The sequence below is a fragment of the Leucoraja erinacea genome, chromosome 14, assembly GCF_028641065.1.
Source record: "Leucoraja erinacea ecotype New England chromosome 14, Leri_hhj_1, whole genome shotgun sequence".
In the NCBI taxonomy this organism is placed as follows: Eukaryota; Metazoa; Chordata; class Chondrichthyes; order Rajiformes; family Rajidae; genus Leucoraja; species Leucoraja erinaceus.
The window spans coordinates 31,823,577-31,884,524 of NC_073390.1; the positions used below are offsets into that span (position 1 = coordinate 31,823,577).

Below are 60,948 nucleotides of genomic sequence, written 5' to 3' on the forward strand. Positions count from 1 at the left end.
TGGGAATTAGAATTGCACAAAAAAGGTGTCCATGGAATTAATTGCAATAGAAACATAGAAAAATAGGTGCAGGAGTATGGCACTTGGCCCTTCGAGCTAGCACCACCATTCAAGTCAAGTCAAGAGTCAAGTCATGAGAGTTTATTGTCATGTGTCCCAGATAGGACAATGCACTTCTTGCTTGCTTCAGCACAACAGAATATTGTAGGCATAAATACAGAACATCAGGGTGTCCATATACCATAGAACAGTGGTTCTCAACCTTTTTTCAGTGATGTACCCCCTGTGAAATAATTTTTTCAGCCAAGTACCCCCTAACCAGCGCAAAGCATTTTTGGTTGAAAAAAAAAGACTTAAAACAGAGCACTGTGCCATCAGTGTCTGATTTATTAAACTTTGGAACTGATAAACACATACAAAATTCAAACATTTGAAAAAAAAAACTATTTCGAACATTTGAAATGATAATAATCCATGACTAAATTTATTTCAAATATTTCTCATCACTAAAATGTAGTGATTCAAACTAATGTAATGAAAACAGTGACCATATAACCATTTAAAACTATAAAATGAACCATTTAAAACTCCATAAATGTGCAAAACACCGCTCATTTGTAGTGGTCTCTCTTGAACTATTTGGAAATAAAAAGATATAACTAAAAAAAATAAAGAAATAATTAACTTAATTATAAATAAAGATTTGTGCACATAAATATAATTATCAACACAAAGTGTCCTCTTTTGGGATCATAGTAAAGATCTGTGCTCAAAAGGAAATCATTAACTTAATTTTAAATAAAAGCAGAAATTGCTAAAAATAAAAAATAAAAATATTTATCATCTTAAAATATCTTTTTAAGAATCAAAAAGAAGACTGACATCTTAACATTACAAACTGCCAACACTGAATATTGCATTGTTGCACTGAACTGAGTGTTTTTGCACTTAGTGAGACATTTTAGTGAGACACTTGGGCTTGTGCTTCACTGAGGATCTTTTTCATTCTTGGTGGCAGGGAGGCAACTGCTGTGATCAAGCTCTTCTCCAGGCACAGTCTGTTTCTCTGCTTTGTTTTGATCACAGTCATTGCAGAGAAGGAGGCCTCACATAAATATGTGGAGGCAAAGGGTAGTAGCTGCTCCAAAGCTTTCTGTCCCAGGTCAGGGTGCTCCTGCTTCACACACACGGCGAAACAGGCGTGCATTAAGTGGCCTTGACTTAATGAAGTTGATCACTTTGATGCTGCTGTTCAAAACGTCATGTAACACAGGGCTAATTTTCTTGGACGCCAATGCTTCCCTGTGTATGACACAGTGAGTCCACATCACGTCGGGGTTTTCTTTTTTAATGCGCGCTATTAGTCCTTTCGCGCTGCCCGTCATTGATGCTGCTGTGTCTGTACAGATGCTGCTGCAGGATATCCAGCGCAAACCGTTTTCACAGAAAGCGGCATTGACAACATCAAATATGTCCTCTCCTGTTGTTTTCCCCTTCAAACTTTTGCAGAATAGTATGTGCTCATAAATGTCATCAGTATCAACGTACCTCACAAAAGCAACAAGTTGTGCATTTCCACTGACATCTGTGGATTCATCCAGCTGGAGTGAAAAGGAGTCGCTAAGTTTTCCCACAACTTGCTCGACAATGTCTATTCCCATTGTACCTACTCTGCGGCAAACAGAGTCATTTGAAAACGGTAGTCTTTAATTTCTCCGCTGCGTTTTTGTCTAGCATAGTCTCAGCCAGCACTACAGCCGCTGGAAGGAGCAGGTCTTCAGCGATAGTGAATGGCTTCTTGGCTTTAGCTACGAACAAAAACACTGCATAAGAGGCCTCCAGGGCTTTGGCTGATGTTGTGGAGGCCTTCCGCATCGTGTCTTGAGATGATCTGAATTCAGACAGTTTCCTCTTAAAAACGTCAGGTGGATTACCAACGTGACATCCATGTTTTGTCTTAAGATGACGCTGCAGATGTGCTGGCTTCATGCTACTGTTAGATCATTTCTCCCCACAGAAAAAACACAGTGCCTTGGGTGGGTTGCAACTTGTGGACGTAAATCCAATTAAAACATAATCTTCAAGATACAGCCGGAATGTTTTCGGATCTGGTTTGGCCTTCTTTGCCACTTGTCCCTCCGAGTTTTCAAAAGAATTGCTGCTACGCTTCAACCACGACTCCATCGTTTGAATTGTGATTGACAGGTGATGCCGGGTGGCATATGACAGGTTGGGTCGAACCATCCTGGAATGGGGGAGACTCTGGGTTTTTAGGATAATGAAATTGAATAGCCTACTGAATATTAAATTCATTTTATGAACTTATACTTATATTTTCCTGAAATATTTGTTAAATAATTATTTTTAAAGGATTTCTGCATGGATGCTACTTTTTAAATATATGTAGGCCTATATTTTAAACTCTCACGTACCCCCTTGAGTGCCTTCATGTACCCCCAGGGGTACGCGCACCCCCATTTGAGAACCACTGCCATAGAATATATATACACACATAAATGAATAGATAAAGTGCCATAAGCTGTTATAGTTCAGAGTTTGTTTGAAGTTATGTTTAATAGTATGTACACAAAAAAGCTGGATAAACTCAGCGGGTGCAGCAGCATCTATGGAGCGAAGGAAATAGGCAACGTTTCGGGCCGAAACCCTTCTTCAGACTATGTTTAATAGTATGATGTATGTGGGGGGAAAAGTTGTTCCTGAACCTGGATGTTGCAGATTGCAGGCTCCTGTACCTTCTACCTGAATGCAGCGGAGAAATGATTGTGTGACCAGGATGATGTGGTTCCTTGATGATGTTGGCAGCCTTTTTAAGCAGCGACTGCGATAGTTCCCCTCGATGGTAGGGAAGTCGGAGCCGATGATGGATTAGGCAGAGTTCACAACTTTTTGCAGCCTTTTCTGCTCCTTGATGCACAAGTTGCCGAACCAAGCCACGATGCATCCGGTCAGCATGCTCTCCACTGTGCACCTGTAGAAGTTTGAGAGAGTCCTCCTTGACATACCGACTCTCTGTAATCTTCTCAGGAAGTAGAGGGGCTGATGTGCCTTCTTTAAATTGCATCAGTGTTCCGGGACCAGGAGAGATCTTCGGAAATATGCACTCCCAGGAATTTAAAGTTCTTGACCCTTTCAACCATCGACCCGTTGATATAAATGGGACTGTGGGTCCCCATCCTAGCCTTTCTAAAGTCCACAATCAGTTCCTTGGTTTTGCTGGTGTTGAGAGCCAGGTTATTTTGTTGGCGCCATTTGGTCAATCGGTCGATCTCACTTCTATACTGTGACTCATCCCCATCAGTGATACGTCCCACAACAGTGGTGTCATCAGCAAACTTGAAGATGGAGTTCACACAATGCCGGCAAAGCAGTCATGAATATAGAGTGAATACACCAGGGCGCTGAGCACGCAGCCTTGAGGTGCTCCCCTGCTGATTGTTATCGAGGTTGACACATTTCCACCAATACAGACAGACTGTGGTCTGTGAATGAGAAAGTCGAGGATCCAATTGCAGAGGGATGCGCAAAGACACAGTTCTGAGAGCTTGGTAACCAGCTTGGAGGGGATGATCGGATTAAATGCTGAGCTGTAGTCAATGAATAACAGCCTGACATATGAGTTTTTCTTTATCCAAGTGGTCCAAAGCGGAGTGGAGAGCCAGTGAGACCGCATCCACCGTTGATCTGTTATGGCGGTAAGCGAACTGCAGTGGGTCCAGGTTTTTGTCGAGGTATGAGTTGATTTGCACCATGTTCAGCCTCTCAAAGCACTTCATCACCACAGACATTAGTGCCACTGGTCGGTAGTCATTGAGGCACATCATTTTGCTCTTCTTGGGCAGCGGTATTATTGAAGATGATCATGGCTGATCATCTAAAATCAGTACCCCGTTCCTGCTTATTCCCCACATCCCTTGATTCCTTTGGCTCTGAGAGCTAAATCTAACTCTCTCTTGAAAACATTCAGTGAATTGTTCTGCACCGCCTTCTGTGGCAGAGAATTCCACAGATTCACAAGTCTCTGGGTGAAGAACTTTTTCCTCATCTCAGTCCTAAATGGCCTACTCCTTATTCTTAAACTGTGACCCATGGTTCTGGACTCCCCCGACATCAATAGACAATACACAATAGACAATAGTTGCAGGAGTAAACCATTTGGCCCTTCGAGCCACTGTGATCATGGCTGATCATCCCCAATCAGTGCCCCATTCCTGCCTTCTCCCCATATCCCCTGACTCCGCTATTTTTAAGAGCCCTATCTAGCTCTCTCTTGAAAGCATCCAGAGAACCTGCTTCCACCGCCCACTGAGGAAATGATTCACCACTCTCTGTGAGAAAAAGTGTTTCTTCGTCTCCGTTCTAAATGGCTTACTACTTATTCTTAAACTGTGGCCCCTGGTTCTGGACTCCCCCAACATCGGGAACACGTTTCCTGCCTCTAGTGTGTCCAAGTCCTTAACAATCTTATATGTTTCAATGAGATGCCCTCTCATCCTTCTAAACTCCATAGTGTACAAGCCCAGCTGCTCCATTCTCTCAGCATATGACAGTCCCGCCATCCCGGGAATTAACCTTGTCAACCTACGCTGCACTCCCTCAATAGCAAGTATGTCCTTCCTCAAATTAGGGCACCAAAACTGCACACAATACTCCAGGTGTGGTCTCACTAGGGTTTTGTACAACTGCAGAAGGACCTCTTTGCTCCTATATTCGATTCCTCTTGTTATAAAGGCATTCGCTTTCTTCACTGCCTGCTTTACCTGCATGCTTACTTTCATAGACTGATGTACAAGGACCCCCAGATCCCATTGTACTTCCCCTTTTCCCACCTTGACGCCATTTAGTTAGTAATCTGCCTTCCTGTTTTTGCTACCAAAGTAACCTAACATTTATCTGCATTAAACTTAATCTGCCATGCATCTGCCCACTTCCCCAACCTGTCCAAGTCACTCTGCATTCTCATAGACTCCTCACAGTTCACACTGCCACCCAGCTTTGTGTCATCTGCAAATTTGCTAATGTTACTTTCAATCCCTTCATCCAAATCATTGATGTATATTGTAAATAGCGGCGGTCCCAGCACCGAGCCTTGCGGTACCCCACTGGTCACTGCCTTCCATTCTGAAAGGGACCTATTAATCCCTACTCTTTGTTTCCTGTCTGCCAACCACTTCTCTATCCAAGTCAGCACTCAACCCCCAATACCATGTGCCCTAATGTTGCCCACTAATCTCCTATGTGGGACCTTATCAAATGATTTCTGAAAGTCCAGGTACAATACATCTACTGGCTCTCACTTGTTATAAAGGCATTCGCTTTCTTCACTGCCTGCTTTACCTGCATGCTTACTTTCATAGACTGATGTACAAGGACCCCCAGATCCCATTGTATGTCCATTATCCTAGTTACATCTTCAAAAAATTCCAGAAGATTAGTCAAGCATGATTTCCCCTTCGTAAATCCATGCTGACTCGGACCGATCCTGTTACTGCTACCCAAATGTTCGGCTATCTCATCTTTTATAAATCTCCAGCATCTTCCCCACCACCGATCACCCACCATCGGGAACATTTTTCCTATATCTAGCCTGTCCAAACTTTTAAGTATTTTATATGTTTCTATAAGAAACATATTGTTAATCATATTGTTAGCGTGGAGACTTGGAAGAAATAGGAACTGAAATTAGGGTTGACTTTTCAGTGGATGATTGTAAAGTACAGAGGATTACCCCTCAAACATCTTATAAGACCCTGGAGGATATTGCACTTCAATCAAGAATCTTGCACTTTCTATTATAGTGCATACAAGTCCCGCCTTGTAAGGGTGTCTTGACTGTGGGCATTTTTATTCAAAACATAATCCTTGTCCGGAAACCCTTCCTTACAAGAGAACCTAGATAAACGCCATTTCTCTTTTCTCATATCTTCCCAGTCTCTCCTACAACATGAACATGACAACATTTTCATTGAAGACCTTTTAACCAAAGAGCTCAGAAGAGGAAGTCCGCAAGGACATTTCTACAGCAGTGGTTAAACCGAATGACAAATGCACGTCCTTCCACTGATCGTCGTTCGCTCGTGTGTCAGACGATGTAGCTGGGTGTTTGTTTGCTTCTGTCGTCACAGAGTGCATCGCATCATCGCTTCCAGGGATCACCACGAGGAGACTCTGTCATTATCCCCCCCCCCCGACTTAAAACATAAATACTGCGCTTGATTGCTCGGAGGTGCAAGAAATGATTGACTTCTGGGGCCAGACTGTTTTGTAAATCTTCAACACTATATTTTACTGCTGTAATTAATGCTAATCTACAATGAATTTTAAAAGCAATATCAATTTGGTTGAACCCATGAACAAATTAACAATGTAGGAAGGAACTGCAGGTGCTGGTTTACACCGAAGATAGGCACAAACTGCTGGAGTAACTCAGCAGCATCTCTGGAGAGAAGGAATGGGTGATGTTTTGGGTCGAGACCCTGTTTCAGACTGAGAGTCAGGGGAGAAGGAGACAGTAGATATGTGGGTTGGTAATGTGTGAAAACGAATTAACAAATTAACAGATTAAACACGACAGATAAAACTAATTAACAGTCATAGATTAACACAAGAATAGGTTCTTCAGCCTCCAATACCTGTACCATGAAGCCAATCTAATTAATTCCATCTGCCTACAGATGGTCCAAACCCCTCTATTCCCTGCCTCTTCTTGCTTCTATATAAAAGCCTTTGAAATGTTGCTGTCGTGAATGCTTCTATCACCTTCCTGGCAGCACATTGCGTGTAAAAGAAACTTGCTTTGCAAATCTCCTTTAAACTTGACGCCTCTCACTTTAAACTGTCCATTAATGTTTGATATTTTCACGCTGGAGTAAAAAAGTTCATCCTTTATGATTCTATTTTATTAACCTTAATTCCTTCAATTCTCATATTCCTTTAAGCTTCAATATTTATGTCCTCACTTTCAAGCGTACATTATCACAGCTTTGTTCTGAAGTTTTAAATCACCAAGACTTGTGCCTTTATTTACATTAGTCCTGCCTCACGTATTCTTCCAAGCTCCAAAGCTTTGGCTTGTAATTATAAGAGAACAAGAAAATGAACCATAGCATTCTATCACTCCTTTGTCATGGAACTTAGTACTGATCCCATGGCACCAATGATCATTTCTCTTCAACACCCAATGTTAAAATTGTGCTTGACATCAAGGTCATTAAAGCATTCATATCCATAATCATCCTGATGAAAAACATAAGATCTAAAATGCCCCATTTTTAACTTGGCTTCAGCAGAACAGTATTTGTTACATTCAAGTTCATATTTGGCAGTAAAACCAGTCAGCGACCATAAATGTCTATCGAGCAAAAACGAAAGATGTCGAACCATTGAAATCTTATTTATAACGCGATTAGGCAAAATTTACTTTAAAATGAAACAATTCATGCAGAATATTGTACACAAACGGTGATATAATATTCCGGAAGTGGCGGCGTTGTTAACAGCTGCGGCTCGCCTGCAGTCCGTCTGTCTTTACTTTTTTCTGTTGTTTATTTTGTCTTGTTTTGGTTAAGTTTTAGTTTGTTGGGTTGTGTTTGTTGGGGGTGGGTGAAACATGTTCTCTGTCTCTTCCTTCGGGGGAATGTGACTTTTTCGTGTCGTATACCCCTTCTCTGCCTCCGTCTGCGCTGAGGCCTAATGGCGGAGCTGGCGGCCTCCAGCCTGCGACCGACCCCGAGGCTCCGGAGGCAGAGCCAGCCAGGACTCACCAACGAGAGGCTGGCCATCTTCAGGGCTGAGACAGAGGTGGCCCGACTTGCTGGTGCGGCGTTCTGGCTTTCAGCGGCGGCCTGAAGCTGATGCAGCGGGGCTCGGAGCTGAGACTGCGGGACCCAGAGCTGGGGCAGTGACCTGGTGCTGGGGCGCCTGCCCGGAGCTGGGGCAACGGCCCGGAGCGGAGACGGCGGGACCCTGAGCTGGGGCGGCGGCCCGGAGCGGAGACTGTGGGACCCGAAGCTGGGCGGCTGCTTGGAGCTGGGGCGGCTGCCCGGAGCTGATGCTGTGGCGGGCCGTCTCGGAGCGGAGGCGGCGTTCCGGCTTTCGGCGGCGGCGACATCACCACGGAGGTCCGTTGGACTGGAGGGCGGCATCTCTGGCCTGGATCGATCGTCTCAGCACAGAGGGAGAACAAGGAGGGAAGAGACGGAGACTAAGACTTTGCCTCCATCACAGTGATGATGTGGTTGGTGAACTCACTGTGGTGGATGTTTAATTTGTGTTTATTGTATGTTTTATTTTTATTGGTTCTGTGTATGACTGTTGACAATAAAGGAATCTAATTCTAATCTAATTCTAATCTAAAAAATGCCTAATGCCCAGCTTGACTTAAATGTCATATAAGCAGAATGCTGGAGTCACTCAGCAGGTTAGGCAGCATCTCTGGAGAACATTGCTATGTGACATTTCGGGTGGGGACCTTTCTTCACAATACACTTATTGCTCGTTTGGATAAATTATTTTGATGCAATCATACTTTTCTTGCAGACAATTTTAATCACACTGGAGAACATCATGAGTGTCGAGTGTGGACTGCAAATGACACAAGGGGGTCAAAACATTTCAAAAAGGGGAAGGCTGCAGGCGTGCAAGATATATAAATGGCAGAAGACAAACTGGGTATTAAAATTATAGTGTTGGAAGAAACTGCAAATGTTGTTTTAAACCGAAGATAGACACAAAATGCTGGAGTAATGCAGCGACACAGGCAGCATCTCTGAATTACTCCAGAATTTTATGTCTATTTTCAATGAAAATGATAGCACAGATACAAATTTTGTTGATTGATTATCCAGGATAATTGGCAAAATCAAGAATTCAAGATAAGACATTCATAAACTACCAAGGCATGTTGCGAGCTTAAGAGAGACACAAAATGCTGGAGTAACTCAGCGGGTCAAGCAGCAACTTTGAGAAAAGAAATAGGAGACATTTCGGGTCAAGACCCTTCTTCAGACTGAGAGTCAGGGGAAAGGGAAACGAGGTGTGTAAAGGTGCAGAATAAATCAGTGCAGGCAGAGAAAAGCCACTGGAGACCACAATGGTCCAGTGTTGACTGTGGAAGAGGAGATAACAAAGGGATATGAACAGTGAAACAAGCAGGACAACTAGGGTGGGAGAGGGATGGAGAGAGAGGGAATTCAAGGATCACTTGAAATTAGAAAAAACATTGATATTCATACCACTGGGTTGTGAGCTGCCCAGAGAAATCAGAGATGCTGTTCCTCAAATTTGTGTGTGACCTCACTCTGACAGTGGAGGGGGCCCAGGACAAAAAGGTCAGTATGAGAATGGGGAGGGGAGTTCAATGTTTGGCAACTGGGGCATTTCTAAACATTCCATTTTATATTTTGCCACAGATCACTTTCCTTTTGAAGATATCAACATAACACAAACACAAGGGAAATAAAACACTTTTTTTCCAAGAGAAGAACCAAGTACAGTATAATTCCAAAGTAAATATGTTTACGAGCTTTGTCACTTACCTGTTTTAAACTGGCAGTGTCAGTGAAGACGTTTCGTGAGACTATCCTCGGTTGTTTCATTTGGCAACTGGTATCTTGAGTTTATGTTTGCTTTTATTTATGAATGATGGGAGTGCCCAAAAGGGAGATTTAGTCATTAATAGGTGTTCATCAGTGTGACAGTGAGTGTGAATGTTCTGTCAATGAGATTTGCATTAGACAATAGACAATAGACAATAGGTGCAGGAGTAGGCCATTCGGCCCTTCGAGCCAGCACCGCCATTCAATGTGATCATGGCTGATCATCCCCAATCCTGCCTTCTCCCCATATCCCCTGACTCCGCTATTTTTAAGAGCCCTATTTAGCTCTCTCTTGAAAGCATCCAGAGAACCTGCTTCCACCGCCCACTGAGGAAGAGACTCACCACTCTCTGTGAGAAAAAATGTTTCTTCGTCTCCGTTCTAAATGGCTTACTACTTATTCTTAAACTGCGGCCCCTGGTTCTGGACTCCCCCAACATTGGGAATATGTTTCCTGCCTCTAGCATGTCCAAGCCCTTAACAATCTTATATGTTTCAATGAGATGCCCTCTCATCCTTCTAAACTCCAGAGTGTACAAGCCCAGCTGTTCCATTCTCTCATGACTGTCCTGCCATTATGCAGCAATGTAGGCAATTTTAATAATTTAAAAAAAGATGAGTAGCTTATAATATTGTATTGTGTAATGAAGAAGGATTAGTTAGTGTTGTGCAAAGCCCATTGGGCAACATTGACCATAATATGGTGGAATTCTGCACTGGGATGGGAAGTGAGATGGTTAATTCAGAGACTTGGTTCCTGAAATTAAAGAAAAGAGGCTATGAAGGGATGAGACAGGAATTGGTTAGGATAGACTGGCAAATTATACTTAAAGGGTTGACGGTGGAGATGCAATGGCAAAGATTTAAACTTCAAACTTTGTTCATCCCTATCTGGTGAAAAAATAAAACGGGGAAGGCGGCCCAACTGTGGCTAATGAGGGAAATCAAAGATAGTGTTAAATCCAAGGGAAAAGGCATATAAATTGGCCAGAGGAAGCAGCAAACCAGAGGACTGGGAGAAATTTAAAACTCAACAGAAGGGGACAAAGGGATTAATTAAGAGGACAGGGGAAGAGCATGAAAGAAAGCGTGCGGGGTGTCTAAAAACTGACTCTAAAAGCTTCTTTAGATATACAAAGATTAGTGAAGACAAATGTAGGACCCTTACAATCAGAGACTTATGAATTGATAATGGGAAACAAGGATAATGCAGAACAGTTAAATGAGTACTTTGGTTCTGTCTTCACTAAGGAAGACACAAATAATCTCCCAGAAATACGAGGGTACCGAGGATCTAGTAGGAGGAACCGAAGGGAATCCACATTAGTCAGGCAATGGTGTTGGGTAAACTGTTGGTACTGAAGACAGATAAATCACCAGGGCCTGATGGTCTGCATCCCTGAGTAATCCAGGAGGTGTCCCTCGGAAACGTGGAAGCATTGGTGATCATTTTCCAATGTTCTCTCAACTCTTGATCTGTTCCTGTGGACTGGAGGGTAGCCAATGTAACTGCACTTTTTAAGAAAGGAGGGAGAGAGTGAGAGAAGGGAGAGAGGGAGAGAAGAGGAGAGAGAAGAGGAGAGAGAAGGGAGAGAGAAGGGAGAGAAGGGAGAGACAGAAGGGAGAGAGAGAGAAGAGGGGAGAGAGAAGGGGGAGACAGGAGCATGGGATTCATTTTCCCACACAAGCCATAGGTGACTGGGCAACCTGAACCCAAGCACAAGGTTGAAAGTGGCCGAAGGTGGACAGCCCCCACTTTCCCACGGCCACCCTCTCCCACGGCCACCCTCCATGGGCTGCGGGTCGGGTGGAGCGGAGGTTTGAGACAATGTTCATGCCTTCACAGTGATGTGATGGACGCGGGGGTCTGGACCAATCGCTGACAAGTCCAGCCCCCAGGAACGTCATGTCCGTTATTGGACTTTTCTGTTAAGCGGCAGTCGGTCCTTTCGGGTAGGTGGCGTTTCGACTGAGCGGCCATTCGGTAAGTTTGCTTTTAGGCGATGCAGCTTTTCGGTTCCTTGGCTTTTAGGCGTCCCGCACTTTCGGTTAGTTTGCATTTAGGCGTCCCTTCATTTCTGTTAGTAGGCATTTCGTCTTCGGACTCTTTCGGTTTATTGGCGTTTCGGCCTCATTTCCATTCCGTTCTTTTGCATCGACTTCTTTGCTTCGGCTTCTTGTCTGTCGGCGCCCCGTCCGGGTACCGACGGGAACATTGGGTGAGTGGGCAGATGCATGGCAGATGCAGTACAATGTGGATAAATGTGAGGTTATCCACTGGTGGCAAGAACAATAAGGCAGATTATTATCTTAATGCTGTCACATTAGGAGAAGGGAAGGTGCAACGAAACCTGGGTGTGCTTGCACATCAGTCACTCAAAGTAAGTCCGCAGTCTCCGGTAAGAAGTGGCTGACTCGGGAGCTCCATGCCACGGAGTGTTCCAATCCGTCCCGATGCCGGAGTTTCGATCATCCTGATGAGAGGACCTGGACTGTCGACAATGGCAATTGCAGAGGGTTCAAGGCCCTGACCACGGTGAACAAAGATGACTGAACTTTATTGCCTTCCATCACAGTGAGGAATGTTGATTCAACTGTGGTGGATGTTTATTTTAAATTTTATTTTCTGTGTGTATTGTGTTCTTTTCACTTAGTAGGGCTGTATGGTAACACGAATTTCACTGTATCTTAGTTGGTTAAGTGACAATAAATGCAAACTTGAACTTGAACAGGTGGCAGATTATTATATGAATGATGTCAGATTCGGAAAAGGAGAAGCAACGCAAACCTGGGTGTGCTTGTACACCAGTCACTGAAAGTAAGCATTCAAGAAGGAACTGCAGATGCTGGAAGATCGAAGGTACACAAAATTGCTGGAGAAACTCAGCGGGTGCAGCAGCATCTATGGAGCGAAGAAAATAGACGACGTTTCGGGCCAAAACCCTTCTTCCGCTGAGTTTCTCCAGCAATTTTGTGTACCACTGAAAGTAAGCATGCAGGTACAACAGGCAGTGAAGATAACTAATGAAATATTGGCCTTTATTGAGAGGATTTGAGTTTAGGAGCAAAGAGGTCCTACTGCAGTTGTACATGGCCCTGGTGAGACCTCTCTGGAGTATTTTCTATGTAACAACACGAGTGTCGAGTGTGGACTGCAAATGACACAAGGGGGTCAAAACAAATCAAACGGGGGAAGGTTGCAGGTGTGCAAGATATATAAATGACAGAAGACAAACTGGTTATTAAAATTATAGTGTTGGAAAGAAATGCAGATGTTGGTTTAAACCGAAGATAGACACAAAATGCTGGAGTATCCAGAGAACCCGCCTCCACCGCCCTCTGAGGCGGAGAATTCCATAGACTCACCAGGCTCTGTGAGTAAAAGTGTTTCCTTATCTCCATTCTAAATGGCTTCCTCCTTATTCTTAAACTGTGGCCCCTGGTTCTGGACTCCCACAATATCAGGAACAAGTTTCCTCCCTCTAGTGTGTCCAAACCCTTAACAATCTTATATGTTTCAATGAGATCCTCTCTCATCCTTCTAAACACCAGAGTGCACAAGCCCAGCCTCTCCATTCTCTCAGCATATGACAGCCCCTCCATCCCGGGGATTAACCTTGTAAACCTACGCTGTACCTACGCAAGAATGTTCTTCCTCAAATTAAGGAACCAAAGCTGCACACAATACTCCAGGTGTGGTCTCACTAGGGCTCTGTACAACTGCAGAAGGACCTCTTTGCTCCTATATTCAATTCCTCTTGATAAAAAGGCCAACATGCCATTCGCTTTCTTCACTGCCTGCTGTACGTGCATGCTTACTTTCATAGACTGATGTACAAGGACCCACAGATCCTGTTGTACTTCCCCTTTTCCCAACTTGACTCCATTGTTTAGTAATCTGCCTTCCTGTTTTTGCTACCAAAGTGGATAACCTCACATTTATCCGCATTAAACTGCATCTGCCATGCATCTGCCCACTCACACAATCTGTCCAAGTCACCCTGCATTCTCATAAGCATCCTCCTCACAGTTCACACTGCCACCCAGCTTTGAGTCATCTGCAAATTTGCTAATGTTACTTTGAATCCCTTCATCCAAATCATTGATGTACATTGTAAATAGCTGCGGTCCCAGCACCGAGTCTTGTGGTTCCCCACTAGTCACTGCCTGCCATTCTGAAAGGGACCTGTTAATCCCTACTCTTTGTTTCCTGTCAGCCAACCACTTCTCTATCTATGTCAGCACTCTACCCCCAACAGCATGTGCCATAATCTTGGAGAGAGAGAGAGAGAGAGAGAGAGAGAGAGAGGGAGAGAGAGAGAGAGAGGGGGGGAGAGAGAGACAGAGGGGGAGAGAGAGAAAGAGAGAGAGAGGGGGGAGAGATGAAACCCAAGCCAAGGCGTCGACCAAAGCTCTCAGGAGTTCTCGGGAAACCCGTGCCAAGGCGCGAGTGTGCGTCGACCAAAACTCTCAGGTACAGGGCCCGAGCCAAGCTGAGGCGCGAGCGGGCGAATGTCTTCAGTCAACAGGGCGACTTTTTAACAACGGGGAAGGAGGGAGGGGTGGGAGGTGATCCATCATCAGCGAAAAAACAGGCGTTTTGAATTCAAAGTTGGATCGGATTTGTGAAAATTTCTATTAATAACTCAAGAAAGAAAGCACAAATTTTTCAGGTAAGCCGATTTTTGACTCGGGGTAGATCGCTACCGGAATATGTACAAATTTTCCCATTAATGCGTCGTTTTTTCGAGTAGATGTGATCACACACAAACAAATAAAACACACACACACACACACACACACACACACACACACACACACACACACACACACACACACACACACACACACACACACACACACACACACACACACACACACACACACACACACATCCAAGATCAGAGTTTTATAGTTATATAAGGATATGATTGAATCAAAATCAAGAATTATAAATTCACATTTCAAAAATGGTTTCGCAATTCAGTGGTACTGATTTTTACTGATATTTGAGAATACATGAGGTTGCATGCAAATTACTGATTTTTTAAAATTCAGTTTCTGTGTAGTACGTTCTGTTGCATTTAAGTGACAAATACCGATTTCACCAACAAAATACTGATTTTCAGCCATCAAAATAGGGAAATGCTCGGTGAAACTTGGCAGCTCTGCAATCATTTACAATCACATTGTGTTTGAGAATTCAAAATGTGACGTGATCTTGTTTATGAGCCATCATGGAACTAAAATTTGTTATAGTAGTATGACATTAAAATAGGGTAGTTTGAAAGCGACCATTGTAATGTAAATGTTCAAGAAGGAACTGCAGATGCTGGAAAATCAAAGGTAGACAGAAATGCTGGGGAAACTCAGTGGGTGAGGCAGCATCTATTGAGCGAAGGAAATAGGCGACGTTTCGGGTCGAGACCCTTCTTCGGACTTAGTAATTCTTAGTAATGTAAATGCACCATTTAGTTTGACTTCAATTTTCATGATGGATTTTGAAGTCGAACTAAATGTTGTATTCACATCACTATTCAATGTTGAAATTGATGTGGTGAAGTTGTTAGGTCAGGAGAACCATGAAAGGTGCACTGCACACACTAACACAGTCAAACATTAACAGGCAATCAAATCAATACACCAAACATTTTCTAAAAAAAGGTTTTATTTACTGCAAAAACTTACAGTATTTTATCTGCAGTTTTTGTATGCTCCTTTATAACTTTTTACATAACATTTTGCAGCAGCACAACCTGATTATTAAAACAAGGCCAACTTCAATTCTTGATTTAAAAAAATGTATACACCAATGACCCCAATCATCCCATTCCACCCACTCATTACTCTTGACTCAACCAAAATGATATTTGAACTGTTGGTCATAAATTTGGTGCAAAAATGCTCCAAAATAAGGCTCAGAATGCACCAAAGAGCATCTAAAACCCCTGAGCTTCCAGGGCCCTGAAGCGGGCCCTGGACCCCGCAAGGAACTTTGAGCTTTGCACTTGTTATATGCACTCTGCGTACTTATTTCACATAAAATTTGGGTAATCCTGTCATGCCACCCCCTTGTACAGGCCTGCAAGCTGTAGAAACATCTCAAGGATAATCAATGGAAACAGAATGAACCTAAGCTCAATTTTGAGTGTCATAGCAAAGGGTTTGAATACATATGTAAATGTGATATTTCAGTTATTTATTTTTAATTACCTTGCAAAAATTTCTAAACAGCTGTTTTCGCTACTTCATTCTGGGGTATGGTGCGTAGATTGATGATAAAAACATTTTCAAATAAGGCTGTAAGGTAAGGGGACTATGAAGGCATGAGAGAAGAGCTGGCCAAGGTAAACTGGAAAGGGATCCAAGCAGGAATGACGGTGGAACAACAATGGCAGGAATTTATGGGCATAATCCGGAAGATTTCATTCCAAAAAGGAAGAAAAATTCTAAGGGGAGTAGGAGGTAACCGTGGTGACAGGAGAAGTTAGGGATAGAATAAAACTAAAAGAAAAGATGTATAACACAACAAAGAGTAGCCGGAAGCCGGAGAATTGGGAAACATTCATAGGACAACAGAACAAAACAAAACGGGCAATATGGGCTGAAAAGATGAAGTAGGAGGGGAATCTGGCCAGGAATATAAAGGACAGTAAAAGCTTATTGAGATATGTTTAGGGAAAAAGAGTAGCAAAGTCAAATGTGGGTCCCTTGAAGGCAGACACGGGTGAAAATATTTTGGGTAACAAGGAAATGGCAGAAGTGTTGAACAGGTACTTCGTATGTGTCTTCACTAAGGAAGACACAAACAATCTCCCAGATGTACTGAAGGACAGAGGATCTAAGGGGGTAGAGGAACTGAAAGAAATGTTCATTAGGCGAGAAACAGTATTGGGTAAGCTAATGGGACTGAAGGATGATAAATCCCCTGGGCCGGAATGTCTACATCCCAGGATCCTCAGGGAGGTGGCTCTAGAAATAGTGGACGCATTGGTGACCATTTTCCAATGTTCAAAATATTCAGGATCAGTTCTTGTGGATTGGAGGATAGCTAATGTTATCCCACTATTCAAGAAAGGAGCGAGAGAGAAAATGGGGAATTACAGACCAATTAGCATGATGCGTTCGGTGGTGGGGGCAGAATTGGAAAGATTCAGCCTGTCTGGTCTTTTTTTTTATTTTTTGTCAATGTTATTAATAATTTTTAAAGGTCATAGGGGGGTTTTAATTTGGAGTCGTTGGGGCCTAGCAGCAATAAAAGGCTCCAGTAGCCGGAGCTGCGGAGCTGCGGTCAGCATGGGGATTTATGAAAGGACTCGACTTCCAGCAACGCAGCCGCAGGTCCGGTGGACTGTGACCTGGACAGGTTGACCGTGAGCTTCCGCAACAGATGCGTGTTGGAACAGAAGCAGTATATCATATAGATGGCCGTGGGACTCAATGTGGGGGTTTCCACCTTGGACTTTCAGACCGGGAGCGGGGCCGTAAATCGCCCCGCGCGGCCTAAAATGGCCGTGGGACTCATCATCGCCCGCCTGGAGCTTGGACATCGGGAGAGACACGGAGAACAGGGGAGAGAAAAGACTTGCCTTCCATCACAGTGGCTTCACTGTGATGGATGTTTGTGTGAATTTAATTATTAGTATGTCTGTAAGACAGTGTCTTTGTTTGTATGGCTGTGGAAACAACATTTCGTTTGAGTCTCACTGGGGCTCAAATGATAATAAATTTGTATTGTATTGTATTGTATTAAGTAAGGGGGAGATGCAGCTAGACCTGGGTGTCCTCCTACACCAGTCACTGAAAGTTGGCGTGCAGGTACAGCAGGCAGTGAAGAAAGCTGATGGAATGTTGGCCTTCATAACAAGAGGATTTCAGTATAGGAGTAAGGAGGTCTTCTGCAGTTGTATAGGGCTCCGGTAAGACCACATCTGGAGTATTGTGTACAGTTTTGGTCTCCTAATTTGCGGAAGGGCATCCTTGTGATTGAGGCAGTGCAGCGTAGGTTCACGAGATTGATCCCTGGGATGGCAGGACTCTTATATGAGGAAAGATTGAAAAGACTAGGCCTGTATTCAATGGAGTTTGGAAGGAAGAGGGGGATCTTATAGAAACACATAAAATTATAAAAGGACTGGACAAGCTAGATGCAGGAAAAATATTCCCAATGTTGGGCGAGTTCAGAACCAGGGGCCACAGTCTTAGAATAAAGGGGAGACCATTTAAGACTGAGGTGAGAATAAACGTTTTCACCAGGGAGTTGTGAATTTGTGGAATTCCCTGCCCCAGAGGGCAGTGGAGGCCAAATCACTGGATGGATTTAAAAGAGATAGAGCTTTAAGGGCTAGCAGAATCAAGGGATATGGGGAGAAGGCAGGCACGGGTTATTGATTTGGGACGATCAACCATGATCACAATAAATGGCGGTGCTCCCTCGAAGGGCTGAATGGCCTCCTCCTACACCTATTTTCTATGTCTATGTTTCTATGTAAGAAAACGTGACAAAAGGGAAGGGGTCTGAATACTTTCTGAATGCACTGTATGAATTGCTAGCCCGTTAAAATGATCCACATTTTCATATTATAAGAAAGAGAGCTTTAACACTTCAGTCTGGGATAGATTTGGACCCAGTCTACAGAGGAAAAAGGCAGCAATCATGTCATGGTGCCAACCAGCCATTTTAACTGTAATTTTCCTTGCATCATAATAAGTCTTAGGTATGATCAGTATTTTATTTTTGCCACAAGGTGAATGATTAGGGCTCGTGGGTTGAAGATGCGGAATACTTAAAATATTTTTTGTATTCAAAGCAGCATTTACATGGATTATAATGCAACCACAACTATGGAGAGTGAGGTAATGCAGACTATTACTGATGCCATGCAGGAGCCCTGGGGAAATCCAAGCAGTTCATATGCACCAGGTATGTGATGAGTGGTATGTGTACAGCTGTATGGTCTCACACAGAAGATGGTCTGGTAACAGGCACTCAGATCATAAAATAATGTGAATGTTAGGCATTGTCTGTGGCAAGGGAAACAGTTTATGTTTTGAAACTGCATGATGCTAAATATTGTGGATTTGTCGAAATTGGTTTATACTTAATTGCAAACCTTTAAATTAGATTTCGATCCAAATCAGATGGATGAAGTGTTGATTTTCCTGAGTGACACAGTGGTGCAGTGGTAGAGTTGCTACTTTACTGCATCAGAGGCCCTGGTTCAATATTGACTATGAGTGTTGTCTATGTGAAGTTTGTACATTCTCTCTTTGACCGCGTGGGTTTTCTTCAGGTGCTCCGGTTTTTTCCCATATTCCAAAGACATACAGCTTTGTAGTTAATTGGCTGCTATAAATTGTCCCTAGTGTGTCGGTGTGATCGCTGGTCGTCATGAACTTGGGCTGAAGGGCCTGTTTCCCCCTGTATCTGTAAACTAAACATTTTTAATCTTTTTCTGAGTTACTTCACTTCAAGTATGTTTTTTTTCTTTGCTGGTCAATTTACTTTCTTAATCTTTCGTTGACATTCTAACTGGAAAACAAATTAATCGAATAGAATGTTTTTGAAGTTACTGGTTAATATTTTGTCTCATGTGAATTTGTGACTCATTATATGTACTACTTGTAGCGTAAATAAAGACAAATACTTACAAATATTTTTCTTTTGAATCTAATTGTGATTAGGTAGGAATGCCAAAGAGTTGATACGTTGGGCAAGGGAGACCATAGCTCAGATGGTTGGAGGTCACCCAGAAGATATAATTTTGACCTCTGGTGGAACTGAGGTAAGAAATTTTATTTTACCCAATTAATTGTCAATACAGAAGGTGACTCACCCCCTCAAATCCCATTCAAAAATCCATCAACTCACTCTGCCATCCCTTGCCCCAGTTCCCACACAATCTCCACTATCATCTTGTCCACCTCGCCAAATCAATCAGAGAATAAATTGCAAGGATGTTGTCCAAGAATGGGCCATCATTGCAAATCTTTAAGCTGGATTTCGATCCAAACTGGATGGATGAAGTGTTGATTTTCCTGAGTAACTGACAATTGTGCTAAACTGTATCACTCTATGACAAGTAGGTCAGTGTTGGGATGGGAAAGTTAATTAAATTGACTGACTACTGGGAGGTTGATGCAGGGTTTTGGCCCAAAATCTGGACAATTCCTTTCCTCCCTCTCACAGATTGTTTAATGCTTTCCTATTTTTTACTTTGAAAACCACACGACTGCCATAATCACTGCTTGTGTTTTTTATGTGTAATAAGCTGGGCCCAGTATGCTTGGTTATGTTGGAGTTGTGTTGACAGTTCTTTAGAGCAAGGGTTTCTCAGAGGAAGATCTCTTCCAAATAGGTATATTTAATAATATGTATAGTGTGGCAGCACTGGGTGATGGGCCACGCACTGTACATAACCTTCAGCTCTGGGGGGTCATGTGTGCCAGTGACGAGAGGTACGGGTCACGGTTTGGTCACGGGTGCCCCTGGGGAGTATTTAAGGGATAATCACACATGCACAGTGTTGGTGAGTGAGGAGAATTGGTGTAGAATAAAGAACCAGTATTTCGGACAAACTTCGTGTCTGCCTCGTTCTTTAACTGGACAACTCCGTGTCCGCTACAATAGCAAAATATAGAATAGCAGGTGAGGAATCCGTTGGGTCAGGCAGCATCTCTGGATGGAAATGAGCAAGTAGGTTGAGACTCTTCATCTCGACTGAAAAAGTGGAGGTTAGTCAACATAAAGAGATGAGGGGAGAGGGGGGCCCTAGATGGATACAGACAAGGAGAGGTTTATCGCCAGAAGAATGGGTGGAGATAGCAGCTGAGGCTATAAGTAGAGAACAAAAGGGTGCAGATTTTGGAATTATGATATGAAAAGAAGGTAAAAAAGTGAATTGAATAAAGGTTGGTTGCACAGGGAACATTGAAGGAGGGAAGGGTGAGCAGTAGTGGGGGAGCATGGGATTCAGTGAGAGAGAGTGGGTTTAAAAGAAAAGGTAATAGGTGGCTCGGGGGGTAAGGTGTGAGAAGCGGTGTGTGTGAGATGACCAGGATAGGTAGCTTGCCAGGACTAGAGGGTGTGAGCTGTAATCAGTAATTTCCTTCTGAGCTAAAGAATATGCATATTATATGTATATATATATCGTTCTGCTATGTTATAGCTGACTTTGTAGCATGTCCCAAAGCAACAGGGGCGGAAAACCCAGGGGGGGCCAGAAGGGACACGTCCCCCCCCCCATGTTTTGAGAGGTGGGCGACATCCCCGCCAAGTTAACCTGCCTGGGTTTGCGGGAAATATGGCCAGCGCGGGGAAGCAGCGCTGGTGTCCCGTCAGTCCAGACAGGGCTGTTAGTTAACCCGGTGAGACAGGCAGTTGAGCTGCATTTAGAGCTGGATTGAGCCTCCGAAGCCTGGCGTGCGTGTGTGAGTGTTTTTGTCTGCTATACAGTCAAAGAAAAGACTATTCATGAGTACAATCAAGCTGTCCACAGTGTACAGATAAAGGACAAATGGTACAACATTTAATACAATAAATATTATGAAACGTTAAGTTTGCTTGATACTTGCAGGGTCAATTATTATATGTCTCCTTTGCAGAAGCTCCATTTTAGCCTGTTTCCAAAGTAACTGGATGCATTCAAGTTGATGATGTATCAAAGCTGCTATTGGGCCAAGCACCTGCCTAATTTCTATTATGTTCGCTAACAATGAAACAGGAATTCTCATGGTAATTACTTTCTTCATTTGGGTTTGCAGTGTTGTTCTCATTTGGAAACCTGGTTTCTATTATCCATACCTGTACTGAGAATGGTGATGGGCCTTATTCTTAAACCCTTGGAAGAAGGGTTGTTAGTTTGCCACCATGAGGCTAATACATCCACAATGTTATGGGCAACTAAATAGCTGATGTCAGGGGTCATGAATAGGTTTCCTCCTTGAAAGAGCTTTGTGATTAAATTTTAGAATTATGATATGAGAAACAGAAAGTATAGTATATAATTGGACTGTGTCGAGAAACAGTCAGTGACCTTTCAGTGATCTAAGTGTTCCCAGTTCACAAAATGAGTTCTTAATTGTGAGAAAAGAAATAAGAGTAGACAAGACTACGAAGCATGGTGGAGAAGACGGGGTAGCGAAGATAAATAAGGTGAAGACCAGGAAAGCTGAATGATGACACTGTGATTAAGGTTAGTGAATAACAAAGTTGTCTCCAGGTGAACTGTGAGCAAGAGAGAACAAATTATATCTGATGTTGCCAAAAGAGGTGGGCTTTTGTGGCTCTAATGAAATATAGAAACATAGAAACATAGAAAATAGGTGCAGGAGTAGAGGCCATTCGGCCCTTAGAGCCTGCACCGCCATTCAATATGATCATGGCTGATCATCCAACTCAGTATCCTGTACCTGCCTTCTCTCCATACCCCATGATCCCTTTAGCCACAAGGGCCACATCTAACTCCCTCTTAAATATAGCCGATGAACTGGCCTCAACTACTTTCTGTGGCAGAGAATTCCAGAGATTCACCACTCTCTGTGTGAAAAATGTTTTCCTCATCTCGGTCCTAAATGATTTCCCCCTTATCCTTAAACTGTGACCCCTTGTTCTGGACTTCCCCAACATCGGGAACAATCTTCCTGCATCTAGCCTGTCCAACCCCTTAAGAATTTTGTAAGTTTCTATAAGATCCCCCCTCAATCTTCTAAATTCTAGCAAGTACAAACCGAGTCTATCCAGTCTTTCTTCATATGAAAGTCCTGACATCCCAGGAATCAGTCTGGTGAACCTTCTCTGTACTCCCTCTATGGCGAGAATGTCTTTTCCTCAGATTAGGAGACCAAAACTGTACGCAATACTCCAGGTGTGGTCTCACCAAGACCTTAATCAAATCCTTATCATTGACCTTATAGATTAATTTTTCTCACCATAGATGTTTTCTAACTCACTGATTATTTCTAGTATTTTTCACTATTTTTTGTTTTCCTCCTTTAGACATTGTGACAGCCTGATTGTTTTATCATTTATTTTATTGAAATGTCCTGCATTCCTGTACCTTAGGTTTTGCTGTTGTTGTTATCTTATCTTGCTCCAAAGCTCTGTTCAAGGATGAAGGTCCTTGTCTGTATTTCAGGTAAAAACAGAGAATGCTGGAAATACACAGCAGGTTGGGCAGCAGATAGGAAGGAAGAAAAAGTTTCAATTTCCATCAAAATCAAAGAAATCTGTCTTCTCAGGCGATTTCAGAGTTAATTTGTCTACATCAACATGAAACATTATCTCTCTTTCACTTGCTACAGTTGCTGCTTGACCAGCTGGCTATCCTCAGCATTTTCTTGTTTTATTTAAGATTTCAGACAGTTTTCAATGTTGTAATTTAAATTCCCACCCAATGTCTGTTCTGATCTGCACACTTCTGTTTGCCCTCATCCTTTCCTGTTCCTCAAGAACTATCCCTGCTCCTTCTGGCCATCTCCCTTGCTCCCGACACGTATCCTGCATTCCCATTCCCCGATTCTCCTCACCTGCCTCCTCCTCCTTCCCCATAAAAGACAAAACTGTTTGCTTTGGATTATTGAAAAAGATTCACTATTCTTTAGTTGTTTAACAGGACATGTATAAACTTCAATTATCTCATGTTTTATCATTTGATAACCCTGATATTTACTCTGTACAGTGGCATATTCCTGCATTTATTATTAGCGGAAGTCATTTAACAATCTGGCTTTTGCGTTTTATGACCTGAGTTATCTAGATTGTGTTTGCTTTGTTTGCAGCCAATTGCAGAGATTACCTGAAGAGATTCTGAAGAAGGGTTTCGGGAGATGCAACGAGACCTATGTCATGGTACACCAGTCATTGAAAGTAGAGCATGCAGGTGCAGAAGGCAGTGCAGAACGCGAATGGTATGTTAGCATTCATAGCAAAAGGATTTGAGTTGTGATTCCTGGGATGTCAGGACTGTCTTATGAAGAAAGACTGGATAGACTCGGCTTGTACTCGCTAGAATTTAGAAGACTGAGGGGGGATCTTATAGAAACTTACAAAATTCTTAAGGGGTTGGACAGGCTAGAAGCAGGAAGATTGTTCCCAATGTTGGGGAACTCCAGAACAAGGGGTCACACAGTTTAAGAAAATCATTTTTTACACAGAGAGTGGTGAATCTGTGGAATTCTCTGTCACAGAAGGTAGTTGAGGCCAGTCATTGGCTATATTTAAGAGGGAGTTAGATGTGGCCCTTGTGGCTCAAGGGATCAGCGTGGACTCCCAACGTGAGACAGGGACATAATTCAGCAGGTCAGGCAGCATCTCTGGTGAAAAGCAATAGGTGTTGTTTCGGATTGAGACACCTTCATCTGACCCAAAACCATCACCTGTTCCTTTTGCCCAGAGATGCTGCCTGACCTGCTGAGTTACTCCAACATTTTGTGTGTATCTTCAGTGTAAACAGTTATCTTCAGTTTATTTTGACACTCCTTAAACTAAATAAAGTTGCTCACATTTTTTTCTATGAACCTGAATTTTTGAAAAATGTATCTGAAGCATTTAGCTTGGGGCAGAAGGTTGCACCTGCAAAGAAACGTGCCCTCATACATCATAGATGGGTAGCTGAATCCCTACCCCCTCCTTTTTAGTCAGTATTTCCTGACTGCTGACCTTTGCAAATTCTAGCCAGTTCACAGGCAAGGAAACAAAGCAAAACAGAGACACAAGAGAGTGTGAACACTGTCACAGACTCTGCCCATTACAAAAGCAAAGTAAGTTTTTCTCTTGAGGTTTAGCTTAGTTTAGTTTAGTATAGAGATACAGGGCGGAAGCAGGTATTTCTGCTCAGCAAGCCCATGCCGTCCAGCGATCCCCGCACACTAACACTATCCTACACACGCTAGAGACAATTTACAATTATACCAAGCCAATTAACATACAAACCTGTACACCTTTGGAGTGTGGGAGGAAACTGGAGCTCCCGGGGAAAATGTACAAACCACAGTCACGGGGAGAACGTACAAACCCCGTACAGACAGCACCGGTAGTCAAGATCGAACCCGGATCTCTGGCGCTGTACAGCAGCAACTCCACCGCTGGCCACAGTGCCAGTATTTTGGATTTTACATCATCAGCTGCCTGAGATCAGCACTGTGATGAATATTGTGTTTATTTTATTGTCACGTAAACCGAGGTACAGTGAGAAGTTTTTGTTTGTTCCGTGCTTCAGTCAGCAGAAAGACTATACATGATTAGAATCAGGCCGTCCACAGTGAACAGATACAAGATGTATAGTTTAATTTAGTTTATTGTCACGGAATCAAGGGATATGTGGAGAAGGCAGGCACAGGTTACTGATTGTGGATGATCAGCCATGATCACAATGAATGGCGGTGCTGGCTTGAAGAGGGCCAAATGGCCTCCCTCCTCCAGCACCTATTTTCTATGTTTTTATGTAAATTAACTCTCGCAATGCAGCTTTCCCCACACTGCATGGTTCATTATTTTAGCCACTGTTTCTCAGATCCCCGGTGAGTGCTTTTTGCTCCTTCACTGAAAACTTTCCATTAAGATCTGATCTGATTTAGATGAACCTGGTTCTTATAGAGCTATATCACTTCTAAATACGGATCAGAAAATTTTAGCAAAGATTCTAGCTAGAAGGCTAAATAATTATATTAACAATTTAATAAATACGGATCAAACGGGATTTATACCCAAAAGACAATCATTTAATAATTTGAGAAGGCTTTTTAATATAATGTACTCTCATAAGGAGGACAATGAAGATATCTCAGTGGTCACGTTGGATGCAGAGAAGGCATTTGATCAAGTAGAATGGCAGTATTTATACAAGGTACTCCAAAAATTCAATATGGGAGAGAATGTTATTAGATGGATTAAACTACTTTATGATAGACCTACGGCAAGAATATTAACTAACAATACGCTATCTCCAAAATTTTACTTATCAAGGGGTAATAGGCAAGGGTGTGCCTTATCACCATTGCTATTTGCCCTTATGATAGAACCACTGGCCGAAATGATTAGAAATCACCCGAATATTCACGGATATAACAGCAAGGACTCAAAGAATAAAATTTAATTATACGCTGATGATATCCTTTTATATATTACTAATACACAAACGAGTATACCCACCTTATTAACACTAATTGAGGAATTCGGCTCTTTTTCAGGATATAGAATAAATTGGAATAAAAGCGAAATTATGTCTTTAAAACCACAGGATTCGAGACACTTACTAAAATTCCCCTTCAAAATTGCAACAGAAAAATTCAAGTACCTGGGTATTCAAATTACAAGAAGACACAAATCATTATTTAGTGCCAATTTTATACCACTATTAAAGAAACTGAATGATACGATTAAATTTTGGAAAACGCTTCCGCTCTCATTGATAGGTAGAATTAACGCTATAAAAATGACTTTCTTACCACAATTAATATATTTGTTTCAAGCGATCCCAATATATATTCCAAAATATTTTTTCAAAAAATTAGATTCCACTATCACTAATTTTATATGGGACTACAGAACACATAGAATTCAACGAAAGCATTTGTGCAAATCTAAAGAAGTTGGGGGTTTATCATTACCTAACTTTATATATTACTACTGGGCAGTGCATATTAAGAACATAATATACTGGCTGGATAGTTCCACTCAGCAGTTGGAGTGGATAAGAATGGAGAAAGAGGAGTGCTATCCGCACGATATAGGAACGATCCTGCTCTCACCGATAAAATTGAATAGTATAATATATAAGAAGAACCCAATTATTCACAATATAATAAGAATTTGGAAACAAATAAAAGTATCCTTGAAATTAAATAACTTATCAGTACTAACCCCACTATTGAACAACCCCGCATTCAAACCTTCTCTCATCGACAACACATATCAACAATGGGATAGACTGGGGATTAGGAAAGTAGGGGATATGTATGAAGTGGGCAAACTGTTATCATTTCAACAATTAAAATTAAAATTTAAATTGAAGGATAATCAATATTTTAAATATATACAGGTATGTGACTTTATGAAGAAATATACACATAGATTTCAAACTATATTTTTAGATCCTTTAGAAGAAGCAATGAATATTAAGGCTGATTCACAAAAATTAATATCATACTTTTATAATAATATATTAAATAGAGAATCACCCTCAACAGAAGCATTAAGGGAAGATTGGGAACAAGAGCTAATGATAAAGATCTCGAAGGATAGATGGGAAAAGTATTTGATGAATACACATAACTGTTCTATTAATGCAAGACATAATTTAATTCAATTCAAATTATTACATAGACTATATTATTCAAAAACGAGGTTGAATAAATTTTATCCAAACGTCTCTCCCAGATGCGATAAATGTTTGTTTCAAAACGCTAATATAACACACTCATTTGTAGGATGTACAAAGTTGAATAAATTTTGGAGTGATATATTTGATATATTTACAAAGATTTTCAAGTCAAGAATAGAACCCAAAACGGAATGGATTATATTTGGAATAATAGGAGAAGATACCAATTTAAATAAAGATCAAAATGTTTTTTTTAAATATGGGTTAATAATTGGAAAGAAATTGATACTTAAATTTTGGAAAAATACAACCACACCAACTGTTAAAATGTGGATTAGGAATATGATGGACATAGCACGCCTTGAAGAAATGAGACTCCGACTAATAGATAAATATGACCAATTCTTAAGGAGTTGGTCTCCTTTCATCGACTTTTTGGAATCATGTGATGCAGCGGTACCGTAAGGATTGCTGATTTCAGTTCATGACGCGGATAGATCTACATCTCCGAATACAGATTTGAAAAATTCTCTTTTAAGGGGCCTTCTCTTCTATTTCTACTTTCCTCTTTCTCTCTTCCTTTTTTTATTTTTTATATACACACTTCACGTTTTTCTACTCTCTACCATCTATTTTTCCACTTTTTCCCCTTTCTATTGTTTTCTTTTTCTTGTCCTGCTTACTTCCTTCTTATAACATAAAACTAGAGGTTGTACATAGAATGGATTACGGTATTACATAGTTGGCACCTAAAATTAGGTGCCACTGTACTGTTTTGTGCTGTATTAACTTCTAATAAAATAAACAAAAAAAAAAAAAAAAAAAAAAAAAAAATATCTGACAAATCTTCAACATTTCACTTATCGCGCCAAACCCATTAGTTACTCACGAGTCACTACGGTAAACCCACGTGCTACTATGGTATTACAACGAGTTTAAAAGTTTCACATTTTTCTTTGAAGAGTAAAATTGACTCGTGGAAATCTTTCAACATGTTGAAAATTTTTCACGAGTTAACAGGTTTCCCGAGTACCTGCCGTTAGCATTACGAGTCGCTATGTTACATCCACGAGTTCCGACGTTCCCGCTACGTTAATTCTACGTGATTACCACGAGTTTGATTTGTTTTTAACTTGGGATCATTCGTGGGTGGACTCGCACCGTGAGACAGGGGTTTAAGCAATAACATACATGGCACTCAGTTATTCTTAACACATGCTGTAACCACGCTGAACAGAGGCAGAAATATCTTGCCTGTGCTGGTTTTTGTACCTATCCCTTCAATATTTCTAGTCTTGAGATGGTGTTAGATGATGGTCTTAATTTCATATACACTGCTGAATTAGCACCATACCAGGCCTTGTCGTTGAGGAGAACCAGATCCATCTCCTTGAAAAGAGAGTAGCAGATAGAGCTAGCATGGAGATGAGAGAACAACAATTTTTCCAGTGGTCTAGACTGTGCACAAACATTACAGGCATACAGAGATTCTGTATGACTTACTAGATATCAGTAATGAACAGTAAATATGACAATTGACAATGCGTTTAATTTTCAACCACAATGGTTGCAGCATGGCTCCTGGAAAACTGCTGAATTTTCAATAGACAATAGGTGCAGGAAAAGGCCATTTGGTCCTTCGAGGCAGCACTGCCATTCACTGTGATCATGGCTGATCATCCACAATCAGTACTACATTCCTCCCTTCTCCCCATATCCTCTGACTCTGCTATCTTTAAGAGCTCTATCTAATTCCCTCTTGAAAGCATCCAGAGAATTGGCCTCCATTGCTGAGGCAGAGAATTCCACAGATTCACAACCCTCTGTGTGAACAGGTTTGTCCTCATCTCTGTTCTAAATGGCTTATCCCTTATTCTTCAGTGGATATTGAGGTGGATTGGGGGACAATCTGCAGATGGTCTGGCCCCAGAAAGCCCATTTTAGACCACAACCTCTGAAACCACTGATGGCAATAAAAATGGCAGCATTAGGCAAGCAAGCAAGTTTATTTATATAGCATATTTCAGCAACAAAGCAATTCAAAGTACTTTACACAAAGCATTAAAAACATAGAAACATAGAAAATAGGTGCAGGAGGAGGAGTAGGCCATTCGGCCCTTCGAGCCTGCACCGCCATTCGATATGGTCATGGCTGATCATCCAACTCAGTATCCCATCCCTGCCTTCTCTCCATACCCCCTGTTCCCCTTTAGCCACAAGGGCCACATCTAACTCCCTCTTAAATATAGCCAATGAACTGGCCTCAACTACCTTCTGAGGCAGAGAATTCCACAGATTCACCACTCTCTGTGTAAAAATGCAATCAAAAGCAATTAAAAAGTCATTAAAAAGCATAGAAAATAAAAACGCTAAAATAGAATAAGGTGTATAAAAGACAAGAATAAAAATTACAGTGCAGTTAGAAATGAATAATTATTTAATTTAATTAAAATTAAAAGTAATTAATAGCAGCGCCAAATAAAAAAGTCTTCAGTCCCGATTTAAAAGAACTGATAGTTGGAGCAGACCTGCATTTTTCAGGAAGTTTGTTCCATACATATGGTGCATAAAAACTAAACGCTGCTTCCCATGTTTAGTTCTGACTTTGGGACAGAAAGCAGACCTGTCCCAGATGACCTTCGAGGTCTGGATGGTTCATTATGTAGCAGAAGATCAGAAATGTATTTTGGCCCTAGACCATTCAGTGCTTTATAAACCAACAGTAATATTTTGAAATCAAATCTTTGACAGGAGATAGGCAGGAGAATGGGGTTAGGAGGGACAGCTTTGATTGAATGGTGGAGTAGACTTGATGGGCCGAATGGCCTAATTCTGCTCCTATCACTTGTGTTAACCCAATCATCCTCAGGATAATTATCGTAAACCTCCTCTGGATCCTATTCAACCCCAGATATGGGGTCCAAAACTGCTCACAATACTCCAAACGCGGTCTGAACAGTGCCTGATAAAGTCTCGGCATACATCTCTGCTTTTATATTCTAGTCCTCTTGAAATAAATGGTAACATTGCATTTGCCTTCCTTATTATCAATTCAACTTGCTAATTAACCTTTTGGGAATCCTGCACCATCACTCCCAAGTCCTTTTGCATTTCCACTTTCAGAATCCTCTCCCCATTTCGAACATTATGCCTTTATTCCTACTACCAATGTGCGTGAATGCACATTGCTACACTACTGCATCTGCCAATTTTTTCCCCACACTCCCAACTTGTCCAAGTCCTTCTACAAACTCCCTGCTTCCTCCACGCTACCTCTACATTATCTCCCCCTCCATCTCTCTTCGTATCATCCTTAAATTTGGCCACAAAACAATTAACATTGTGTTTTTATTCCACCGATGCATTCCACCGGGTGGCACCGCACAATAGCAGCCTCAACAACATTCAGCAATTGTTATTCCCAAAGACAAAACTCTTCTTCCCCAAGCCTCTTTTCGGAAGTGGAGTTGAGGCTAGTAAATGGTGACAATCATCCTTGATCAGAGTTTTTTTAATGGATTATGAGAGAATACATACAGTCAGTTGTTTTCTAGGTCCTGTGCAAATGGAGCTATTCCAAAATATGGGCACATGATAAACCATGATCTTTATATCCAATAGGTACAAGCTTTTTCTTTAATGTTTAATTAAACCTAGATAAAGTTAAGTTCAACTTATTTGTTAATTTTATGAGTTACCAAAACAAAGTTTAAGTTTAAAGGTCACATTTGTATTTATGTTAGAACACATCTTGGAAACATTCCAACTGTTGTACATTTTTTATTTCACAGAGGCCCGGGACCGTTGGAGAGTGTGGAGGAGGGTCAGGGCGGGGAGTACTTAAATCGGGCGCGGGGCTTTTACCAAAATCCGTAACGTTCCACACTCCATAGGGAGGGTTCTGGTGGAAGCCGCTGATTGGTGGAAGCAGACTAGAGGAAGCAGCTGATTGGGTGCAACCTCAGGTTAGCATTTGTGCTTTCTGGTTAAAGGTGCAGTACTTTAGTAAAGGTACAGTGAGCCATGGGTACAATGGGCTAAAGGTACAGTGCTTTTTGTTTATATAATAAAGGTTCAGTTTAAAGGTCACGAGGGAGCAGCTGTTGTGAGTCAGATACCTGCTGATTTCTCCCAGCAGTTTCTATTGTATTATACTTGTATCGGATCCAGGGTAAGGCGGGAGAATGACAGTCAGAGCAGTGTACTGTTCTGGATGTCAGATGTGGGAGGTCATGGTGTCGGATGGCCCTCCAGACGTCCACATCTGCACCAGGTGCAGCGAGATGGGGCTCCTAAGGGACCGTATTAGGATCCTGGAGCAGCAGCTCGATGAACTCTGTCTGATCAGGGAGAGTGAGGAGGTCATAGAGGGGAGTTATAGGGAGGTGGTCACTCCAAAACCACGGGAGAGAGACATGTGGGTCACGCTAAGGAAGGGCAAGGGGCAGAGGCAGGAACGTGTGAGTGCTCCAATGTCGGTACACCTCGCAAATAAGTACTCCTGTTTGAGTACGGATGGGGGTGACAGCCTACCCGGGGGTAGCGACAGCGGACGGGCCTCCAGCACAGAGACCGGCCCTGTTGCTCCGAAAGGTAGGGAAAAAAGAGGGCAATAGTAATTGGGGACTCTATTGTTAGGAGGTCGGATAGGCGATTCTGTGGACGCAGTCGGGAGACCAGGATGGTGGTCTGCCTCCCTGGTGCCAAGGTCTCGGACGTGTCTCAACGCATACAAGATATCCTTAAATCAGAGGGAGAGGAGCCTGAGGTCGTGGTACATATAGGTACCAATGACATAGGTTAAAAAAAGGGAAGAGGTCCTGAAGGGAGGATTTAGGGAGTTGGGAGGAGAGTTAAGAAAAAGGACCAAAAAGGTAACAATCTCAGGATTACTGCCTGTGCCACGTGACAGTGAGAGTAGGAATGGAGCGAGGTGGAGGATAAATGCGTGGCTGAAAGACTGGTGCAGAGGGCAGGGATTCAAGTTTCTGGATCATTGGGACTTCTTTTGGGGAAGGTGGGACCTGTACAGAAAGGATGGGTTGCACTTGAACCCGAGGGGGACCAATATCCTAGCGGGGAAATTTGCAAAGGCTACTGGGGAGACTTTAAACTAGAATGGTTGGGGCGAGGGACTCAAATAGCGAAAGCTAGTAGACAGAATGGGAGGCAGGAAGCAGAAAAGGGAAGCACTCGGACACAAGAGGAGAAAGAAAAAAAAGGAAATAAACAGAGAATAAGAGACGGGGGGTTTCTTAAATGTGCATATTTTAATGCTAGGAGCATTGTAAGAAAGGTGGATGAGCTTAGAGTCTGGATAGACACCTGGAAGTATGATGTTGTGGTGATCAGTGAAACATGGTTGCAGGAGGGCTGTGATTGGAAACTAAATATTCCAGGATTTCGTTGCTTCAGGTGTGATAGAATTGGAGGGGCAAAAGGTGGAGGTGTTGCATTGCTAGTCAGGGAAGATATTACAGCAGTGCTTTGGCAGGATAGATTGGAGGGCTCATCTAGGGAGGCTATTTGGGTGGAATTGAGAAGTGGGAAAGGTGTAGCAACACTTATAGGGGTGTATTATAGACCGCCAAACGGGGAACGAGAATTGGAAGAGCAAATATGTAAGGAGATAGCAGATATTAGTAGTAAGCACAAGATAGTGATTGTGGGAGATTTCAACTTTCCACACATAGACTGGGAAACACATTCTGTAAATGGGCTTGATGGGTTGGAGTTTGTAAAATGTGTGCAGGATAGTTTTTTGCAGCAATACATAGAGGTACCTACTAGAGGAGGGGCAGTGCTGGACCTCCTGTTAGGAAATGAGACGGGACCGGTGGCGGAGGTTTGCGTTGGGGAGCACTTCGGGTCCAGTGATCACAATACAATTAGTTTCAATATAATTATGGGGAGGGTCAGAACTGGACCTAGGGTTGAGATTTTTGATTGGAGAAAGGCTAACTTTGATGAGATGCGAGATGATTTAAAAGGAGTGAACTGGGACATTTTGTTTTATGGGAAAGATGTAGAAGAGAAATGGAGGACATTTAAAGGGGAAATTTTAAGAGTACAGAATCTTTATGTTCCTGTTCGGTTGAAAGGAAACAGTAAAAATTGGAAAGACCCCTGGTTTTCAAGGGAAATTGGACATCTTGTTCGGAAAAAGAGGGAGATCTACAATAATTATAGGCAGCATGAAGTAAATGAGGTGCTTGAGGAGTATAAGGAATGTAAAAAGAATCTTAAGAAAGAAATTAGAAAAGCTAAAAGAAGATATGAGGTTGCTTTGGCAAGTAAGGTGAAAGTAAACCCAAAGGGTTTCTACAGCTATATTAATAGCAAAAGAATAACGAGGGATAAAATTGGTCCATTGGAGAGACAGAGTGGACAGCTATCTGCAGAGCCAAAAGAGATGGGGGAGATATTGAACAATTTTTTTTTCTTCGGTATTCACCAAGGAGAAGGATATTGAATTATGTGAGGTAAGGGAAACTAGTAGAGTAGCAATGGATACTATGAGGTTCAAAGTAAAAGAAGTACTGACACTTTTGAAAAATATAAAAGTGGATAAGTCTCCAGGTCCTGACAGGATATTCCCTAGGACATTGAGGGAAGTTAGTGTAGAAATAGCTGGGGCTATGACAGAAATATTTCAAATGTCATTAGAAACTGGAATAGTCCCCGAGGATTGGCGTACTGCGCATGTTGTTCCATTGTTTAAAAAAGGTTCTAAGAGTAAACCTAGCAATTATAGACCTGTTAGTTTGATTTCAGAGGTGGGCAAATTAATGGAAAAGATACTTAGAGATAATATATATATAAGCATCTGGATAAACAGGGTCTAATTAGGAACAGTCAACATGGATTTGTGCCTGGAAGGTCATGTTTGACTAATCTTCTTGAATTTTCTGAAGAGGTTACTAGGGAAATTGATGAGGGTAAAGCAGTGGATGTTGTCTATATGGACTTTAGTAAGGCCTTTGACAAGGTTCCTCATGGAAGGTTGGTTAAGAAGGTTCAACTGTTGGGTATAAATGCAGGAATAGCAAGATGGATTCAACAGTGGCTGAATGGGAGAAGCCAGAGGGTAATGGTGGATGGCTGTTTATCGGGTTGGAGGCAGGTGACTAGTGGGGTGCCTCAGGGATCTGTGTTGGGTCCTTTGTTGTTTGTCATGTACATTAATGATCTGGATGAAGGTGTGGTAAATTGGATTAGTAAGTATGCAGATGATACCAAGATAGGGGGTGTTGTGGATAATGAAGAGGATTTCCAAAGTCTACAGAGTGATTTAGGCCATTTGGAAAAATGGGCTGAAAGATGGCAGATGGAGTTTAATGCTGATAAATGTGAGGTGCTACACCTTGGCAGGACAAATCAAAATGGGACGTACATGGTAAATGGTAGGGAATTGAAGAATACAGTTGAACAGAGGGATCTGGGTATAACCGTGCATAGTTCCTTGAAGGTGGAATCTCATATAGATAGGGTGGTAAAGAAAGCTTTTGGTATGCTAGCCTTTATAAATCAGAGCATTGAGTATAGAAGCTGGTATGTAATGTTAAAATTGTACAAGGCATTGGTGAGACCAAATCTGGAGTATGGCGTACAATTTTGGTCGCCTAATTATAGGAAGGTTGTCAACAAAATAGAGAGCATCCGACACGACTCGATTCCTTCGACCGCAAACTTATGTTGGCAATCCGTTGAGATCCCGGACAAGCCACCAATGTTAATTCCGGATCTAAACTTACCCCCCTAGTCTAGTTCAGTCAAACACCGAATACGAGCACTGGAATTCCATCTCTATTTTATTGTATACAATACTGCAGGATCGATCCTCATTACCACTTACTCGAGCCCAATACAGCCTCGTACTTGAAGAGACTTTAAATTGCATATGTAGAATGATCAAATACATGGACCAGTTCCAACATCCCTCTCTCCAGTAATATCAACATTCATCAATACCATTGCAGCAAATAGCAGCCACAGTTATCAATTACATATAACCGTATAACAATTACAGCACGGAAACAGGCCATCTTGGCCCTACAAGTCCGTGCCGAACAACTTTTTTTTCCCTTAGTCCCACCTGCCTGCACTCATACCATAACCCTCCATTCCCTTCTCATCCATATGCCTATCCAAATTATTTTTAAACTGTGGCGCCACGGTGCGACTTTTCGCATTGGTTTTCCCGGCTCCGCTAATCTGACGACAAATCAGTCATTCTCTTATTTATGCGAGATCGATCGAAGGTTAGTAGTCTGGCGAGCAATGAGGTCAAGGGTTTGAGTCCCTGGAGGGTTAGAGTCCCCACTTAGGTGGGATGAGGGTCAGGCTCACAAGGTTCGTACCTATCGGGTTCGAGCCCTCACCCAGGAAGTCAACAGCTGTTGGATGTCAGGATTATTGAATTGGTAATAGGGAGGGTAATAGGGTTTGAGTACAAGTATATTGGATTGGTACACTCATCAGTGTAATTAATAGGGTGAGGTCTGTTACCTTCACAATATCTCTAGCCATCAACATGACCATGTTCCCTCACCTGCTTCAATTGTGACGTGTCTCTGGTGAGGTCTGTGCCCCTTTGGGACAATCTTTGATATGGTTGGTCCATCCTCACAACCTTTTTTTTCTCTGACTCCAGAACCATCAGAGGTCTACTGTGAGGCAAGAAAAAAAGTGCGATTGCGTCCTTCACTTTTTTATCTTTGGAAAACTAAACAGTGAATCCGGATTAACGACATCAGTGAACATATCAGCCCTCCAACTCCAAAAGATTATTTTCTGAATTCAAAAGATTTGATTTATTGAATCTTTTCGTTAATATAATTGAACACCCAGCACTATGAACCAAACAGTTATCTTTTGAAGCTCAAAGTTTGTTGATGTTTTGATACAATTAGAACAAGTTTTATTTTATCATTGCTTATACATTAGTGATTAGTTTTCTCTTCGGTCGACTGGTTATAGTACTGGAACTGTTCAATGGTTATGACCATTACTTGGATTTCTTGCAGTTCTTAAGGGCATCTTTCAGAGCTCGGAGCACAAGATCTGCATTCTCTTTTGTACTATTGATGCCCATTAATCCAATACGCAAAACCTAAAGATCAAGGACAGAGATTTCTTTAGAGCATAGCTTAGAAACTCATTTATTCCAAACAATGATGCAGAGGCTGCACTAGGAAAAAGCACACCCATTATGAAAGAGACCCTGGCCCTTCAACCTGGTTCTGGAGAGAATTTAAGTGACAAACCTTGAGTAACTTTAAAATACCATTCAAAAATCCTAGTTTAATATTTGCTTTAAGAACCTTGATAAATGAACTCTGAGTGTTTAGTTTAGAGATATGACGCGGAAACTGGCGATACAGCACGGAAACAGGCCCTTCAGCCATCGAGTCCGTGATGACCAGTGATCCCCATACACTGACACTGTCCTACATGCACTAGAGACAATTTTACCAAGCCAATTGGCCTACAATTTGGAGTACGTCTTTGAGGTGTGGAAGGAAACCGGAGTTCCCACAAAAAACCAATGCACGGGAGAACGTACTAACTCTATACAGTCAGAATCAAACTCGGGTCTCGTGCTGTAAGGCAGCAACTCTGCCGCAGTGCCACCTCGCCACTCTAGTGAATAAAGAGCACCTTTTTGGCTGTTCTCATAAGCAGGAGTAGAGTGGTCCATAATTAATCGTATGCATCTGTATCAATTCTGCATTTACAGTTACAGAGAAGTAGCGCTGGAATAATCTGCTGTCAAGAAACTTATGGAAACCGTTAACAAGAGGTTTCATCTTTTTGTCTATCTCTGACGTAGACCATAACGTAATGGTGTATGGTCTCGAAAGACTCTAAAAAGAACGACAAACTAAAACCCATTCTACATCATTGTGCCAGTCGCCTCATCTTTACGTCAATAAAGGCTGTTCTAATATTTGCATGAACCAGATGGAGAAAGTCCACAAACATTTAATGATTAGCAGCTGCATTGCTGTAATGCGGCTTGGAGGAAATCATTTATCCAAGAATGAATCACATGCAGATTCCACAAGGATTAACGGAATTGCTTATTCCTGCAGTATCTGAGCTAAAGAAGCAACCTATCTTAGCACTTGTAACTGGCTTTATGGATCTGCTGAAGTGATCTTGTCAGCTATGAGTATAGCCGATTACTGCAATTACTCAGCTAAGAACAGGGAAATGCCATGTGGGGAATCTTACATAAATTATCTCTATATTGATAACATATTTGCAAATATTGCCATTTATTTAGCCAGGATGCATGTAAATGTAAACAAATATAAATGGTCCACCACATATCTTTCATGAAATCCATCCACTTTAAGATAGAATAAACTTTGACAATGCATCATGGGCCATGTATTGAAGACCAGATTGCTCTCTTAATGCCCTGCAACTATGTTATGCCTAGTGATACTGGCCAGCTGCATATGTAGACAAGCAGTACCTTATTAGATTGGAAGAGTTTTTTTCCCTAAAATATAAGGGTAAAGTAATAAATTACAGCAAAAATGTCCACGTCTTAATTCTACGAAACCGGTCACCTTCCCTGCACGTGTCTCTGAGCCACACCTACTTTCACGTACCATGCCAACAGTGGGTCCCAGTCCACCAGTGATCTCGATCTGGTAGTTCTTCATTATAAAGTCAGTGATGTCTTTCCATTCATAACCTTCAGGCACCGCAATTGTTGTGACTGTGGGGAGCCTTAGTGCCTGAAGAGTAAATGACAAATAATTTAATATTTTTTTCCAAAGCCTTCTGTAAAATTTCTTTCACTCCCAATTTAGTTGTAAGATCTTTGATTACAGTCAAATAGCAAAAGTAGATGTGTGGCTCATATAATTATTACCAAGGCTTGGCAATGTTTCTGTACGTACTCCATGATTTCAGGGGGAAGTTTGTGAAACATTTGTGTCCTGCACTGAAAGTCTGCTTGATCCTACCATAAACTTGAGCAGAGAGTAATGCTTATAGACACTGTTCTCCAGTGTCTTCAGTTATAGACAAATGCAAAAAGTCAAGCAGCAACAGCCAGGGAGGCACATCATCTACACTTCACGCTGCCTCGGGAAAGCAGCCAACATCATCAAAGACCTTTCTCATCGTGTCCCTCTTCAAATTCCTTGGCATAACTATTACCAATGATCTGTCGTGGACCAACCTCATTGAAGCAACAGCCAAGAAGGCACACCATCTACACCACGTTCCTCAGGAAAGTAACCAACATAATCAAATACCCTGGCCCTTTTTTGTCTTCCTGTCTGACAGAAGGTGCAGAAACTTTAAAGCACGCATGATGAAAACGAAGGAACAGCTTCTTCCCTTCTGTTATCAAGCTTCTGAACAGGATACTGTTTGACTCACTTTTATCTCATTGGTGATATTGGACTTTGTTTCTGGAAATGTTATGTTACAATGCTGATAATTATATTCTGCATTCTATCTTCCCTTTGCTCGATTTATTGTACTTGAGTTTGGCTTCATTGTATTTATGTATACTATTATAGTATACTATTATAGAGAGAGCTAGATAGGGCTCTTAAAAATAGCGGAGTCAGGGGATATGGGGAGGCAGGAACGGGATACTGATTGGGGATGATCAGCCATGATCACATTGAATGGCAGTGCTGGCTCGAAGGGCTGAATGGCCTATTCCTGCACCTATGTCTATTGTCTATTGTGTATTATCTGATTTGATAGCATGTAAAACAAAGCATTTCTAATTAATCTAAATCTAAATGTAAATCTGGTTGATTTCAAAGTGAAATAGTATTTGACAGTTTTAAACCAAGGTATTGTAAACATTTATGCACAATTTCAACATTTTCAATGGTGGTGGGGGTGGGGGGAGAGATGCCAATCTTTCCTCTCAGAGCATGATATTAAAACACAGAATCTGACATGTTCGGGTTCAATGGAGATGTCAACAGGAAGGCACTGGACAAAGTTGTTCGGCACGGACTTGTAGAGCCGAGATGGCCTGTTTCCGTGCTGTAATTGTTATATGGTTATATGGTTATCAAGGTAGCAACCATTATTTTGATCCTGCTATTTACCCTGGCCAGCTTTTTTAGCAAATTTAATTCACCACCCTATCACATAGGTTGAAATTCCAAAGCTCCTCTTCATCGTCTACCCACAGGGCAAAATGGGGACAGAGGTCTTCAAAATAACACTTCAATAGTTGAAGTATTTATCAATTAGTTTATCAATCTAACTGAACCTTGATTCCCTTCCATGTGAAGAATATGTAGGTATGAATTCAGATTTTGATTCTTAAAATTAATCCCATGCAGCAGCTCCAATTCAAGTTTAAACATTTTGAAGAGTGCTGATTGATCTCCACAGGACCAACTGCATTATTTACCAAAACCAGTTGCTCTCTGGCCATCTCCTTTGAATCATAACCTACTCACAATGAAGCATCTATGAATGTTATCATACATGTTTAATCTGTACAATACTGGCTGATCCTATCGTAAACTTGAGTAGACTAATGCTTATGGACACAGCCTCTCCAACGATGATAAATGCAAAGTTTTTCACTGTTCACTTGGCTCCAAAGAAAGTGATCACCTTGTCTTTGACGAATAGTTTCAAGCCAAGGTCCTGCAGGCCTTTGTGCAAGTACTCAGCATTCTCCTGGTGAAGTTTCCAGTGTTTCTCAAGGCCCTGCAGAGAAATGGCAACAATGCTTCACAGAAGGTCAAGACTGAAAAATAGTGATCTCCCATCCCCAGTACTTTTCAGATCAAACTGTAGACATGTACAAGGGAGCAGATTGGAAAGAGAATAATTGGAAAAGCCAGGGAAAAGAGGCAGGCTTAGGGTTCAATGCAAGGGTTGCTCCATTGAGCAATGTGCAATGGGTATATTCTTTTCATATCCGACCCAAGGAAGGAGTGAAGTTTGGTGAATATAGATCTAGTGCAAACTGACATAGTCCTGGGAAAGGAGTGAATGAGCAGTGCTTTACATGTGAGATTTTTGATAGGATTCCACCTGTGCATGCTCATGCCCAAAGGTTCACATTATGAATACCTTCTACACAATGGTGGAGCGGGATGGGTGAGCATGGGTGGCAGGTTAAGGATCCTAATCAGCCTACTTTGCTACACTGCAGGAAGCTACCTAGCGATTGCTGGCACTGCTGAAAACGATGGAGGGAAAAAAAAATCCAAATTTGGTAAAAACATCAAAACTCACTGTTTCTGCAAGAATTGCAAGTGCCTCTCTCAATGCAAAAAGACAGGTAACGGGGCTTGTATGATGATATCTGTAAAAATAAGATGCAACATTACCAGTTAATGAGGTTCAGCATGTCATGTAAGTTACTGTACACAAAAATACTGGAGAAACTCAGCGGGTGCAGCAGCATCTATGGAGCTGCATAGATGCGGCTCCGTAGATGCTGCTGCACCCGCTGAGTTTCTCCAGCAATTTTGTGTACCTTCGATTTTTCAGCATCTGCAGTTCCTTCTTAAACACTATGTAAGTTACAGACTCTGGACCCAAGAAATTTCCAATCATCACTTTCCCTAACCACCAAGGTTCACCAAAGCCTTTTCTCCAAATTTGATCATTTTTGTCAATTTTCTCTCTCCACCCAATTACTCATTCCGTTTCCCACCTGCATCTCTCTCCTTCTTAAACACCATTTCCCTCTCTTCCAATCTCGGACGCTCCGTCCATTTGCCTCTTAGATGCTCTGTCTCCCAGATGCCCATCCCTCCGTCCTTTTACCCGCCAATGCACTCCACCTCACTCTTTCTCACTCAATCCCATTTCATTCTTTGTATTCACGCCTGGGATTCCACCCCACCCCACCCCATTCAATTAATTCCCAAATCTCAAATATTTCCTGCAATGTAAGAACTGAAACTTTGTCTCACTTTCTTGGACTCCCATCACAGCCCCAGAAGTTTGAAAGCCAACTCATGTCGAGATAAAATGAAGTAGGTTTCTTCTTCCGATTAAATATTTTCTGGCTGTAAACAGAACACAAAGACACATTTTGAAAATGATGCAAAATATCTGTAAAGAAATATAGTTTGATACTCTATGACTGGTTATTCTCACATATGTAAGAGATGCCATGAATGGTCTTACACAAGTGTTTCTGCAGGAGAGAGGCTGATTAGCAATTAATTAAGAATTATAGATACAAGGAGAAAACAATTTGGATGTTTTCATTTAATTTTACTGATTCAAGGGAAACATTGAATGGCTGAGGAAAATTACGGCTAGAAAGATGTGAAAAATAACTGAAATAGATTCAAACAGTGACTCAAGGAATTTTCACCCAGAGATGGGTAATTAACTATGACACTCTGTGTGGTCATGTATTTGAGAAATGAAAGCAAAGCAACTCTAAAATGGTTACGACCCTAAATGTCTCCAGTCTATCTCCCCCCTCCTCCCCCTCATCTGCAGGCTCTTGTATCTCCAAGATTAAATTCAAAATTGTGAGAAGAATGAAGGACTGGAAATCATCTGCCATGTGTGGTACTCCTTGCAATTAGTTACTGGTTTAATTGCAAAGTAGGTCTTTCTGCCATTAAAAATGTTAAAGAAAGAATGTGTATTTGTATTTTACTCTTCATGACCCCAGGAACATTAAAATCTCTTTTGGACACGTCATTTTGAAATGGTTTCCTAAAGTAAAGTAAAAATAACTGAAACCAATTTGTAAACATTAAGGTTCCACAGAGATCAGTATAACCAACTACTCTGCTCTTCTTCAAACAGTATCACTTTGTGGCAGTTTGTGTCCAACAATAATTGGGATGGGATGTAAAATCAGTGGCCAGTCTGCAATTTGATTATCAGTAATTGTCACAGGTAGCAGCAGATGTGTGGGAGGAAGTGGCCTTTTGTGGTTCCCTGGGATTACTTAAGCAGCAGAGCAGATGAGAAAACAAAGTTACAAACCATGCTTTGTCATTAAAGGAGATTGGCGCAGTTCCAGGGGGACAGTTGAGGACTTTCTGGGATCCAGAGTAAAGGATGTCAATGCCTGAATAAAAAAAGATGGTCACATCATTTGGAATATGAGGCTGGCTACTCAAGATAGTGAGAAATGGCAACAAAATGCTGAGTTGGGCTGTTACACAAATCAGTGGAAGACCGCACAATTTGGACGATGTGGGAAATGTCACAGGCGTTTTCCATTCTCTTGAGTAATTGTGATGCATGTTCCTAACTGTAGAGGAGGATTGGGGTTTTAGTGTTAATGTGTACATAGGTGGGGGTGGATGGCGAAATGTGTTGCGACAGATTGCATGTTGCGCAGGTGCGCCTGCTTTACTTACATGGAATTGCTAGCTAATGAATAAAAGGTTTTGTAGAATTCCAAAGGGTGTTGTGACTAAAAAGGAGAGAGGCGTGATACCAAGTAGAACTGCAGAGGAAAACATGTCTGCTCAATAAGAACTGGTGCAGGAATGTCTTGACTGTGGTTAGTTGGATCCGTGACTACTCATGTATAAACGAGTCCCAGCTACGAATCCCAGTTGTGGAGACACTGGTATCGTTGTCTCGTTGTCGGACATTGATCATCTTTTAATCTGGATTTTTAACTTAAGTATTGTGTTTAAAAAATATATAAATTATGATGTTTTTATGTTATATACCAAGATTTTATATGTATTTATGATATTTGATATGCAATACTTTTTTAATGTAATGTTGCCCCTTGTCTGGACCTTGAGTCCGTAATAAAGTTTATTATTATTATTATTATTATTATTAAATATACTGCCTGCGCACAATATAATTGGGTGGGGCCGCGAGGAGCTGGCAAGTATGTGACCATACTTACTGTGACTCTCGCATTCGAGTAGGAAAGTTGTGTCTTTACTATGAGCATCAGTGTCTGACAGCGTTTATTATTCCAGAGTGCGGCCAAACTTTAACATAACTGGCATTAATAACATGGTGGGTCTGTATGCCGATGGAATGTACAATTAAATGCAATTAAATAATTTTGAAGTTCTTAAACAACATTGGTTTTTTTAATGATTCATCAAGATCATCAAGTGTACCAATACTACACTTACCACATTTTATTCTCTGCAAATTCCCATCTACCACGCACCTGCATAATAGGGCTAATTTACAGCGCTCAATTAACCTATCGCAAGGCTCGATGCTGGGACTGCAGCTAATTGTAGAAAAACATTTTTTACACAGAGAGTGGTGAATCTCTGGAATTCTCTGCCACAGAATGTAGTTGAGGCCAGTTCATTGGCTATATTTAAGAGGGAGTTAGATGTGGCCCTTGTGGCTAAAGGGATCAGGGGGTATGGGGAGAAAGCAGGTACAGGATACTAAGTTGGATGATCAGCCATGATCATATTGAATGGCGGTGCAGGCTTGAAGGGCCAAATGGCCTACTCCTGCACCTATTTTCTATGTTTCTATGTTTCTATTTACAATATATATTAATGATTTAGATGAAGGGATTAAAAGTAACATTAGCAAATTTGCAGACGACACAAAGCTGGGTGGCAGTGTAACGAAGATGCTATGAGGCTGCAGTGACTTGAACAGGTTGGGTGAGTGGGCAGATGCATGGCAGATGCAGATTAATGTGGATAAATGTGATGTTAACCACTTTGGTGGCAAAATCAGGAAGTACAAGAAGATCTAGGGGTCCTTGTTCATCAGTCACTAAAAGTAGGCATGCAAGTACAGCAGGCAGTGAAGAAAGCTAATGGCATGTTGGCCATCAAAACAAGAGAAGATGAGTACAAAGGGCAAAGGACATTTATTGTCGCTTACAACAATTGGTGTAGTGAAATTTGAGTTGCCATTTGCAGCACACCAATAAAAGTAAAACACAACATTAAAGAATTTACCATCTATCTATATAATATTAAAACTGTGTGTGTGTGTGTGTGTGTTTCTGCCTGTCTTGTGGTTGCCAGCCTGTGGGTGTCAGCCTTTGATTTGTTGCTACGCCAACACCAAACCCACAAACGCCCAGATGTTTTCCATTTCGGTAGATATTTCACTTTTCATTCCAAGTATCCACTTCTCATTAAATTTCATTGTGTTTATGTACACATTCTCTCCCCCCCCCCCCCCCCTCCCCACACTCACTCATTTTGTCGCCTCCTGCTAGCCAGCGAGCATAACGGCTGCTGGCGCCCACCTCTCGCCTCAAAGACGCCATTTAAAAACAGCCGCACTGCTGAGTGCTGGAATCTTATCTTCGGGAACAGCTTGAGTTGGAGGACCACGTCTCCCGTGGGGGCTACAGGTAGGGAACGGCTGCGTTGGGGGAGCAGACCCAACGGGTGTGCACTTGGTCTAGTTGAACAACAAAACATCCCCCTACAATGGTTCCCACTGTGAGGGAAGGCAACAAAGTCCAGTCCTCTGTCTCTTGTTCACCTATGGTCGGGCCCAATGTTTCAGGCCCTCTCGCCGGATGATGGAGCTCCGGCATCGGAAGAACACTCTCAGCGGCTTGGAGTGTCTGGAACGGCCATTCCCTTCCCGAGACCGCGGCTCCTGAAGTCCACAGGCCGCACTGGTCGGAGCTCCAACACTGACGATCTCGGCAAAAGATCCCAAGCTCTGCGGTGTTCAGAGTCAGCGGCACCCGCAGCTGGACACTCCGCGACCACAGCTCCGTGATGCAGGAGTCGGCGGCACAGCACTCCGGAGCTTACCACAGGAGAACAGTAAGGCATCGCCCTCTCTGCGATGGTGCTTCAGCGCTGCGCCGCCACTGGAGTTGAAGTCCTGGCTGGTCCCGGCAGGCAACACTGCTCCAGTCCCGTTGGTAGGCCGCGAGGAAGGGCCAAAGATGCGGCTCGGAGGAAAGCCGCATCTCCGACCAGGTAGGGACTGAGAAAAAAAAAAATCCCCCCCTCCCCCCCCCCCCCCCCCCCCCCCGACATAAAAAGACTAGAAGACCTCCATAACAAAACACACTAAAAATGTTTTAAAAAAAAGGTGAAAGGACAAACAGCTGCAGGCAGGGTAGCCATACTCGATGGCGCCCCCACACGAGTATAAGAGAAAAGAGGTCCTTCTGCAGTTCTACAGCGCCCTAGTGAGACTACACCTGGAGTATTGTGTGCAGTTTTGGTCTCCAAATTTGAGGAAGGACATTCTTGCTATTGAAGGAGTGCAGAGTAGGTTCATGAGGTTAATTCCCGGGAGTTATGTGTTGATAGAATGAAGTGGCTGGGCAGGTATACCCTGGAATTTAGAAGGATGAGAGGGTATCTTATTGAAACATATGATTAAGAGATTGGACACGCTAGAGACAGGAAACGTTCCCGATGTTGGGGGAGTCCCGAACCAGGGACCACAGTTTAAGAATCAGGGGTAGGCCATTTAGATAGGAGATGAGGAAAACATTTTTCACCCAGAGAATTGTGAATCTGTGGAATTCTCTGCCTCAGAAGGCCAATTCTCTAGATGCTTTCAAGAGAGAGTTAGATAAAGCTCTTAAAGATAGTAGAGGTCAAGGGATATGGTGAGAAGGCAGGAACAGGGTACTGATTGTGGATGATCAGCCATGATCACATTGAATGGCAGTGCTGGCGAAGGGCCGAATGGCCTACTTTTGCACCTATTGTCTATTGCCTACAGACCTATATTTCTTTACGAAATGGGAGGAAACGGGAGCACTGGAAGAAACCTCACAGTGACAGGGAGAACATGAAAACGCCCCACGGTCAGCACCAAAGGTCAGGATTGAACCCAGAGCTCACGCGTTGGGAGACAATAGATCCACTAGATGTGCCACTGTGCCACCTTCCCCACAGATGCTGGTTGAGCTGCTGATCATTTCCAGCCGTCACTGTTGTTGCCTTATATTATAAATAAAATGATAAAGGAAGGTAAAAACATTGGATCACTCACTTTTGTTAACAATGTTGGCTCTCATACATACCCTGTTTATCCATGTAGAGAGGAGCTCCACCTAGAGAGGCAACAGAGTCAACCAGCAGCAAACATTTATGCCTGGAAACAAAATAAAACAACACTAGAGATTGCAAAAAGAGTAGGTATTTAAACATCGCAGCACTAACTAGAGATGTACAGCGAGAAACAGATCCGTCCACCCAGCATGTCGATGCTACCTGTTACACTGCCGCGACTAATCCCATATGACTGTATTAGGTCCGTAAGCCTTATGTAAGATTAATGTTTTTGTCTAGATATTACTTAAATGCCGTGAGATAAACTGCTTCCACCACTACCTCAGACATTCCAGATGCCAACCACGCTATACGTGAAAATAATCTCCCTCAGATCCTCTCATAACCTTCTACCAATGCTATCTTGCCTTAGACACCTCCAACAGGAAAAATATATTTTCTCTACCATCCTCATCTATCTATCTATCTTTCTATACATAACTAAAGCGCTGATCTTGTTATCTTCCGGTTTGCGCGGAAGATAACAAGTTTACGTTCTCACCGTTCACCTCTACTGCGAGTGCACCATGGTTTGTTTCGATCGGGTGTCTAATGTAAAAGTTAGCGAGGTTTAAAAATTGCGTATGCGCAGATCAATCTCCTCCCCTGCCAATCGGCTCAGAGTGGATTGGTCTTTTCTCCTGTCACTCCGCGGGACGGTCTGCCCCTTCCTGCGCCATCGCGTCTTTACTGGAACTGAGGGAGGCTCTGGATGGCCGGCGGAGGTCTCCATCCAGACACAATTTTCGGAGAGGCTGGAAGCGGCCCCGACCCGTCCCGCCCAACCCACCCCAGCCCAGCCCAGCCCGGTGCGGAGTCGGAAATGTCATCGATGTCGCCAAAAGGAAAATGGAGACTCTACTGGAGCTGAGGGAGGCACTGGATGGCTGGCTCTGGATGGCCTGGTCACCAACCAGACACAATCTTCGGAGGGACAGGAAGCGGCCCGGCCCAACCCAACCCAACCTAGCCAAGTTGTCACGGGTGTCACCAGACGGAAAACAGAGACTCTGATCCCGGCGGAGGAGAACGTCCACCGTCCAGCACCTGCTGTGACTCCTCAGCACACCGTCTGCTATAGCACCTACCCCTTTGGTCCCCTTCGCTGGCTCCTGCCCCCCCTCCCCCGTGATACACCCTCTAGGGCTCCTGCACCCCTCCCTCCCCACCACCTGGCTCTACAACGCTCGCTGCCCTCCCCCCTCCACCAGTTCCACCATGCTCACTGTTCCCCTCCTCCCCTACCCCCATCTCCAGCTCCACAAGGCTCGCTGCCCCCCTCCCTCCCCCCCACACACCCCTCCATCCCCCACACACACACCCTCCCCCCCCCACCCACACCTCCCTTGCCACACCCCCCGCTTTCCTCCCCTATATAGTTTATATAGCTCTATACAGTCACCGTTCAACTCCTTCACTTCAGGGAAAACAACCTCAATCTATCCAGTTTCTCTATAATCGTAATTGTTCAACCCAGAGATCATCCTGGTGAATTTCCTTGCACTGTTTCCATCCTTGCTACAATGTGGTGACCAAACTGCACACAGGACTCCTGGTGTTGCCTGACCGATGTTTTATAAAACTGTTGCAGCACTTGTATTCTATTCCACACCCATTGAGGGCAAGAATGTCGTAAACTGACTTCACCACCCCATTCACCAGGGCTAGACCTTCAAGGATCAATGCATTTGCACTCTAAAATCCCTCTGTTCGTCATCAATCACAAAGGGCCTACCATTAGCTAAGCTCATCCTACCCTGGATGCCATCTGAAAATACATCTCTTCACACTCATCTGAATTACATTCCATTTGCTATTGCTCCACTTCACATTCAAGCTGATGCATATTATGCTGCAGCTTTGGGAATCCTTGCCATCTGTACACCACCAATTTTCATAATATTTGCTTATTGATTCACTTAAACCCCTGTCTCACGGTGCGAGTCCACCCATGAGTGATCCCGAGTTTAAAACAAATGAAACTCATGGTAATCAAGTAAAATTAATGTAGCCGGAACGTCAGAGCTCGTAACGCTAACGGCAGGTACTCGGGAAACTTGTTAACTCGTGAAAATCTTTCAACATGATGAAAGATTTCCACGAGTCAAATTTACCCTTGAAATAAAAATTTTAAACTCCAATCTGGTCCCGACCCCCTGGGAAACTGAAGGGAGCGACAATCAACTGCCACGGAAACAAATAATGTCATACACAAGAAAGGGTAGATGCTGGTTGACAAAAAGTGAACACACAGTGCTGGAGTAACACAAAGACGCAGCAGAATTTTGGAAATGTCATCCCGTCACCCATTCCTTCTCTCCAGAGATGCTGCCTGTCCTGCTGAGTTCCCACGGTAGACTCACGAGTCACTACGGTAAACTCACGGGGCATCTATGGGGCATCTACGTTCTTACAGCGAGTTTAAAAGTTTAAAATATTTACTTCAAGAGTAAATTTGTCTCGTGGAAATCTTTCATCATGTTGAATGATTTTCACGAGTTAACAAGTTTCCCGAGTACCTGCTGTTAGCGTTATGAGCTCCGACGTTCCTGCTACCTTAATTCTACGTGATTACCATTAGTTTGATTTGTTTTAAACTCAGGGTCACTCGTGGGTGGACTCGCACCGTGAGACAGGGGTTTTACTGTTCTTACTCTATTCAATTAAGTTGTGAATGTCTTTCATTTGCGCCATTTATCGTAAAGTTGGGTGTTACGGAAAAAGTGTGGTTCAGACACCACCTCAGAACATCTGGGGAAGTGGGTGAGAGCAATATTTTTCTATTGTAGCACTTTGATTTTATACTGAGAATGGTGAATTGCTCGCTGTAGCAAGAGTTGAGTTACTTCCCTTTAAAATTCAGCACGGTTTTGGTGCAGGACTAACATTCCAATATTTATGAGTTTAATTATCACCATAGCCATTTAAGTAATTTGTTGGGATGATCTACATGTAATTCTAGATACACATTCTATGATCGGCTTTTTCTGCAAGCCTAGTATCTGGGTTCATGATGACTATTTCGCTTGGGCAGCTTGCAATCCAGTGAGTATTGATTTCTCTAACTTCAAGTAACCCTTGCATCCCTTCTCTCTCCGCACCCCCAACCTCATCCCCATCCTAGTTGTCGTACTAGTTAAACTGTTGTCCTGTTGAATTTCACTGACTGTATAACTCATTATCAACTAGCCCACAGCCAACAATGCCATTGACATTGTGGGCTCCACCTTTCCTTGATCATCATTACCATTTGCATATCTTACATTAATGTGTTCTATATCACTATCTAGTTGCTCCAGAGACATCACCTGACCCAGTAAGTTACTCCACCATGTCTCCCAGCAGCCCTTTCAGGTGAGACATGGATTCACGTGGACCTCCTCTAACCTCATCAACTGCATCCGGTGTTCACGATGTTGGCACCTAACCAAGTGTAAATTTGTGAACGCTTTGTTGAACACTTGCGCTAGGCCCACCAAGGCCTACTGGATCTCCCAGTTGCTAATCATTAAAACTCCCCTTCGCATACTGACCTTTTCTGTCCTGGCCTTCCACCATGGTCAGAGTGTGGTCACACACAAACTGAAGGAACAGGACCCCATATTCCGCTTGGGTACCTTACAGCAATTGGTATGAACTTTGAATTCTCCAATTTTAAGTAACTTTTATGAACAATTCCCTTCCCTCCCGCCTCCCCTTACTTTTTTCCTGAACCTTGGCTAATGTAACTTAATCATTCTCAACTATGTACCCCTTTTGGGCTCACAGCTGTCTCTATCCAAGTATCTGCCTATGAAGGAACCTCCTTGCCTAAGGTCATCTTTTGCTGGAACTGATTTGTCCTGCCTCTTTTCGCTTCAAGTTTTTTCCCCACCCTCCCTATTAATATCAATCTAAAAAAGGTCCCAACCCAGAACATCATCTATTTTCTCCAGAGAGGCTGCCAGACCCGCTGACTTGCTCCAGAATTTTGTGTCTAATTGTGAACTAAGGTTTGATTTGAGGATAAATTAAACGGCCTTTAACAGTATCAGTTGCCCTTTAGTTTTGATTAATTTGAAAAAAAAACACCAAGGAGAAAAAAATGGATGGTGAAATCAAAGTCATTGTATGGCTGGTGTGCACTGACTTGCGACAGAGTGGTCCCATCCCATCCAATTGCTGAACCACGCCTGAGGAAGACTCCCCATGTGTGATGAAAAACAGAATGGGCTTGTGCTGTACCAGAGCCTGCAAGGTAAAACAGAATTTTTGTAAGCTGTGTACATATGGCCCAAATCAACACAGATTAGTGTAACATCAGAAACACTGCCATTGTGATTGCCCCCTTTAGAACCGTGGTGATGGTCAATGTCATTTTTGTAATGCTGGTTGCTTACAATTTGGAACGCAAAGTCTTTGCTGCTCAGCCAACAGATTCCTTCTCAGTATAACTTCTAATGATCGATTACCTTCCTCATCAAGTCTTTTCCCACCGGGCACATGAATTTAATTTTATAATTTCCCAACAAATGGGGATAGTATCACTCACTATCATTTATGAAGCCTGGAGTAATGAGAAGTAGAACAACTCAGTTTCTCCCCTTAACAGCTATACCCTTTGCCACAACTTCTGTTAATATTCTGCAGGAGGCTCCTGATATATAAAATCTGAGAATTATTCTGGATTAAATTTGTGTTGAATTACATTAGCCTGCACCTAAACAGGAAATAAATATGTTGATGACCAGATATCAAAACCTAATATGATGATGTGAGGAGTATCTTTTAATCTGGGTGAAGTACCAAATATTTCAGTAGGTGGCACAATAGCACGTTTACACAAATGCTTTAGCTTTTCAGTCAGTAACTCACTCTGGTTGGGATTTCCGATAAGAAAATAAAACTTATAAGCTGCACTCTCGATGAGTAGGCAGTAGAATTTATCAACAGTCCGAATGATTGTGTCTGCATGATTGTTGACAAATTCCCACATCCTGTACAAACTTGCTTTGTACAGGATCCGAAGCAAACTGATCATTCACTCCAAGTGAACATACCCATACCCATTGGCACTTCTGCACATTTAATGGGAGAAAAAAATCACAAACCTGCTCAATTTCCTGCAGGTTGAAATCTTCACCAGGAGGTTTTATAAATCTCCTGACATCTCCACCTTTAATACAAAATAAAAGTCACAAGATAACATTCTGACATCTATAAAGGTATAAAAATGTTAAGATTCCAAAGGGTAATTCGACCTAATATTAAATATTAACTCTTTCGCCTTGTGCAGCTATTGGCACGGTCTCAAGATCTAAGGTACAATAACATACATCTCGATTGGCTTTTAATATTGGCAAAATGTCCTGATGTGCCTCACAAAGCGCAGTGAATCCGATTTGGACAAAGTGATATTAGGCAGATTGACCAAGAAACATGTTTTTCAACCTGCCTTAAAGGAGAAGAGAGAAAGAAAATAAGAAACAAGCAATTTAGAGGAAGATGTTGGTTAAGCCCCTGTCCCACTTAGGAAACCTGAACGGAAACCTCTCGTGACCTTGCGCCCCACCCAAGGTTTCCATGAGTCGCCAGAGGTTTAGGTCACTCACCTGGAAAGCCTCGACCGAAGCGTAAGCGTAAGCTGCATCTACTGACCAAAGATCCTACAGGACCTTTGCTACCGACCGCACACACACACACACACACACACAAACACATCGCGAAGGTGGGGACCAAGGACAGTGGAGGAGCGCTCTCTGCGCGATGAAGAGGAGGGAAACGGCTGCCACAGAGCACGGCAAGTCCTTTACAGAGTGCGGGAGGGAGTGAGAGAAGGACAGAGAAGGGGAGAGAGAAGGGGGGGGGGGGGGGGGGGAGAAGGAATTAAGACAGTTTTAAGAAGTTTAATAAAGAGAGCGGGCATTTTATTTTCCAGCAGATCTTCTAGGTCCTGAAAACCAAAGATCCTAAAGGATCTTTGCTGAAAACTCCAATGAGCCAATCAAAATGGCCGGTCAGCGATGGCCTTCGACTGCCTGTAAGTAAATAGCGACCCCACTCCACTGGCTTCGACCAAACGGCAACCTATTTTTAGTCGAGGCCGGTTTTGATTTTGTTTAAATAATCGCAGGAACATAGAAGAAACCTCGACTACGCGGAAACCACTTTCGACCATTAGGGAGAGTGACCAAAACCTCCGGGAATCTCATGGAAACCTTGGGTGGGGCGCAAGTTCACCAGAGGTTTCTGTTCAGGTTTCCTAAGTGGGACAGGGGCATAAGGCTGAAGAGCCAGTTGCTTTTGCAGTTTAAGGCCTCACAAACGATGACTTGGGTTCAAAGGCAGCCAACTGCTAAGCCAAGTCAGATTACATCTTTGTACAAATATTTGCCAGGCCAGGCCAATTACCCACTGACATAAAATCGAACTCCTCACTGTCAAACTGTGATGTACACAGATTGGGAGAAACTGCCAGTCTGAGAGGTAAATGTAAGATAAGGGCTACATTTCCAACTGGACCATGAGGAGCTGTGTGCTAGGTTTGAGGTTCGTAACTTCAAATATATTTTTTGCTAAGCCAACCAAAGGCTGTATTGAGACATTGCAAGAAATTGCCAAAGCTGAGAGATGGCTCCTAAAAAATGGGAAATAGGCCACATTTTCCAGGGTCTCGCTTTGAGCAGTATGGTAGAGTGGGGTAGTTTAGCAGAAGACCTTAATCTTGTAGATATTGACTACGTTCCCTTCCCTCAAGCTTATATGACAGAATCAACACTAGCTTGGAGCTGGGCTTTCAAGCATGAGCAAACGTGTATTGTTTTAATACTGAAGTTCAATTGGTAAGTCTAAGTGCAGCTAACTGTTAAATGTCAGTAAATGTTCCACACGACTTCTACAAGAGCCCTTAAAAGAAACAGTATTGGTTGTTGAACTCATAAATCTTGGCAAGTTTGTTCATCACTTCAAACTGAGGGCCAAGATACTATGGGAATGGAATAAGATGTTTCGCAATAGCAGGCATGCTTGTGCCGCTGTCTCACAGCTCCAGTAGATCTGATTCGAAGGTTATGGAGAAAAGGCAGAAGAATGGGCTGGAGGGAAAATAGATCAGCCATGATCGGATGGCTGAATAGACTCGATGTGCCAATGGCCCAACTCTGATCCGATGTCTTTATAGTTTAATGGTACAGGTCCATTGGCTCAATCTTTCTGAACTAACCATGAGGCCCATCTAAACTAATCCCATCTGCCTGCACATAATCTGTATCCCTGTACTCCCTACCTGCACGTATCTATGTAAATGCCTCAGACATTGCTATTCAATCTGCTTACACCACCTTCTCTGGGACCTCCAGACACCTATCACTCTCTGTGTAAAAGTGCATTTTCCTCACAAATCTTTAAACTTTCCCCTCTCACCTTAAACCGTTGTTCTCAGTTATTTTTTCCTCTGGGGGAAAAAAGGTATCTTACTATCAATCCTATCAATGGCTTTCATAATTGTATTACTTTAAACATGGGGCCACCCTGCCTGCGAGCTTCAGAGATAATAATCCAAGTTTGCCCAATTTCTATTTATAATAAGCAACATCCACCAAACCTCTTATGCACCCTCTAAAGCCTTCACATTCTTCCTAAAGTGCACTACACTCGAATGTGGCACAATCAAAGTTTTGTATAGCTGCAACATGACTTGCAAACTTTTATACTCAATGCCCCGACCAATAAAGGCAAACATGGCATTCACCTTCTTTACAGCATAGCAAAGTCTTGCACTTTAATAGTAGGAATAAAGGCATAGACTAATTTCTAAATAGGGAAATAGGGATGCGACTTGGGAGTGTTGGTGCAAGTTTACTAATAATGTCATTTGCAAGTTGAATCGATGGTAAGGAAGGCAAAGGGTTACTGGGAGAAGGCAGGAGAATGGGTTTGAGAGGGGAAAATAGATTACCATGATTGAATGGCAGAGTAGACTCAATGGGCCGAATGGCTTAATTCTGTTCCTATGATATGAACATCCACAGGTTGCAATTTTCAGGGAACTATGGACTTGCACCCCCTGACCCATTTCCATGTTAATGCAGGCAATAAATGAAGGGATACAGACAGAATACAGGCAGATGGGATTAGATTGTCTTCATGGTCAGTGCAGGCATGTTATACTTTCCTCCTACATTTAACCTCCCAAGATGCATCACCTCACGTCTGGATTAAACTCCAACCGGAATCTCTTAACCCAGATTTCTAACTGCAAGATATTTCTTTGAAATAGAAAGCATTTCAATCCATCTTAATTTAATCATCAAGGGAAGCCATCCATTTCTCCATTCATATATTTCCAAAAATATTTCTATTGTTTTCACCTCCATTGATCCATCTGGCACAGAAGAGAAGCTGGGACCTGAGTAGATCAGCCAAAATCATATTGAATGGTGTGGTAGGCTTGAGGGACCAGGTGGCCTAATACTGATTCTTGTGTTCAATTCCGTTCACTGCACACAGAGGATTCTTCTGAGATGAGTGCTAAAACTGTCATTTACTTACATAAAATAGCAGCTGTCTCATCCTTCCCCCACAATAAAGTAGATTCCAAATGAAACATTGTCACATAATTTATCTACATAACATAACCTATTATTTATTTTACCCACTGTGTTTTTTCCTTCAAAATTCAAAACCCTGATAATATACCAGCTTTGTAACTGGAAGACATCTGTCATTAGCCTTTGGAATCAGACATTACCCATCTTAAGAAGTCCCAGAAAGGAGGAAAAAATATATGTATATTAGTTCTTCAAAAGTAAGAATACCCTGAAGTTGCTGGAATGTTTTTAGTTTAAATAGAAATTATTAAAGTTGGATGCAAACTTTATGTTTTGGTTATCACAAAGTAAAGAAATCGTACCAATTCTCTCAGCAATATCTGCTGCCCTTTCACCCCACACGCCATGAATTGCGATTAGCACCACATCTCCCGGCTCCACCACATTAACCAAGGCTGCTTCCATGGCTGCATGTCCAGAGCCACTGATTGCCAGAGTCAGGTTGTTCTTTGTTTGAAAGGCGTATTGAATTCCAGCCTTGATCTCATCCATGATCTGCATCAAGAGAAGGAAACCCAGAATATAATAAAGGACATCTCCCACCCCGGACACTCCCTGTTTGAACTGTTGCCGTCAGGCAGACGGTACAGATCCACAAGGACAAGGACAAATAGACTACAAAACAGTTTTTACCCCACTGCTATAAAAGCACTAAATGTGGCCGCCAAGGAACGCAGGGGCGATACAGACTAAGGGACTGTGGTAACGGTGAAATCGACAGAAGGATGGAGGGTTGGGTGTGTATGCGTGCTTTGTCTGTGTTTTTTATTTATTGCTTATCTTTATTATTTTACCGTGGATGTTTCGTTAGCTTTAGAAATGTTTGAATGCTGCACTGACTGGCTGACATTTTAAATTTCGTTGTACATGGCCCATGTTACAATGACAATAAAGAAACTATTCTATTCTATTCTATTCTGAAAGGGTGATTCACACCACAGAGACAGTGCAACTTTGGAAAACAAACGTAGCTGGCATTTTTTTTTTAAATACAATTGAAATGTTTAAAATCAGACAAGGTAAAATATGAAAATATCCTTAAAAGGAAGTTCTGCCATTCCTGGAATAAGGACTTAAAAACAATTATATTTACAGGAATTAGACCATGTAAAATTAATTTATCCAGAACTCAGTTGCAAAAAAGTGTCTATATTCAAGTTTAGATTGGATAGATAGATGCAGCACAGGAGTTTAGAGGGTTACTAGACTAAGTGGGACCCGTGGGTCCCAGTCACGGGGGAGGCCTGGGTCCCCCAGGGGTGGTGTGGGGGGGGGGGGGGGGGGGGGGGGGGGGGAGGGGATGGTGTGGGGGGGTGGAGGTGGGGGGGGGGGAGGGGTGGTGGGGGAGGGGATGGGGGAAGGGGATGGTGTGGGGTGTGGTGGGGGGGGGGGGGGGTGTGTGGGGAGTGGAGGGGTGGTGTGAGGGTGGTGTGGGGGGGGGAGGAGGTGGTGTGGGGGGGAGGGGGTGGAGGTTGGGAGGGGCGGTGTGTGGAGGGGCCACCTGCCGCGGCACCACACAGCACCTTCCGACTGCACACAGCGGTTTTCCCAACGACCCAGTGGCTTACCCGACACCACACAGCGGCTCCCGACTCCGCACAGTGGCTCCCGGTTCCACACAGTGGCTTACCCGACACCGCACAGCGGCTCCTGACTCCACACAGCGGCTTACCCGACCACACAGTGGCTTACCCGACTACACAGCACCTCCCGACTCCACACAGAGGCTTACCCGACACCGCACAGTGGCTTACCCGACACCACACAGCGGCTCCTGACTCCACACAGCGGCTTACCCGACCACACAGTGGCTTACCCGACTACACAGCACCTCCCGACTCCACACAGAGGCTTTACCAGACTCCGCACAGAGGCTTTCCCGACTCCGCACAGCGGCTTTCCTGACTCCGCACTGCGGCTTTCCCGAATCCACTCTTGTGAACTCAATCATCACGCTTGTGGAGTCAGCCCCGTCTCCGGTGCTTTATTCTCCAGTGGGTGCAGGAAGGGGCATTACCTTCATGGTGACTAACAGGCGAGAAGACCAATCTGCTGATCTCACGCTTTTTAAACCTTCATAACTTTTGCAGTCTTCCACCAATCAGAACAAAACTTGGTGCACTTGGAGAAGAGGCGAACGGTGAGTAAGGTGGCGAAAAATCCTAGCAATATAGGGTACGTTTGTGCGCCAATTTAAGAAAATAAGCAAACCCGAAGTGGTCAAGATGAGAGTTTTAGTAATAGCTGGTGTCCCAAATGGATTATGCTCATGTTGTAATCAATGTCCTACTGTTCCTCTTTTACATAGAATTACATTCCATTTAGCACCAATACAGACCACATAATTTAAAGTGTAGGAAGGAACTGCAGATGCTGGTTAAAACTGAAATAGACACAAAATGCTGGAGTAACTCAACGGGACAGGCAGCATCTCTGGAAAGAAGGAATGGGTGACGTTTCTGGTTGAGACCCTGCGAGAAGGTTCTCGACCTGAAACATCACCCATTCCTTCTCTCCAGAGATGCTGCTTGTCCCGCTGAGTTACTCCAGCATTTTGTGTCAACCTTCGATTTAAACCAGCATCTGCAGTTCTTTCCGACACACTTGTACACAGTCTCACTGCACCCTTAAAAAGCTACGACATATAAAAGAAAGATACTGCTGGAGCAGGGGCGGAAGATGACTCACGGGTAGATTACCCGGCTAAAAACCATGGAACGGAAAAGACTACGAGTAGGATTAGCATGTCAATGCTTTGGGCTTGTCTTTCTTTGTTGAGTGCTTATCCTGTAGTTAGAGCACATACTTTGTGTTCTAATTGTAATTCCACCTCCTGCACAAATGTTGGTGTTCCAGAATTTCTAGACCAACCTGGTTACTTTGTGCGTAATTTTATTTCTTTATCAGGTCTTCTTTCAGTCTCCTTTCTCCATGGTAAAAGAGACCTGAAATGTTCTCCTGTTCATAATAAGTGTTACCTTGCATTTCTGTTACCAACTTTATAAATCTTGTATTCAGACACTGTAGTACCTATAAATCCTTTTGAAAATATAAAGATCAAACAGTGCACAGTGCTTCAACACTAAGCAAAGATCTGATTACATTTTGCAATTCTTCTAAATTTTGTAGAACTAGCACTCTCTCACTTACTGATTTTTATTGCTGCATCTTTTGCTCTTCTACCACAATTAGTCTGCTGTTTCCCCCCCCCACCACCACAAAGTAAGAGGTAATCCCCATATTCTTCTAACCAATTTGGAACATTTGGCAAATACATGCCAATTCTGAAAATTTTCACTTATTAAAATATTTCTGTCACGAATCCATACCTACAACTAAAAAGTCAATCCCATGTTGGTGCACTGACCTTTAAAAACTCAATTGAAACAGAATGTTCCATTCATGGTAGTTAAAAAAACCCTTTCTCGTCTGTTAGGTTGTGATTAGTTTGTCAGATAGTGCTTCTACACACAGTTTCGGGGCGTTCGAAGCTTCCGCGATCGGGACCGTCGAAGTTCCCATGATCGGGGTGGTCCTGCGGTTTAACGCTCCCGAAGTCTGTCTCCAGCAGAGGCCGCAAACTCCTCCATGTTAGGCCGCAGTGCAGACGGTGATATGATACGGAAAAAAAATCGCATCTCCATCAAGCTAAGAGATTTAAAGTTTCCCCCCCCCCCCCCCCCCCCCCCCCCCCCCCATATAAAACAAGCGAAAGAACATTAAAACATACATTTAACACAAACTATAAAACATTAAAGAAGGAATGGACGAGATAGACCTTTGGCGAGACAGCCATTGCTGGATTTGAGTGCTTAACCTTAAATACTCTTTTTCTCAGTCAGCCAAAGCTGTGCTTTTGTGTCAAAGGCAACAGAAAATTACTTTATCGATGCAATGGCTCCCAGGAGCTGGGAAATTGTTACATTTTCCAGATCTTCCTGTAAACCTTCACACAGGGTAGTTGTACATTGTCCTTTGTCCTGTAGATCCTCTTATCTATTTCAGTAAACCCCTCGACTGTGACTTGGAGACTTCTGATTGTAGACATATGTACAAACTGAACATTGAATTTTCTAACTGCCGCAGAAATGGTGGAAAGATTATGCTAGCAACACGCACAAATATACTCCAGCTTAAAAGCTCTTTGTCTATGGTGCATTGTCTATTTCACAATTTATTGAACATTATTTACAGTAACTGGTGGTTACAAGACCAAGTAACCATACTGTATGAAACAACAAAGAAGCAACAGATTATTTCAGTGTAAACAACAGCATCAAATTATTACAAGACTGGATCATTGAACACAAACAATTGTGCCAATACTAGCCCAGCACCACCTCTGACCAAACTAATACCACACTACGAGCACTGGACCACCTCAGTACAAATCCGGTAACAGATTATTGGCCTTGGATCACCTCAGTAAAATACATTGCAACAAACTGAAGCCATGGGCCACCTTGGTACAAACTATTGTATTAATACTGGCCCTGAGCTATACCTCAGAACAAACTATTGCACTAACTAGCTACTTCAGTGCAAACTATGAAGGTTGAATGTTTGGTATGAAAAGGTCCTGCATCTTCAGAATTATTCCCAGAAATTATTGCCATTGTTGCAAAGAGCTTCATTCCCGCTTGGGTTCCTTTTCAGTCAACTTTGGCCAGCTCCTCCCTCATGCCACTGGAGTCCTCTTTCCTCAACTGTAATACCAACACATCAGATTTCATCTTCCTCCTTTCAACATCTTTCATATAACCTGATCTCAAAAAGATTTTGTTAATCACTGTGCAAGTTTATATTGCTCTTAGTGGTGGTATTACAAACTATTGCTTCCCACAAATAACTACATTTAATCTATTTATTAAAAAATGTGTCTACAAAATAATTTCCCACAATTTCAAATAATGAATAATTTTCAGAAAGAAGTATAAAATAAACAGAAATAGAAGCTTACCTGAAACATTTCAGTGTGCATGTGCCCTATCATTTGCTTGCCCCCTGCCTCCTGGACCCGGGCAGAGATGTTAGAAGGTCCAGGTCCCAGCAGGAGTTTTTTGGGTACAACAAAAGGTTGGAAGAGAGCTTGTGGAGGAGGCACTGTGAGTTCAGCATAAGCCGACATGCTGTGGCTGAACAACCTGCACTGGGAACCCAATTGTGCTAGGGAACCAGAGCTCCGCTCAACTTGAGCAAGTAGACCACAGTTTGTCAACCGAGTCAGAAGGCCACTCCGGAGCACAACCCCTGGCTTTGCTAAAAACATTCCACAGCAGCAATCACAGTGCAACCCTGCCTTTGATTATTTTTCTGTTAGTTTTTTCCCACAAACGAATCGAAAGATATATGACCTCACAAACAGTAACAAATGCACTTTAACCCTTTAACATATGCAGAAGCTTTCAATATATCTCCAAATCTCCCAGGTCGCACCAGCTTGCAAATAAATCTAAAGTGGAAATGGAACTGGACAGATTAACAAAAAAAAATTATCAACTAGAAGCATTGTCAATAAATAACTAGAATGAAAAGAAAGCTTTCTTATCAATGGGTAATTGTTCAAACAATTTGTTGTTGATTAATAAATTTGACCAGTTTAAAAAAAAAATGCTATCTATAATCCCATTCTGAAGTTTACTGTTGGAAAGTCAGAAATGGGTTGATTTGACAAATACATTTGTACTTTTTATAGGTTTGAAGATAATTCATGGGCCTTTCGTTAGTGAAATGGCTAGCTGTTTGTTTGTCTCATGATGATCATCAACAAGTAAATGGAGGCGGTGGCCTGGAGGCTGGAGCTGATTGGTTGTGGTGCACAGGAGATGAGTAGGGCAGATGGAATGTTACCTTGGATGTCAACCCATCTAAAATATTTGTTTGCCTGCACTTTGAAGTGTTTTGGGGATAAAAAATGTTTTTATCTGTAAAAGCCCAGAAATTCTACAAGCGTTATCATTGATTTCAGACACGGTTATTTGATCTCCATTGTTCTTTGTGGGGATTTCACTTCTCTCTGATCAAAGTTATTACCTCCAAAGATTTGAACCTTATGAAAATACCCCATTTAAAAATAATCTGTACATTTGTGGTCAACTTCCAGATGGATGCTAATACTCCACTGCATCCTGAATTCAGCCACCTGATATGCCTGGTAGGATCAGTGAACAAATAATTAAAATCTGATGCTCACAATAACAATGACAAAAGAAAACACATACTGAGGTATGAAAGGAGGAACAGCATTTGTAGTCTGTGTGTAATTCTAAAAGGGACACAAAATGCTGGAGTAACTCAGCTGAACAGACAGCATCTCTGGATAGAAGGAAAGGGTCAATTTTCGGGTTGAGGTCCCTTCTTCAGACTGAAGAAGGGACTCAACCTGAGATGTCACCCATTCCTATACAGCCTCTTTCGCTGAGTTACTCCAGCATTTTGCGTCTAT

The 60,948-nt window shown here is 42.5% G+C and overlaps 2 protein-coding genes across 2 annotated transcripts in view; both read right to left on the bottom strand.

Moving 5' to 3' along the window:
• The window catches only part of LOC129703524 (alpha-1,4-N-acetylglucosaminyltransferase-like), a 14,996-nt gene extending 5,380 nt beyond the window's left edge, over positions 1-9,616 (bottom strand). The window contains exon 1 of the mRNA XM_055646061.1: positions 9,555-9,616. The gene's annotated coding sequence lies outside the window, so the exon portion shown is untranslated. The remainder of the gene's footprint in view (positions 1-9,554) is intronic.
• Positions 9,617-35,721: 26,105 nt separating this feature from the next.
• On the bottom strand, positions 35,722-60,056 carry agxta (alanine--glyoxylate and serine--pyruvate aminotransferase a). Its single transcript, XM_055646064.1, has 11 exons — positions 59,464-60,056; positions 54,806-54,998; positions 51,006-51,070; positions 50,045-50,145; positions 45,888-45,958; positions 41,906-41,990; positions 40,867-40,962; positions 40,181-40,250; positions 39,551-39,646; positions 37,558-37,686; positions 35,722-36,047 (listed from the first exon to the last, which is right to left on the bottom strand). Exons 1-11 carry the CDS (start codon positions 59,770-59,772, stop codon positions 35,943-35,945), a joined length of 1,320 nt encoding a protein of 439 aa, XP_055502039.1. The 5' UTR covers positions 59,773-60,056; the 3' UTR covers positions 35,722-35,942.
• Positions 60,057-60,948: the final 892 nt, after the last annotated feature.

What these genes read in the sequence shown, in the direction of transcription:
- agxta (XM_055646064.1), bottom strand. Translation starts at nt 59,772, where the DNA reads ATGTTTTTAGCAAAGCCAGGGGTTGTGCTCCGGAGTGGCCTTCTGACT. An exon ending in TGCACACTGAAATGTTTCAG is followed by an intron (nt 54,999 to 59,463) that starts GTAAGCTTCTAT and finishes CTCTTGATGCAG; the next exon opens with ATCATGGATGAGATCAAGGC. An exon ending in TGGGACCCACTGTTGGCATG is followed by an intron (nt 36,048 to 37,557) that starts GTACGTGAAAGT and finishes CTTGATCTTTAG; the next exon opens with GTTTTGCGTATTGGATTAAT.